This window comes from Xiphophorus couchianus, chromosome 5 (genome assembly GCF_001444195.1).
Source record: "Xiphophorus couchianus chromosome 5, X_couchianus-1.0, whole genome shotgun sequence".
NCBI lineage: Eukaryota > Metazoa > Chordata > Actinopteri > Cyprinodontiformes > Poeciliidae > Xiphophorus > Xiphophorus couchianus.
In genome coordinates, this window is record NC_040232.1 from 3419218 (window position 1) to 3476589 (window position 57372).

General features: G+C 37.8%; 5 protein-coding genes across 10 annotated transcripts; 1 reads left to right on the forward strand and 4 right to left on the reverse strand.

Annotated features, from left to right (window-relative positions):
- Positions 1–3672: 3672 nt before the first annotated feature.
- LOC114144963 (sialic acid-binding Ig-like lectin 10) lies at positions 3673–9303 on the reverse strand. The gene is made up of 8 exons (XM_028018235.1): positions 8772–9303; positions 6896–7519; positions 6528–6788; positions 5157–5479; positions 5025–5103; positions 4873–4930; positions 4620–4768; positions 3673–4283 (listed from the first exon to the last, which is right to left on the reverse strand). The coding sequence occupies exons 1-8, from the start codon at positions 8821–8823 to the stop codon at positions 4138–4140; spliced, it is 1692 nt and encodes a 563-aa protein (XP_027874036.1). The 5' UTR covers positions 8824–9303; the 3' UTR covers positions 3673–4137.
- A 2489-nt stretch (positions 9304–11792) lies between these two features.
- LOC114143933 (uncharacterized) lies at positions 11793–22218 on the reverse strand. The gene is made up of 11 exons (XM_028016345.1): positions 21962–22218; positions 21697–21875; positions 20944–21151; positions 16621–16666; positions 15849–16172; positions 15420–15731; positions 14075–14386; positions 12725–13003; positions 12351–12452; positions 12192–12262; positions 11793–12030 (listed from the first exon to the last, which is right to left on the reverse strand). Exons 4-10 carry the CDS (start codon positions 16652–16654, stop codon positions 12234–12236), a joined length of 1392 nt encoding a protein of 463 aa, XP_027872146.1. The 5' UTR covers positions 16655–16666; positions 20944–21151; positions 21697–21875; positions 21962–22218; the 3' UTR covers positions 11793–12030; positions 12192–12233.
- Positions 22219–22581: 363 nt separating this feature from the next.
- LOC114145484 (tetratricopeptide repeat protein 39B-like) lies at positions 22582–33623 on the reverse strand. The gene is made up of 18 exons (XM_028019085.1): positions 33498–33623; positions 32526–32551; positions 31721–31825; positions 31068–31199; positions 30002–30078; positions 29731–29860; positions 29417–29522; positions 28874–28939; positions 28674–28782; positions 28532–28599; positions 27813–27872; positions 27573–27734; positions 26952–27043; positions 25890–26010; positions 25705–25816; positions 25279–25396; positions 24565–24681; positions 22582–24067 (listed from the first exon to the last, which is right to left on the reverse strand). The coding sequence occupies exons 1-18, from the start codon at positions 33525–33527 to the stop codon at positions 23953–23955; spliced, it is 1746 nt and encodes a 581-aa protein (XP_027874886.1). The 5' UTR covers positions 33528–33623; the 3' UTR covers positions 22582–23952.
- Positions 33624–36069: 2446 nt separating this feature from the next.
- Positions 36070–39708, forward strand: snapc3 (small nuclear RNA activating complex, polypeptide 3). 2 transcript variants are annotated; one of them, XM_028016265.1, is made up of 9 exons: positions 36070–36337; positions 36913–36996; positions 37078–37150; positions 37421–37525; positions 37875–38093; positions 38177–38259; positions 38971–39129; positions 39301–39408; positions 39484–39708. In XM_028016265.1, exons 1-9 carry the CDS (start codon positions 36105–36107, stop codon positions 39629–39631), a joined length of 1212 nt encoding a protein of 403 aa, XP_027872066.1. In that variant the 5' UTR covers positions 36070–36104; the 3' UTR covers positions 39632–39708. The 2 variants fall into 2 exon arrangements, with proteins under 2 accessions (XP_027872066.1, XP_027872067.1); XM_028016266.1 differs by having other exon boundaries at positions 36072–36337; positions 37944–38093.
- A 913-nt stretch (positions 39709–40621) lies between these two features.
- psip1a (PC4 and SFRS1 interacting protein 1a) lies at positions 40622–52906 on the reverse strand. Of its 5 annotated transcripts, XM_028018916.1 has the most exons (18): positions 52836–52892; positions 52560–52719; positions 50723–50812; positions 50145–50221; positions 49837–49975; positions 48495–48584; positions 48143–48244; positions 47532–47591; positions 47399–47453; positions 45662–45752; positions 45412–45586; positions 45257–45342; positions 44521–44570; positions 44358–44428; positions 43345–43446; positions 43055–43256; positions 42027–42177; positions 40622–41191 (listed from the first exon to the last, which is right to left on the reverse strand). In XM_028018916.1, the coding sequence occupies exons 3-18, from the start codon at positions 50792–50794 to the stop codon at positions 41164–41166; spliced, it is 1551 nt and encodes a 516-aa protein (XP_027874717.1). In that variant the 5' UTR covers positions 50795–50812; positions 52560–52719; positions 52836–52892; the 3' UTR covers positions 40622–41163. The 5 variants fall into 5 exon arrangements, with proteins under 5 accessions (XP_027874717.1, XP_027874716.1, XP_027874718.1 ...); XM_028018915.1 differs by having other exon boundaries at positions 52560–52906; XM_028018917.1 differs by having other exon boundaries at positions 42027–42108; positions 52560–52904.
- Positions 52907–57372: the final 4466 nt, after the last annotated feature.

A 57372-nucleotide genomic window follows, 5' to 3' on the forward strand; every position in this document is an offset into this window, starting at 1 on the left:
AATTATTCCACTTTAGCTCACTTCTAGCACACAAACAGTTACAGCAGCACTATGCTGTAAGTGCTGCTAGCTTACTCAAACTAACAAATATTTGATTCATTTCAAACAGGTCTTTAAAAACAAGCAATGTGTAGGACAGAAAAAAATCATGTGTATAAAACCAAGAACAAAATAACTAGCTTACCAGTAGGAAGAACATTTATTTAATCCTATACCTTATCTCAATTTAATGACTTATTCACAATGCCTTAATTATCAAAAATTTGTAATTAAAGCCATGTTATAATATTCATGTTCCTGTTCAATATACCGTGCTGAAGAGCTAACAAATAAATTAGACAAGCAAATCTAAGGATACATAATAATAGTAATAATGACATTTAAATAAGAATCGGACATAGAGCAACAGAGTAATTACCAAGTCCTTGCCAAAGTACAACTATAATGTTTTACTTTATCACCAATGTTTAAAGCGAAGGGAAACTTTTCTGGAGATGAAGTTTGAGATCTGATAAACATTGGCAATAATGTTAAACATCAAGGATAACGTTGAGCATTATTCTTCATTTAAAAATAAAAAAGCTGGGTCAATGTTAATTATCCTGGAAATTAAATGCTGAACGTCGGCGATAAAGTTAAACATCCTGGATGGCATTAAGCAGCAACAATAACACTGACTGTTAAACATCAGATAATGATGACCACAGTGTAATGGCTAAACACAGAGGTAAAATAAAAAATTAGGGACAACGCTAAACATCCTGGACAATCGTAAACATTGGGGATAAAACTGTCCCCGATTTTTAATATTGTCTCTTTTTCTGTCATCTCACAAGAATCTTCATGTCAAATCTCCACATTCAAAGAAACTAAAAGGATTTTCTGGTTTTATTCATTTTTATTTTAACAGATTGTGAGAACATCCCTGTAAAGAAATCAAAATGGTCACGTAATTCCCAGGAATGGAAGGGAACCAGGTTGGATGGATGGATGAAGGGAGGGAACCAGGTTGGTTTTATGGATGGATGAAGGGAACCAGGTTGGATGGATGGATGAAGGGAGGGAACCAGGTTGGTTTTATGGATGGATGAAGGGAACCAGGTTGGATGGATGGATGAAGGGAGGGAACCAGGTTGGTTTTATGGATGGATGAAGGGAACCAGGTTGGTTTTATGGATGGATGAAGGGAACCAGGTTTTATGGATGGATGAAGGGAACCAGGTTGGATGGATGTAGTTTGTCTGGGTCCGAAAGCAGCTTCTCATCAGGACGGTCTAGTTAAATCCTCATCGTCTTCTCTCAGATCTGCCCAGCAGGAGAAGCTCGCTGCGTCTCCTCTGTTCCATCGGCTCAGTGTGACGTAGCGACTCAGACTGAACAGATGAGGCCGTTTTCAGGCTGCTTGAGCTCAAATCTCCCCCAGCAACGGCGCCTCAGATGAGCGAGTCGTAGCGACACACCGGCGACCCGATCGGCTCGTTACCGACTGTACTGGAGTCCAAGTCCATCAAGCTGCTGATGAACTCTCCCGCTGCTCAGACACAAATAAAAAGGAGAAACAGGAACTCAGATGAATTATTTTCATCAACATTTATTATGTTGTTATGATGGAAAATAAAAATCCAACTGAGCAGAAAGAAGCTGCTGAGTGGAGGCCTGAAGGGAAGAAGAGCTACATTTATTTTGGACATTTAAAATGTCTTCCGGTTCTAGTATTATATGTTCTCATTAGAATTTAAAGTTCATTGATCTTTGAGAATGTGTTTTTGCATCATTATGCTATGGCCACTATATTAGTTCACAATGGTTTGAAAACAATATTATCGTTTATGGCAATAATTTCTGGGACAATTTATTGTCCCAGAAATTTATGTTGACTACTGTCACCATAACTTTTGCTGGATGTTAAATTGTCCCAGAAGTTATTGCCATACACGGTAAAGAGACCATTTTCAGCTAATACGATGGCTAGAGCATAATAATGAAAGAACAGTTTCTCAAAGATCAAACTTTAAAAACCCAACTGGGAAGAAAGAAGCTGCTGACTGGAGGACCGGAGGGAAGAATCCCTTTAAATTCTAATGAACATTTAACACTGGAAAACATCTAAAATATCATAAATAAACAGAAACTACAAGATAAAAGGAATTATGAAGCCTCTGGTCTCAACTAAACCCGTTTAGCAGTTTAAAGAATAATTTTGTTTACAAAGCACCAGACTATTCATTATGTTTTTGGTAGAAACAGGAACAAATCATGCAAATGGAAATTGAGGATGGCAAGGAGACAACAGGATGGGTGCAGGTTCCAGGTCAAACCCTTTAACAACTCAGAATGAAACCACTTTTCAAAAACTCACTTTTAAATATTACTTAAGCAGCAAAATACCTGCAGCATTCCTTAAAGAACACAGAAAGAAATAATCTTCCTTTCAGGACAGAATATTCAGTTATTGTTTTTATTTATGAAAACTTCAGATTCTACAGTAACAAATGAGACTTTTTGACTGAATTAATAAACTTAGTGAAATAGTTTACATTCATTCTGCTTTTCATGTCAGTGATTAAAGTTTTCACCAACATTTCAGAAACCACTGTATTTAAATGTCACTTTATCAAACTGCTCTTATGAGAAGAAACAGCAGAAGCTGTAATTTCTCTGTTAAACACTAAATTTACAATTCATCTCTAAATGAACTTCCTGATGTCGTCAGCAGCTTAGGAAGTGAAGAGGAACCTGACAGGAAGCATCGTTTTCCCTGATCCTGTCACAGAGACAAGATTTCTGTTAAATGAAATAAAAATCTTTGCTTCAGTGTCTAAAGGTGAACTTGACTTGATGTGAACATTTACCAGAACAAACTTCAGTAAACCTGAACCTGAGGAGACGATTCTCTACAAAACTGACTGAAACTGAACAGGTTTTATTTCTTATAAACTCAGAGTTTACAGTAAATCACTTTTTATCTCAAATGTTTTCCTTTAATGAGTGTTTATGTTAATAATTGAGTAAAAGTTTGATTGTTAGTGTTATTAACAGTAAACTGGCTCCATCTTGTGATCTACTGAAGTATTAAATTGTATATTTATGTAATTTACAGTTGTGACCTCTGCAGACAGAAATCTTAAGTTCAGACTTAAACCTGAAGCTGATTTAAATGTTCTGGGTCCAGAGAGGTCCAGATGAGGTCCAGATGAGGTCCGTTTGCAGGTCAGATTCTGGTTGATCTGGACAGACGATGTCTCTGCTGTGGGTCAGAGATGATCAGCAGAACAGTTCTGATCTTTGAGTCTTTTCACAAACAAATTGGATCTGAGATCCTGGTACTGAAGAACCATTTCCACCACCCATCCCATAATAACACAGGTAACTAACGATCTGTGTCGACTCGTCTTCAGTCAGACGCCTGATGAAGAACGAGGAAGATGATGGCTGCGGTCTCAGACAGACAGGGCCGGCTCTAACCGTTCGGCGGCCCGTCTGGATCCTAACGAGGCTTCAATCCAGAACCAGAACTCACCCTGGTTCTGTTAGAACAGGAATTATTTTTGTATATTTCTGTTTTCATATGTTGTACTTGCTTGAATCAAATGTAGTTAAACTAAATATTTAGCTTTCTATTAAAAACGCTGTTTAGTGTGGAGTGAAAATATGAGTTTTAATAATTATCGCCCATCGTTTTCTCCTGACAGGCTAAAAAAAACAATTACAGGAAACAACAGAGCCTCTCATCAGAGTCATATTTATCTCAAGCAGATGTTATTTTGTTTTGCTCAAATTTATTAAGATGCTTTTCACATTTTTATGGTGATTATTTGGTTATTATAATTATAGCAATGTTAACTTTCACCAGCCTGATTTTTCAACCTGAGCAGCTTTAAGAAATAAAAATCATTTCTGATTCTGACATCTGGTGGCCAAACAGCAGAATTACACAATTGAATAAAATATCCTACAAATTATCCCCATTGTTATCAATGAATATGTATGTTTATATTTCTATATGTACATTAATTTTAATTACTATTAATCATTAAGGGGCGACCTGTCCAGGTGACCCCGCCTCTCGCTGGAGAGACTCCTGACCCCACGAGGGACAAGGCTGTAAGAAAATGGACGGATGGATATTAATCATTATTACTTTGACAGTTCAGAGATACAACATATAGAAACTAAAAGGAAAATATAATCATGGGTAGAGTCGTTGCTGTTGTCAGTTGCTGTGTTTGTTGACAGTGCTGTAAAGTGCGGCTGGATCCTCTCTGGTGTCATCATGTCTGGATCTGGGAGAGATGGAGAGAAAACAGGAGACTCTGAACAGGCAGCAGGAGAAATCAGATCAAATGTTTTATAACTCAGGTCAGTTTGGAGTCGTCTGACTGTTTCTGAATAAAACCTGGATCAGTTTGTCTTTAGAATAATAAACTGCAGCTTTTTATCACTAGACACTTCTGACTGAACTGTTTATTTCTAACCTGGATCAGTTTGTCTTTATTTCTGCTTAAATGAACTGGATGGATGTGAAGTTAGAGCGGTCCAGTTAAAGTCTCTCAGTGAAGTGACTCCAGCAGCAGCTGAGTCTGGGTGGTGCAGACGTCTCGGTGTGAGCAGCGGCTCACCTTGGGGTGAACGTGACTCTCTGCAGCCCAGCAGCAGCAGCGTCTCGGTAACTCTGGGTTCCTCTGGGACTCTGAGCTGCTCCGTCTGGCTGCGTCCTGATGAAGCGGACGCTGGCGTACTGAAGCTCATCCTGCTGCTCTGGATCCTCCTGAACAGAATGATGGACATGTTAGCAGAGAAAAGGTTTTTACCCGAGAACAAAGAGTCCAAACCAGTGGCTGTTTGGTCCCTCAGGAAGCCGAGCGTCCTCACCTGCTGCAGGTCGTCTGCTCCGAGCTCAGCTGGTTCTTTGGAGCTCCTCTTCTTCCTGCTGTGGAGGATTGATGAAGAGTAGAGGACTGAACATGCTTAGTTTGACATGACTGAATGAGTTTATTGATCATTAATGGATCAGAACCGCTCACCAGATCCACAGACACACAGAGAGGAAAACGACAGGAAGTAGAACAGCTGCACTTCCTGCAGCAGCTGCAGATCTGGATCCTGAACAAGAAAACTCTCAGTTACCTAAAACATGATGGAGGTTTTCACATTACATTTAGACCATTTGGATCAGAGTTCTGCTCTGGTTCTGGAGAAACCACAGGAAGCTGAAGATGACCTTTGACCTCCAGGTGAACGGTGGAGCTCTGACTTCCTCTGATGTTTTCAGCTTTACAGGAATAATTTCCACTGTGTGCAGGTCTGACGTCAGTGATGGTGAAGCTCTGTCCTGAAGCGTTGGGAGACTCTTCATCCTCCTTGTACCAGGAGTAGCTAGCTGCTGGGTTAGCATCGCTGCTGCAGGTCAGAGTCACTGAACTTCCCTCCTCGACCTCAGCAGAGGGACTGACTGAGACGGACGGAGGAAGAAGAGGATCTGCAGGAAGAGAAGAAAAAATTTTTTAAAAACATACATTTCTTAGATTAGATCTGAGCAGCAGATCTAATCCTTGCAGCAGAAAGCGAGTAGCAGACATGAGAATAATTAGACATCTTGAAGCCAACAGGCATTCAGTCCTTTGGATTTCACAACATCCACCATCAACATACTGGTGAAAAGAAAACCTGACAAGCACTTTATGATCAGAGGCACTGAAGTCTGCAGGAATACTTTCCAGTCAGATTATTAGGGTTAGGTTTATTTGTTTCACTCCAATTAGCACTAAAACATCTAAATGAAAAATATTCAAGGCTTGTAGTGTAATATGATAGATTTGACTGACCTGTCCTGGCAGAAATCAGACGGGTTTTAATGAGCAGTGATGTGCGTCACACTGACTAACTGCATCTAACAGCTGCAACACCTAAAATGTCTCAGCATCCAAATGACCAGATCTTCATGTTCTATATCTCTGTTTGAAATCAGAAAATTCAGAATCTGATCCCAAACTGGTTCCTTGTTTATCCTGATCAGTCTCATTTAGATTATGAATGTTACTGAGACATACTGTATGTGCAACATTATACATTTACTGTAAAACATGGACACTGACAGGAACAAACAGTCTGTATTCCTAAATGTTCCTATTTATTAAACAAAGGAATCAACTGATGATCATTTATAGTTTTCAAAAAGTTTAGAAAATGTTGATGAGCTGCCAAAGCAGAAAATATGAGTTTGTCTGTAAGGCACAATCTATGCGTTGCAGCTCTATGCTCTCGCTCAGAAGCAAAGGTTTCATTTTCCTTTGCTTCCCAATTAACAGAATAATGTTTTTATAAATTATATTTAAAATAGTTTTCCAATCAACCAAACACATCATGTCTGAGTATATGATTAAAGTCTCATTGAACAAGCCTAACATCACTGCATCAACCTGAAAGGCCGACTGGCCTGAAGCGACTCAGCCTCGCTTGGTGACCTCTGACCCCAGTGCTAATGTAAAAATCACCAGAGATGAACAAATCAGATCAGCTTTACTCACATTTAACATCAATCAGTTTGAATTCAGACCATTTCCAGCCCAGCTGGTTTTCAGCTTTACAGATAAACAGTCCAGAGTCAGAGGACTGGATGGAGCTGAAGACCAGTTGGGAGTCTTTACTGGGAGAACTGGTGATGCTGTCCTTGTACCAGGAGTAGCTAGCTGCTGGGTTAGCATCGCTGCTGCAGGTCAGAGTCACTGAACTTCCCTCCTCGACCTCAGCAGAGGGACTGACTGAGACGGAGGGAGGAAGAGGAGGATCTGCAGGGGGAAACATGAAGCCACTGAATGTGTTTGTTATTAACAGCAGAGAACGATAAAGAATCATATCAGATTAGCTGATGATGGAGACAGCTGAGTGAACTCACAGACTGATGGAGACGGAAACTCCTGGTTTCCTTTCAGAGAGCAGGAGTATGTGTCTGCAGGATGAACAGAGACTGAAACAGAAGGAGACATTTCCTTCAGGATTTCCCGCCTGTTTCTGATCCAGATGTAGGACTGATGATCAGGCCGGCAGCTGCTGAGACATTTCAGATCTGCTCTGGTGAAACTTTCTCTCCGCTCTGACTTCAGAACCTTCACCTGCAGAGCTGAACACAGAAACCATGAGGATCCAGAAATCCTCTTAAAGACACGCGTCAGTGAAAAGTCACCTGTAACAGTCAGAGAGACTCCAGGAGAACCAGAATAACTTCCACGGTTTGTTCTGAACCAGAACCGGTACCGACCCGAGTCGCTCTCTCTCAGGTCTGTGAGTGTCAGAGCGCAGGCAGTCGGACCACAGAGAGTCTGAACCCGACCTCTAGAGTCTGGGTCTGACCTCAGATCCACAGGACGGTCGTTAAGGAACCACAGAGTTTCTAGAAGAGCATCTTGGTTTCCTCTGGTTGGAGAAGAGAATCTGCAGCTGATGGTCACAGATGATCCTTCCACTGCACAGATCTGAGTCTGAGAGTAGATCACTGCCCAGGTCCTCTGGCTCTGGACCGCTGAAACACAGAACATCAGGACCCGATCATCAGAACCAGCTTTAGGTAACATTTAGTCAACCAGAGGATCTCCCAGCAGACTTCACCTCCAGCCCTCCTCCCCAGTTTCAGCCTCCAGTTTTTCTGAATCTGGATGTTTTATTGACTCTGATAGAGTTAAAATAGTTCAGTTTTCTTTGCTCCAATCATTTTAGAGAAATCGTTTCCCACTGATTGTTTATCTGCACCAAGATCTGCATTGTGAACTAATGAGTTTCTTCTTCACTGATCAGTTGCACCTGAGCTAAATGATAACGTGTTTGATCCGATGTTTGGTTCTGATCGACTCATTCTGACGTTCGGACTTTTGGATCCTGAAGGAAATGGAGCTGAATGAGTCCGAGCACTGAGACGATCCCAAGTTATCCATCCAGCTCGTCTCCATCTGCTCCAGTATGGGCTCAGAGCGCAGAGACACGATGGAGGTTTGTGAGCTGGCAGAGTCGGGTTCTGACCCGATTTCCTGTCTCTTCAGCCTGCGGTGTAGTGGCTGCAGAGCTAAACGTCAGACAAACCAACCTTGATGTGTGGGAGGCTGCCGATGTTTACAACAGATAAGACTTAGCTCACTGCTAACAGGAAGCTTCATGGTCACAGCAAACACACCGAAACACAAAACTGAAATAATTTATCAACACAAGAAACACTGCAAAAACTCAAAATCTCACCAAGTAGACAAATATAACCTACAAGTAACTTCTCAGCAATGGAGGCTTGTTTTAAGCTAATAACTCCTCAATACTGATGAAAAAGTTCTGGTTCTCCTGGCAGATTATTTAATCTGTAACATGGAAAAGTTTTGCTGTGGGACTAGCAATTCTTTAAATTAATATTAAGAAATTATTTCAGATATTTGCTCAAAAAACTAAAGAAAAATTACTTGGTAAGATTTTGTGTTTTTGTAGTGTAGTTCTGTCTGTGTTTCTGGATTTAAGTAAAATCTGATTTTAAAGGAAGAAATCTATTTTGAATTGGATGGACGGATGGATGGATGGATGGACCTGAATTTTTGTTAATAATAAAGTTTGTTCTTTGTATTATCTGTACTCAAAAACATTAATAAATATTATATTAAGTATAATATATTGAAATATTAAGTTTTTCTGTTTTCTTCAGATTTTGCTCAGATGAATCAGAGCCAACATTTATAGTCTGTGTTTCTAGATGTTATATTTCTGTGTGTGGTTTTGGTAAAGATGTGTCCGTGCAGTACCTGACCCGGAGAGCAGCAGCAGGAGTCCACTGAGAGCGGTGGAGAAACTCATGACTCCTGACACATTTCAGCTCAACTGGACGTCTGCAGGTCGGCTTGTTTCCACACCTGTCCCACTTACAGCTCTGAAGGACTCTGGATGTTAAATATTCAACAGGTTTGTGGTTTGAAAGGGAAATGACTGTGAAATCTCTGTGATCTTTGTCTAGATGTCGTGATGAGAAACCATCATGTTCAAAACTCCAGCAGTCTGATTGACTTCTCAGGAAAATCGGCACAGACTTGTTTCCTGCCAGCAGAGGAAACTTTGACGCCCACTTTGCAGCGACCCAGCCTGATCGATGAAGTGATTCTGGGTTTTGTTGTGGTCTGCATGAAGGTGTGTGCATCACAAAGAGCATCTGAAACCACAAGTGGAAAATTTTTAGTTTGTATTTAGACTTGTTTTAACTTTCTTGGACTTGACCTACAATAATGTTTAAATGTGTTTGATGGATCAACATTTTTAGATTTTATTTGCTTCTACGGTAAAATAAAAAAGCTAGCTCCAAATCTTTAAGTCAAAAAGCTTTTATTAAAATAAAACCTGCAGAGTCAACATTTCCTCCTGTCTCTATCACCCTGTGGTTCTTTATGCTGACCCGTTCCCTCCTATCGGCGCTGATCCGTTTATCATCAGATCTGATGTGAGGAGATTCCTGACTGCAGCTGCAGCATTTTAACGTTCTGGTTATCATTCAGGAAAAACACTGAGCTGCTGCTGAACTGTTGGAAGAAGAGATGGTCCATCTGTCTGTGGCAGTTCTTTGAGTTGCAGCTGAAGGTCCAAACAGACTGGATCAGGATTCCCTCAACCTGAAGAGAAAACAGCTTTGCTCCAGTCCTCTGCTGTTCATTCTCCCTCTTCCTGCAGAATTTCACTCTGTCTTTAGTGTGTTTTTAAGATTACTTCATTTTTCTGAGCAAGCTCTGCACTGGTGGCATCGTGATTCTCTTGTGCTCTCCTCATGATGGGGCTGGAACCTGCTGGAAGGACTAAAGCTGCAGCTGAATCTCTTAATGTTAAGTTCTGGATTATCTGTTGAAGCAGAGAAGAGAAAACATGAACACATTAATATTATAACGTCTCTAAAGATGATGGAGGACAGCTGAGTGAACTCAGACTGATGGAGACGGAAACTCGCTGAATCCTTCCAGAGCAAAGAAATGTGTGTCTCCAGGATAAACTGAGACTGAAACAGATTGATTCTCATTCTGGGTTTTCACTCAATTCCTGATCCAGAAGCAGCAGTATCCATGCAGTACCTGCCACAGAGAGGAGGACAGTCAGAGCTGCAGGGAAACTAATGGCTGCTAGAAAACACGTCGTCAGGTCAACAAGGTCAGCAGAGCAGCAGAGACATCAGAGATGGAGGAACAGAGAGGGAACCACATCTGACTGCAGCTCCACACAGAAAACCTCCCTGTTTCTGCATCACATGACAGCAATTTGTGAAAACTGATTCCCTTCCTGTTTCCATTAACTGGCATCAAGTGACTGAATCCACTGACCTTCAGATGATTAACATTTCTGTTAATGTGACGTCCTTCAGAGAGGAAGCAGCTGCAGTTCATGGAGTTACTGATGTAACTAAACTAAACTAAACTAAACTAACGGTTGAAACAGAGCAGAACTAAAGTCTGTAACTTACGGTGAAAACAGGAACTCTGACCTGATTTGCTGAGTTTAGCAGCAGATTCTCATTTCTCTGCATATTTCCAAGATTTCTAGGGGAAAATAAATAATTTAATCCATTTATGATGGTTTCATTGGAATTAGAATGATGTTTATCATAAATGTAACTTTTCTAATTGATACTTTCAGCCTAAACATGAATCTGCTGCCTGTTCAGGTAGAAATAATAATATTTTACCCCCTGAATGGTCACCATTAGAACAGACATGTTAGTTAATGTGTCCATGAGGAATCAGTGACATCATGACGGTTAAAAGGTTTTAAGATAAAACCAAAGTTAACTGTCTTTCTAAAAAATCCACAAACAACCTCAGAACCTCAACAACAGAACAAAGAATACAGACAACATGATCTAAATGTTTGTTTTTAGGATGAACTCAACATATTTAAATTGCAATTTATGAAGTAGAGAAACAGAACTGCAGTCTGAACTTTGAGAATATTAGCGCCACCTAATGGTTGATCTGCAAACTGTCCCTTTGAGAGTTTCAGTGAGTTTTATGCTTCTGTCTTTATCTGCTTTGATAAACTCAGCAGGTCCAGAAAGTGGAGCTTCAGGAACCGACTGGTTGGTCTGCGTTTTGCTCAGGAATAGATTTCTGCCTCATATGAAGCAAATTAAACTATTTAAAATAAGAAAAAGAGATTTATTATAACTCATCCAACATGTAGTTATAATTATATTATATATATTAATTCTGTATTTAATATTATATTAATTATAATGCAGAGTTATAATGTCCTCTGTCTGCTCCTCATCATGGACTCTGATCCAGCTTGTTAGTGAAACTGGGTCAAACAAAGCCCGGTTCTGGAGGTGGACCTCAGTTAGCTCAGTGTTCACTGGCTAACAGCGGATCATAGGATGGTCTAGCGCCCCCAGCGGCCATTTATTTATTAACAGAAACACGATATTGAATAGGTGTAATACCTCATATCAACCGGAAGAGGGAACCAACAGTCCCGGAAGCCGCTGATCCGCCCTGATTGGAGGATTTGAACAGTTTCCATGGATCCGGGCTTTAACAGAACCGAGTTCTGGTCAGAGTTCCGTGTTGGTGGAGAATCGGTTCTGTTGGGTTTTCAGCCTGAGCTGATCTGAACTCAGCAGAAAACTCTGATGGATTTGATGTTTCTGCTGATTTCCATCAACCTGAAGCTGCAGGTCAGCAGGAAAAACTTCTCTTCATATTTCTGCTCTTTAAACTCTGAAACATCTGCAGTAAATATTAAATATGATGCTTTCAGCCTGAAACTCATCCAGGCTGAATGACACTCAGATTCACTTCATAATATATTTGTTTATTATACAGAATAAACATTAAAATACTGAGATCAGGGATTTACAATCAAAGTTTAAAATAAAATTATATTGAATTATTTATCTTCAGTTTCTCTCTGAGATGAACAGCGGTGGATGTTCTCCATCAGTTCCCTTTGGGTGGAGCAGGTCAGTGAACTACGTCACTTTACTGTCTCATAACTTGGTCCTTGGCAGCTTTGCAGCAGAAATTCTTCACTTGTCTGAAAGAAATAAAATAATACAGCTTGGTTATAGAGTCCAAAAATAATCATAAATATATATATATATAGATGTTTGTTTTTTGTTGACGCAAAATAGCAAGAAATTTAACAAACGTGATAAATGATTTTAAATGTTTAGATAATATTTTTCATAGATCTACCAGAGAGGATCTGCAGTTCTGAGGCGATGTCTCTCGGTTTGACTAAGATCCTTGAGGATCTCTAACATGACCTGTTGGTGTTATGAAATATCATCAGCAGAGGATAATATTAAAGGAATAATGTAGCAAATATGATCAAAAAGATTTTTCCATATATACCTCTTTTCCATTTTTTGCGATGGATGAAAAGTCCTGCCCCAACAACAACCATGACCAGAATGGTAAGAATAATCACCAGTATGACCCAAAGCTTAGCCGTTCCTGTAAACCAGCAAAAAATCAAAATATTTATCATCATGAAAACTTCATAAAACAGAAATTAATCCAGAGAAACATGTGATCAGGTAAATCCTCGTTCTAATCCAGAGAAAGTCCTAATTTCCATCAGAATCCGCCTGCAGGAGGAAATTTATTAATAAATCTGTTTTCTGATCGTTTTCAGCTTCGATGTTGATCAGAACAGAGGAACTGAGCTGCATGTCGTTCAGACTTTGATAAACTGCAGGATTCTTCCAGCAAAGACGACCTTTTACCTGAGTTATGACATGTCAGCCGCTGAGAGTCCAGAGTTTTTCTCTGCACACTGACGGGGTTTTGTGCCCGACAGCTGTAGGTGGAGGAATCCTCCCCCCGGATGTGCTGCAGCAGCGTGAGGGTGGAGACGTTCTGGTTGCTGCTGCTGCTGATGCTGATGTTTCCTCTGAACCAGGTCAGGTTCACTTCAGGCCCGTTCTCCACTGAACAGGTTACACTGCAGACACCGTTGGTTGGTGGAGCCGTCGACTTGGTGATGTTGGGAACAGAGACCTGATCTAAAGGAGAAGAAACAATGAAATACCCACAAAACAACGTAAAATGAAAAAGTAATGTGAAAAATATCCGTTAAAATCAGAGGAGCTGTCAGGGTTTTAGACTTTTTTACATCTTAAATTACTAAGAAGTTTTCTGTTTTTGTCCCATTTTCCAAAAAAGAAATCATGAATTTGAACCCTGAACTTTAGTTGAACTGATGTGTTTCTATCGGTTTTTGGCCGAAACCAAAAACAAAATGAAGGTAAATAACCAATCAATCGGTGAGTTTCCCTCACGCATGAAAACGGTTCAGATTTATTCTGCAGGATAAATTCAAACACAAAGTTTAATATTTAAAAACTCTAAAACTGCCATTCAAGGCATGGGATAGTGGCAGGAGTCTTAGCTTGTATATTTAAAATACATTTTTTTAAAAATCACTATTTTCTCAGCCATTTTTGGTTTTTGTCTTTTCTCTCTAGTTCCTTGTTTCTGGTTTCCTGCTGAGTGGAAAACCTCTTTCGAACCGAACCTGTCAGGTTGGTGGGAGTTACAGTTACAATTCCTGCACTGATAAGTTTTTATCTCTGATAATAAATGTAGCTTTAAAAAGATTACATCATGCATAATGTTAACACTGCAGGATGCAGAGGAAAAACTAAACATCAGACAAACTGAGGATCAGGAACTAAGAACATGAGGTAGAAGAAATAGAAAAAATAAATGACAAAGAAGCAAATTTAGTGACAATCAGCTGCAAACTTCTGGAATAAAGTAATTTATGTTTTCCAGTCGCTGAATCAGGATTACTCTTCTTCCGGTTGAATTTGATAATTTATTGAAATGGTTAAAAATATCAAAGCAACAAAATGATTTCACCAGAACAAAACTGAAGTTCTGGAAATGAAAAGGTAAGAAAAACAGTTTTAAAATGATTTACCACGGTGTCAGCAGTTTTAGGAGGCAAAGAGTTATTTTACCAGGATTGTGGATACAGTTGAGATTAAGATCACATTATTATTATTTTTAATGATTCTGTAGAAAAGCTTCATGAGTTACGATAGAGCCAGTGATGTTTCTGAGATACTTACCGAAAACTCTGACATCATATATTTCTGAAATGTATGAATATCCACTCATCCATATCTTAAAATAATATTTTCCACAAAAGCTTTTTGTGATCTGAGGGATTATCAGGTCTCCATTCGTTAGATTAAGAAACACATTGTCAAAAAAATCTCCATGTTTGCTGGGGCATTTTTTATTGTTGGCGATTTCTCTTTCAGGAAACAGTTTTCCAAACAACCAGGATATGACATGATATTCCTCCAGTTTTTGCATTGTGGAGCTCAGAGTAGCATTGGAGCCCACTGGAATATTCTGTTCAATATATTCATCAGCGTCTGAAAAATCAGAAACACAATGTGAATTTGTTATTTTTAGTGATTTTTTTTAACATTCTTTAAGAATATTAAGAATCCAACATATATGCATGTATATATATATATATATATATATATATATATATATATATACATGCTCTTACATAGTACAACAGAAAAGAGAGAGAGAGAAAAAAGGGGGATCAGCAAACATTTAAATCCATTTCAGAAATTGACATTTCTTAGAAACGTCCTCATGGACTCACATGAAAAGAAGACGTACAAATCCAGAGTCTTCCATTAAAAGAGAGACAGACAAAGGGGGCTAACAACTTTTTATAACTCACAGCATCTTTATCTGTGTGACCATCCAAAGTGGGAAATAGCTTAGAAAGATGTTCCATTTTTACATGAAGCTTTGCTGTTATCTTTTCATTATATACACATTTTTCAATCTTTCTTGCCGTTGTTGAAGGGTGGGAGGTAAAAGCTTGAGCCAGGACAGAGTTATCATTTTCCTTGCTACCAGCAGCAGAATCTAACTGGACTTCCTTTTCCCAGTATCTTCTCCTGGGGTCAAACCCAGTATATAATGCAGTGGGTTCAGTGGTACCGTGAACTAAAATATTGTTTAAATTTCTGTCTGAACCTCCTGCCAGAATGGAGTCAGTACTGGGCCGGCCCAGAAAACGTGGGTGTGATCCCCAACCTGATTCCTGCTCCTCCAGAACAAATTTGTAGCATTTCTGTCGTATTTTGAAATATTGAAAGGTGTTTAGAAGAATCTCATTCTTAATTTCCAGTCAAATTCCTTCCAACCTGGACTGTGGAGGATCTTAAAACATTTTTCACTAATCTCCTCCCACTCCTCATCTTCAATAACAACATTCATTTCTAGTTCCCACTTTTGCTTTATATCTATAGACTTGTCAGAGAAATGCATCTGTAAATGTTTATATAAATTAGATATAATCTTCCTATTATTATTTTTAGTAATCCTGTAGAAAAGCTTCATGAGTTACGATAGAGCCAGTGATGTTTCTGAAATACTTACCGTAGACTGTGACATCATATATTCCTGAAATGTATGGATGTCCACCCTTCAATATTAGAAAATGGTATCTTCCACTTAATCTTACTGTGATCTGAGGGATTATCAGGTCTCCATTTGTTAGATTAAGAAACACTTTATCGAAAGGATCTCCATAATGACTGGAGTTTTTTTTATTGTTGGCGATTTCTCTTTCAGGACACTGTTTGCCGAACATCCAGGAGACAACTTGATCCTCCTCCAGTTTTTGCAGTGTGGAGCTCAGAGTAACATTGGTGCCCACCAGAATATTCAGTTCAGTATATTTATCACTGTCTGAAAGATCAGAAACACAATTTACATTATAGGTGCAATAAAATTATAAATGAAGCCAAAACAGTAAATAGAGGATTCCAGTCTTTCATTCATTTCAGTGTTTTTGTCATTTCTCACCTTTGACCTCCAGCTTGACGATGTGGTCAGAGATTTTTCCCCCTTCTATGAAAAAAACCCCCTGAAATGTTCCTCCATCACAAAGAGTGAGGTTAAAAATTGTGATCGATCCATTTTTTACATCCGTATCCAGGCGGCCTTCAAATCTGGTTCTGTGAATTTTCTTTGTCTCTCCAATAATCACATTGATTATTTTCTCAGTTTGATTATTTTGCATAAAGGTCCAGTAATAGGAATTAATCTGAAGTCCAGTGATGTTTGGATGGAAAGTGACATTTTCTCCTTCAAACTTTATAATTGAAGTTTCCAGAAAAAACAGAAAACCTGAAGGAAAAACATATTTAGCACATTTTAAAGGAAATTGTTATAATTTGTGTCTGAAATAAATTTTCCTTTATGGCCTGTTACTGTCACAGATAACAGGGACAAATGATAAGATATAAAGTTATACTTTGCTGATTTAATCACCAAAAGTTGCTTTTAATTTTTATTTTAACTTTTAGATATTAGATTTAAAACTTCAGTTTAGAATAAATAGATTCAGGATTTAATGTTTGAATGTGGGAGGAGATTTGATCCATCATGCAGACCAGCAGGAGGCAGGAAGTTGGTGATGAAATATTTATTCATAAAAATATCTAAAACTGAGCACAAATTAACAAGAAAATGAAAATAAGCCCAAACACTGAAACAAACCAGGATCCTGACATTTAGTTTGAGCAGGAAAGTAACTCAATTCATTTGTCAATAACTATAAAAAGGTTTTATTTACTCAGCGTCAGAATGAAATGTAGAGTCAGCCTCATTTCTTCTCCTCCCTGTAAAACAGACACATCATCAAACATCAGGAGTTACGGTGTGTGGGTTTGAGGTAGAACCCAAACACAAGACCAGCTGAAGCACAGAGTCGATGATTTAATTAAACGATTAATGAAACTTACAAAAACCAACTGGAGCCAAGATGGAACAAAACGAGTAAATTCAGAGAAACAAACATCAAGGAGAACATGGGAGGAATAAGGAGAAGTAGATGAGAGGAACCAGCAAGGAGTTACTGAGAATGAGGGGCTTAAATACTGGGGAGGCTGAATGCAGAAAAAAGACCCGGGCTGATGAGCTAACAGGTTACAGGTTCAGGAAGAGAAGGCAGGGGAGGAGAGGGAGAGAGGAAGTGGCACAGGGTGCGAGGGAGAACAAACTGGGAAATAAATGTAACATAAAAAATAACTGGACCTGAAGAACATAAACTAAAATAACTAACAAAGATCTGAAACAAAAAAAGGGGAAACGAGACTGATTTAACCAAAATACGAAACAAAATACAGAAGCTTGAATAAGAAAGGCCTAGTCAAAGTAAAACAAAAATATAACTGATCTAAATAAAAGAGGAAACAAACAAAACCCAAATAAAAAACCCAAAATCAGGAGTTTAGCCCAAACAAGAAGAACTTACAGTTTCATACGTCATTGTTTTTTTATTATAATAAATATTATAATAAAAAATTATATTAAACATTATAATTAAGATCTAAGATCTAAGATTACGTTTCTCACATTGTCCAGTTCTCTCCTTTGTTTCCTGAGTTTTTGAACTGATACAAGTTAAACTAAAAATTCACTAAGAATATTTTATTTAGAGTTTTTAACTCCTTCTGTCTCATAAATATATAAAACACTTTAAAGTTTTTTCCAGACTAAATATTTCTAATGGAGCCTTTGATATAAAAATCTAATCAGCTGCTGGAAACAAACCAACTTTTTCTGTTTTAGTGTTAAATACTGATTTGATTGTCCTGGGGGGATTCTAACATCCATGCTGCCACTGACAGCAAAATGTAGTTTGTATTGCTGCAGTAGTTTGTATTGCTGCAGTAGTTTGTATTGCTGCAGTAGTTTGTATTGCTGCAGCTGGTTTAGACCGACCCGCTCTGGTTCTGAGACTCTGGACTCTGAACACGGACTGATAGCAGAATAACAGAATTTCCAGTCTGTCGGCTTTTTATTAACCTCTGAGTTTAATTTAACTCCTCTGTTGTTCTGTACTATAAAACTGTTATTATAGATTAGAGATGGTTTGGAAAACAGGAATCTGGAAACATTTCATTTTCTTTATGTTACAAGAGAAAGAAACTGACTCCATACAGCAGGAATGTTTAGTTTTCTCTAAAAAAGGTGAACTAGGATCATTTCTTTCACATTTCCAACTGAGGCTTTCTGAAGATTTGAAACCATCTCTGTAACCCGTCACTGACATCAATATTTCATAATGTAGTGAAACCAATAATTAATAGCTGACAAATAAAATAAGTTATTATTGTGACCATGGTGCAGCATTAAATTTACAGTTTATATAACATGTATAAATGGATTAAATAGATTAATTCCTCAGTGAAATGAGCTAAGATAAAAATGAGAAGATAAATGTGATTCTTTAATGTTCAACATTTAAAGTTTTCATACTACTGGAAAATGTTTATCTCATATCCGTCCCCGCTTCATTTAATGAATATTTGCACCAAAGTTAGCAGATTTTATTGAGTAAGTAATTTATGTTTTTATTTTTTTATATTTTTAATCATTAGATCCAGAACTAATGATTCTGGTTTAGTCTGACACACATGCATCAACCTCTCCTCCTTTTCAACCAGTAGCTGAACTTTTACATTAAGCGGGATGTAATGTAAAAGGGATTAATCCCATCGCCAATGGGATTAAGCAATTAGTAGTCGTTTAATCCCAGTAAAATCTAAAGAATCAACACTGATATCCATGTGATGCCTTCATATTCCAGTTAAATGTCATTAATTCAAACCACAAGTAACCAAAAAGCCCCAGCAGCTGATTCAGCCGCAGTTTAATCCAGAACGTCTGAGAGACGGTTTGGTAAAAATCTACCAACAGGAAACAGATCCTCAGTTTTACTTTATTTATAAAGTACAGTGAGGAAAATAAGTATTTTAACACCCTTCAACTTTGTAGGTTCTCCCACTTAGAAATTATGGAGGCTCTGAATTTTCATCTTAGATGCATCTCCACTGTGAGACATAATCTAAAAAAATTCAGAAATCTCAATGTATGATTTTTTAATAACTGATTTGTGTGTTACTGCTGCAAATAAGTATTTGAACACCTGTGCAAATCAATGTTAATATTTGGTACAGGAGCCTTGGTTTGCAGTCACAGAGGTCAAAGGTCTCCTGTAGCTTTTCAGCAGGTTTGCACTGCAGCAGGAACTTTGACTCAATCCTCCACTCAGATCTTCTCTACATCAGCCAAGTTTCTGGCTGTTGCTGAGAAACATGGAGTTTCAGTTCCTCCAAACATTTTCTAAAGGGTTAATGTCTGGAGACGGGCGAGGCCGCTCCAGAACCTTGACGTGTTTCTTATGGAGCCACTCCTTGGTTCTCCTGGCTGTGACCTTCGGGTCATTGTCATGTTGGAGGATCCAGCCACGACTCGTCTTCAGCGCTCTGACTGAGGGGAAGGAGGTTGTTCCCCAAAATCTGGCAACACATGGCCCTGGTCATCCTCTCCTCAATACAGTGCAGTTGTCTTGTCCCATGTGCAGAAAAACACCCCAAAGCATGATGCTTCCACCCCCGTGCTTCACAGCAGCATGGGGCTGGGTGTTTTTGGGATTATTTTAAACCATGATGTCTTGGTGTTACCCACAGTAACCTTGGAAACAGTGGTGCCAGTTCTCCAGGTCATTGACCAGCTGATCCTGGACTGATTTCTCTCCTTCCTTAGGATCATTGATACGCCACGAGGTGAGATCCTGCCTGGAGCTCCAGTCGGAGGGAGACAGTCATGTTTCACTTCTTCTGCTCCCACCGTTGATCTTTTTCTCCAAGCTGCTTGTCTACTGCCCCATAACCCTTCCCAGCCTTTAGAGGTCTAAAGTTTAGTCTGGTGTTTTTGGTCAGCTCTTTGGTCTTAACCATGTTAGTAGTTGGACAGGAGTCTTTAAGCAGCTAACGACCTCAAACAGCTGCTTCTAATTCAGAGTAATAAGTGGAGGGAGGTGAACTAACAGGCCTTGGAGGGCCAGAATTATTGCCGGTTTGAAGGTGATCAAATACTAATTTGCAGCAGTAACACACAAATAAATTATTTAAAAAATCATACGTTATGATTTCCAAATTTCTTTTTGTAGATTATGTCTCTCACAGTGGACATACGTCTAAGATAAAAATTTCAGCCCCTTCCTCACATGGTGTTCAAATACTTATTTTCCTCACTGCACACTAAAGTTTGTCCTGGAAAAAATGTTTTTCTACCTGTTGACTATATGGAGATGATGTCCAACACAAACCATTAGCCAGAAAAACTTTATTTGACTTCCTGAATTGTAAATTTAACGAGGAATTATGTTTTAAAACTGTCAGTAGAGAATCATTCATTGGCTTTACTGTAAAGATGTTTCCTTTCTACAGACTCAAAAGTTGGCAGTAAGACCATTATTCTCAGATATTATGGGTGGCCATGTCTGCATCCTGTCTGAGCTCTTAGGTTTCTTTTGCTTTAGTTTAGATTTCCTCCCAAATCGTCTATATTTACATAATTAATTGAACTTTTAATCTGGTCTAAAAAGAGAAGCAGTCGAATGAAGAGGAAGCAGGAAATTCAGCAAGCTGCTCTGCAAATCAGCTGATTAACAGAAATGAAAAAACTGTAGTTTCATTATCTTATTGTTTTGTTTCTCAGATTCAAACATGGTAAAAAACAAACTGCAGCAAATCAAACCATTTTGAACATTTTCAGCATTTCAAACACAAAGTTTGAGTCTTTTTACCTCAAAGTTTATAAACATGAAAAAGCTTCAAATCATATTTAAAAACATATTTAAATGAAGTTTACTTTCACTTTAATGTGACAAAGTCCTGAATTCAAACTGTATCAGTTTCTAAGTTTCTATGATGAGTCTGTTTTACAATATTTAAATATTTCTAATGGTGAAAACATCAAAACTCTTGAATGTTTTTATAAGAAGAAATAATCTGAGATAAATACAGATTATTGATTTTCTTAATCAATCAGACGTTAAACATGTTTAGATTCATATTAAAATGATAAAAGGTTCAGACAAACATACCTTTAGTTTGTTTCCTGCTGGACTTTGTTTTATTTCAGCCGCTGAGATTTGAAGCTCAGAACAGAAAGAAGAAAATCTGTTTCTGTTTCTCTGCTGTCAGTTTAACTTTGAAACGTCTTTTAATGGCTCCGTCTCCTTTTGCTGCGTCACAGTTGATGCATTTCATCAGAAAACCACATCCTGGTTATTTTCAGTCGACTGAATTAATCTGTAAATATTTCAATAAATGAACAGCAAAGTGTGATATAAAATCAGAGGATTAATGTCCCGAATTGTAAATGGAGATTATCTGAACTTTGAAAACTAAAACCACCAATATTTGCCCCAACAAGCAGCGGCGTTGCTAAAAATTACAGGGATTTCTTTTAAAAACACAGAAAACTAAAAGAAACTTCAAAATTAAAATCAGTAATTACAGTTAGAACTCCCATTTCCATATTTAACAAGGAATTTATTAACAATATTGACAACACAGTTTCTATTACACCGTGTTGGAGGCAGAAAGTCTCAACAATGTTGGAAAACCTTTTAAAACATTTTGCATTTGAGTCGTTTCTCTTACATAAATCATCGGATCATTTTCTGTATCCTGAAGTTATGATTTTGCACCAGACATCATTGGAATAAAATTATTGTTTCTCTATAAGTTTACTGTGAATTTAAAGATATAACACACAGAATGACATTTTATGTTGTTACATTGTTGATCTTTTGATTATATTTGGCTTGTAATGATAAATAAAGTAACAATACTTGACGGAAGCGATCCTCAGCTTGATTGAAGGGAATCCTCAGCTTGATTGTAGTAAATCCATAATCGATCAACTGCTATCTCCAGATGCCATTATATCTCCTCAGACGTTTCAGGGACGCCAGCGACCAAACAAGCCGCCGCTGAGAGGCCGTGGTCGGGTCTCTGCTTGTGTGCTGCTCTGTTTAGACACAGAAAATGCTTCACTAACGTCTTCGGTGGAAAAAGTCAAACAACTTAGAATAAGGTTTCTGAAAAATAACTTACCGAACCAACGCAGCAATGTCAAACATGGCGCTCCGGCGGCCTACTTGCATCACTACGACCTGCTAGTAGGTCAAGTACAAGACGCCAAACTAGGCCTGATGATCACTGACACGATGTCAACCGGACCCACAAAAGTTTCAGGCATCAGGCTGGGCGTTCAGAAAATATCATTTTTAATCCAGGTCCCAAAGTTCATGAATATCAGACCGACAGCTTCGTGACTCCGTGCATCCAGGTGCTAGCCGCGCCTTTTAAAAAAAAAACGCTCACGTGCAAGCTGGGTCACGTTTATATCCAGCATGGCGCATGCGCGTCACGCTCATTAATACAAATGGCGCCATTCGCCAGTGTTGCCAAATTGACTGGGCGAGCGCAGCGCCCTGAGGTACTCCGCTTAGACAGAAAAATGTCTGGTTGCTCAAAAAGTGCTTTGTCCAAACACTTTTGTTTAAATTTTGTCTAATATTCAAATTTTCTTAGAGACTTAACTATTTGTTTTTATAATCTGTAAGCCAAAAATAAAATGTTTCATTTTCATACACTAAAAAAAGTAAATATCAAGTGATCAAAGTTAGAATTGCACAACATATAAAGAAAAATTACACAACAAAGCTTATATTATTTAAAACCAATGTTTAATAATAATAATAAATATGACTTTCATCAGACCCACATAGTGCTTTACATTAAACACAAACAGTCTACTGGGGATGAAAAGCAAGATCAGGCCACATCTTGGGACAAACACATGATCAATATCAATAGGAAATCTGATAGAATAATCAATATTCAATATGTAGAATATTCACTAAACCCTGAGCCAGAACCGCACAGCATTCTGGGAGATGTAGGCAGAGGAAAAGCTTCAGCAGCTCAACCTCTCACAGCTAGCTAAGCTCAGGTTGGTGGCATCAACTAACTCGCTCACTCTTTGGTTACCTAGCAACGACCTGCTGAGTAACTCGCCCAGCAGCAGTTTAAGTTTTTGCCACCGTGCCTCATGACTGCTCAAAAATAAAAAACACAACAGTGTGGAGTGAAAACCGGAACAGGAAAGGTCACACTATCAGTTTGGCAGTTTTTGAGATGATTAAAACAAAAAAAACTAATCAATAAGTATTGATATTGACTGATATGAAACCCGTACGTATATCGTCGTAAGTTCACTGCTCTGAATGTGGTACTCTTTCAGCAAATTACAATAATCAATATTACAATAATCGAATCATGGCAATTATTCTGATTAATCGTTTCAGTCCTAAATTGATTAGCAACCTCAATAATAACTCATCTGAAAGAAAAGACTTCAACATGCAGAAAAAGCTGCACAGTTTTTCCAGTTTGTCATTTTTAAAACACTTCACTGCCTTACACAATCACAAATAAATGCATTCGTCAAAAGCATTGATAACTTACTCTTAACTCACAAAATTAAATTTAAATAGTAAGAATGTAAACTGTCACATGTTAGTATAATACATGAACATTGCTGCCTGTTTCAATATACACCAAATATACCTTCATTTGCATGAATACACACTGGAAACTATTTTAGCGCTACCGCAGAAGCTAGTATCCTTATCTATGCTCTTTGGGATTCAGCCAATCAGCATCAAGGAAAATTAGTGGCGCTCCTGGATTGGCTGCTTTGCAAACAGCACCTGATAGTGTATCAGCTAGCGACGCTCACAGCTTCCCAAGATGTTTTTTTTCCCGGAATAATTTAGATATGCTCTTCAAAAAAATGTGTAAACAGCTGAATTTTCCTCAGAGTCCCAAAAAAATGTGTGAATATGGGAATTCGCCAATACTGACCACAAATATGCAAGGGTCCACTGGATTAAATAACATTTTTACAATTAAAAATGTATAAATTACACATAAGTGAAACTCTAAGACTTGCTGCAACAACAAAAAGAAAGCGAAAACATTCAGAGTTGACAAAGATGCTTTTTAAATAATGTTAGGTCCAATCTCCCATTTTTGGTTTTTCAAGCCGGCGTACGAGAAGGAGGCAGTTTGGCCTGAAAGGAGCCCATGGTGTTGAGAGCTGCATGGATGCGGAAGTGCAGCCTGGACTCCATGCTGTAGTCTCTGTAGTTCGTCCTGCAAACAAAATCACCTGTTAGCCGTTTGTTGCATCTATGGGAGTTTTCTAGAAAAAATAAGAACATTTCTGAGTTTAAAAAGGCAAAAATTTTCTAGGAAAAACTCAGACATTTTTAGATTAATATTAGAAATTTGCTAGAAAAAGCATGAAATTTCTTAGATTCAAAAATTCCCCAGTCTGAAATGTCAAAAAGGAATTTTCTGAGTAAAAAGTTGAACATTTTCTAGAAAAAAACAGAAATTTCTGAGTTTTGAAAGTCAAACAATTTGACATTTCTGTTTTTTCCACTGATTTGTCTAAAAATGTCATAGTGTTTTTTCTATCTACATCGGCCGTCACAGGAATATAATTACAGATGGTCAGACGAAACTGATTTTATATTAAATTGGCCTGCCATATACATTGTTCAAATTGAGTATATTAGCCTCTCTGAAAGGTTTTGACATGAAGCGTTGGGTCAGTTTATCTGAAAGAAGCATTTGAAAACACGTACTTTGCATTTTCAATGACTGTGATGGCCGAATTAAAGTCCCCGTTCAGCTTGTGCAGTAAACCCAGTTCATACATGGTAAATGGCACCAGGTAGGTATCATGCTTGATGTCCTTTTCACTGCAGCAAAGATAAAGAAACAACAACAGGAATAGTTATTGGCAGCAGAAGAAGAATTTGTTCAAATCAGTTCCATGAATGATCAGGAGAAAAATTGGAAAGCTGAATGGATAGAATAGCATTTGGTTCCAATCTGATGGTTTGAAAACAATAAATATCTGTGGTTTAGCATGTATGTCTATTCAATCATTTAGCAGCAAAAAGTGTTTTTGAATTGAAAATGTTGCTTTTCTGTTGATATACAGTATAATGCTTGAATTAACTATAACATTTTTAATCAGGTTCTGCCACTAATAAAGTCCACTTTTGAGGAACACAAAAAGTTTTTGGTGAAAGAAACAAACAAATAAGAGACGACTGAGTTTCATTCACCAGATAAATCTGTGTATCTGAAATTGAGGCCTTAAAATGTTTCAAATTCATTGGAAAATTTGAAGTTAACTTATAGGAGGTCGTAAATTTTTCATGGCAGGACTATTTAATCTTGTATTAAATAGTTTACAAACCGAACCTGTAGTTTAGTTTTTCTCTGACGCAAACGTTTGAGTCGCCTGCAGCCTTGAGGAGCCGATGATGTTGCTGTTGCCATGAACTCACCTGGAAATGACAAAGTTGAAGCAGATCTCGGCCTGAACCAGCCGCCCCAGCTGCGTCAAACACAAACCCTTCAGCATCTGGACCACACACACGTCGTCCGTGTGGAACTCTGACGGATCTGCACATCACACAGGCTTTAGTTTGCATTTTCACCCCAACCTTTTTGGATTTTTTTGGGTTGTCAGAATTCTAATTATTTTCCCCAGAATTCTGATTTTTCTCTCAGAATTTTGACTTTTTCTCAAAATTCTTACATTTTCTACAACTAAACAACAAAATCAGGCAACTTTAATTGCTTGATTTTATTTTAATCTTTCCATTATTATTCTTTTGAGGTGGAAGAACTTTTGACTTGTCGAGACGAAGTTTGGATAGTCCTGCCTAAATATTTATGGGTTTTTGTTTCGTTTTTTTCTGTTGTCTCACCTGGATCGTTCCTGAGCTGCTCTTCTGCCGCCTCCAGAGTCAATAAGATGCCTTCGGTTAGCTCCGGTCGCTTGCCGACTACCGTGAAGCCGTTCCATACGTACATCATTTCCTGTGAGGAAGGATGTTGCGATAAACAAAACAGACTTGCAGTTTTCACTGGACGGCGCTGGACGGGTTCTCACCAAAGCAGGAACCACGAGCCTCAGAGGCTTTGGCGACGCGTATCTCTGGGCCTTCTTGGCAGCAAACTTCTCGGTCGGAATCGATTTTCCTGCAATTCTTAACCTGAGGCCGTCCACCTGCCTGCAAACCGACGCTCATTTAGCCAAACAAAAAAACACAAAATCTTACTATTTTTGTGTTATTTCTAGTGGAAATATCTTATTAGGGGAAACAGCAAAATGCTACAAAATTCGAAAAAAAACATCAACATTTAGAAGGTTTTTTTATTTACTGTTCAATAATTGTTATATTAATTTAGCGTAAATGTGGCACCATCCCGTCTGAGTTTACAGCTCTGAGTTCTGTGGTGGAAAATTTTATTATCAGTTAATATATTATGACTTTATTACCAGATGACAGAATTTTGCAACACAATCCAACTTTTTAATTATAAGGAAATAATTAATATTAAATGAATCACATCTAATCTTATTTTGTTCTCACAGTTCTTATGGTTTAGTGCAGCTGGTTGATGAATTTTACTGGCAGCCTCTAAGAAAATGAGCAACAGAAATAGAATTTAAGTAAATTATTTAAACTTATTTTTTTATATTTGAAAAAGTTTGAAAAACAGAAAACAACATTTGTGATGAAAAATCTCAGATAAAAAAATTAATTGAAGGTTTTTTTCATTTTGGAGGATTTTTTCCTCATTTTCTCTCCAACTTTCACTTTGAAAAACTCTCAGTCTTATTTAACTTGAAATAAACTTACAGGTAACTTTCATAAATGAGCTTTAAGTCATTAATTTTTGAATATTGAAACTACTAGTCACACTGGCAGATTTTTTTTATACTTATAACGACATTTTTCCCTTGTAAAAGAAATAATCTGAAATGGAAACAGTATTTTTTTCACTAGTTTTTTTAAGCTCCAACATCTTGCTGAAAAGCTACTTTTGAGTTATTTTTGTCTGATTTTAGGTGAACTAAGATATTTGCACCAGAAACTAGACAAAAACACAGATTTTGTGTTTTTGCAGTGCAACTAAATACTAAGACGTCATTCATTTCTTTACTCACCTGAATAGCGCCACGACATTTTCTCCCGTCTTGGCGACTTCCTCCTCTGGCAGCATGCTTAAGATGGCGGCTTTCTGAAACACATACGTGGCCTACGAGAAAACAGCAACTTTAAAATGAGCAAAGTAAAGAAAATGTGAATCAAAATGACGAGATTAATGGTCATGTCTGCATGAATTTTCCATTTGGTGGATTTGATTTTTCAGACTAGATTCGTTTAAACAATTCAGATTCTGAGAAAACAAGTCACAATTCTGACTTTTCTCAGAATTTTGAGATTAAAGTCAGAATTCTGAGAAAAATCTGAATTCTGAACATTTTGGAATTCTAATTGGGAAAAAAAGTCTGAATTTTGGGGGAAAAGAAATCTCAATTCTGAGTTAAAAGTCGGAATTCTGAGAAAATTCTGTTTTCTACTAAAGTCAGAATTCCAAGAAAAAAATTGGAATTCTGAGGGAAAAGTCAGATTTTTTTTGTGACCCTAATCCTTTTCTGTAGAAAGACTTTTTTTCCTTTTTTTTTTGCTTTGTGCATTGCTTCTGTCCAAACTCCAGTCCAGTTGGTGGCAGTCATCCACACTTAAAGTTTTCTGCCAACCGCTGCAGACGAGAGCGCAGGTACCTGTGACCACTTGTTCTCCTTGCAGAGGCGGTCGGCGTAGCGATACGCCTCGGTCCAGTTCTGCTCGAAGGAGTACGCCCACATCAGCTCCCAGTAGCAGAGGTGGTGAATCTGACGCCATTCCTCCTGAGTCGCTATGCAGGCCAGAAATTTCTCCTGAGCCTGCAGAGACGAGAAAACTCTCTGAAAACTGGCCTTCATTTACTGGCCTTCATTTCCAGTCAGACAATAAACACTCACTGATGTGAAGTTTCCTTTCAGCACAGCGATCCTGGCCGTGTAGAAGAGCATCAGTGCTCCCTGCAGGAAAAACACCTCAGGCTCAATCCAGAGAAAAATACTTTACAGTAAGAGGAATAAGGAAAGTTTCCTTTTCTTGCAATGGATGCCAAAAAATATAGATTCACATAAAAATTATGATTCCACAAAGGATTTCACTGTAAATAGGAAAAAAGCAGAAGATTTTTGCCAAAAAATTTACATTTTCCAGAAAAACTTGGGGATTTTTGAGGTCATAAAGTTTCAAAAGTCAAACATTTTTGACTTTTGAAACTGAATTTTCTTGCAAATTTTCAACTTTTGGAGTCTGTAGTTCCTTAATATTGATGAAAAAGTACCAGTTCCACTGACAGAGCATTCCACTTATAACATGGGAAGATTATCTTGTTATAAGTTAAATGATCTGCCAATAAATATTATACTTTTTAAAATCAATATCAAGGAATTATTGACTTAAAACAAGCTCAGATGTCTTGCTCAAAAGTTACTTCAAAGTTAGTTCTGTCTTATTTGATGTGTACTAAGATATTTGCAGCAGAAACTAAACCAAATTACTTGGCAAGATTTTATGTTTCTGCAGATTTTGTTCTTGCAGTTATGGGGTGGACTTTTCTATAATAAATGAGCAGAAATGGAAACTTTCATTTGTATTTTTGTCCATTTGGTTGAGCGTTTCTTACGTTGGGGAACTTGTTGGCGTACGGTTTGAGCAGAGCTTCAGCCTCAGGGAGGTTTCCTTCACCGGTACCTGAAGGAGCGTTAAAGTCACTTCCAGGCTCCAGTAATCTGACGTTCTGCTTCACATAAGGAAAGTTTCCTCACCCAGAATGACGCTCAGGTAGAGGTGGAACATGAGCAGAGTCAAGGTGCTGAGGATGGAGCGCAGGCTGTTACTGGCTGCCCCCTCTCTGAGCTGAGACAAACCAAACTCCTGCAAAGTGGATTATAGAAACTTATTAAAAACCCTTTTAATGTGGTAACAGTGACATCACAAAGCGAGCAGACAGAGTGGCGTCTCCTACCCTGTCTCCAGAAAATCCCAGAAACTCCATGAGTCTGAGGACTCTGGATGGAAGCATGGACAGGATCTGATCAAAGCAAGTAAAACATGGTGGTTACTCTGGATTCACTGAGACAAATGCAGCTTCACAACATCTAGTCTCTGTTTGGAGAATCAGTTAAAACTTCCCAAAACGTCTCAATCTTAAATAAATCTTTTAAACGTTTTTATGCTTCAATTTGGGTCTCAGCTGCTTCTAAAAACAGTTTTTTTTTAAACCCAGCAGTTTTTTTAAAATAAAATAATATTTTTTGACATCTGCACATTGAGCCGTTTCAAGAACCTTCCGAAATTAACTGCCCCTCACCTAGTAACCCCAGCCTGTTGCCTAGCAACCCCAGCAGAGTTCCGCCCGTCACCTAGCAACCCAAGCAGAGCTCCAGCTAAGTCTGTCGCAATAACTTAAAATGACCTCAGTCATTTACATTTACATGATATGTCCAGATAAATAAAGAGTAGCTTAAAGTACTGAATTAAATTGTTTGACTTTTTTTTTGCTTCTTACCAGATTAAATGATCCGATGCCCATGTTGACGCCACCTCGAAAATGAATATGTGTGCTCCTCTCCTTTTCTCCATCTTCTGTTACATTTTCCATAGTCTGGCAGTTCCTAGTTTAAAAACATTATGTCTTAATATCAACACAACGTAACTAAAATGATAAAGATTTCAGGCTGCATCGATAAATAGATCCTAATGTTGCCGACTTAGAGACTTTGTTGCTATAGTTAACAACTTTTCAAACAAAACAAAATTGGTATCATTCAGTCTTTTTGATCAACTGCAATCAGTTCACCGCTAATTTTGTGTTTATTTTACTTGTAAATGAGATAACTGTTCCTCATTCCCATCCCTCCTTTGATGAAGCCGATGACGCTTTCATCCAGGAACGTCAGCGCTGCCTTCTGCATCAGGACCTCGGCGTAGCACAGCTCAGCGTGCATCTCCTCTGGGAAAAACAGGCACAAAACAAAATGTTGACCATATTTACAGTTATACTGGTGCATGTTCTGCTTGATACCAGCAGAAATAACACAACATTTAGCTGAAATATGAATCATTTTCTTTCAGAAATCAATGCAAGACTCACCTTCTGTCAAATTCTCTACAGGCTGCCCGTGCCAAAAGCTGGCTAAGCTCTCCAATACTCCAGGTTTCCTCCGAAATCTAAGTTGGGAAACAAGACTGGGTTGTAAAACATCACAAATACTGTGGAAATGTTCAAAACTGCAACTCAAACAGTTCATCTAATGGCATAAACGTGTCATTCAAATTAAAATATAAGATATTTAAATTTGATCCCTTTTTAAAACTACTTCTGTAGTTGTTAAGCTGCTTCATTAGTTGGTCAGTCGATTAATGAACTTATTTTGGTGTAAAATAAGTGAAAGTGGATTTAATGTTGTGTGGACAGAGGGGCACACTACATTAAAAGTTTTGAGTGATTAAAATCATAATAACATTCAGTTGCATTTAATTTTCTTTCAGTTTATGTAATATTAATAGAGAGAATCCATAATCACACATCAAGCCTATAAATACATGTAACTTTTTCTCCAAAGTGACAAAAACACTGACTATGAAGTCAGTAAAACAATGAAATTAAATGATTTACAATATGAAGTCCGAATGTTTTGTTTTGTAAAGTCTGTCACTTTGAGTATTTTGACTTGTTGGTTGTGATTGGTTCTTTTTCATTCAGTTAATGTGCTGATTGGATAATATGGATCCCTCTGCTGTCGTTCATTTGCTTTAAGTTGTGAACTCAGTTGCTTTGCATATGAAAGACACATGAAATTTCATGCATTTTTGGCCTGATTGGTCTTCCATATATAAGGAGCAGCGATATTAAACAGAAATTTAGCAAAATAGTGTGAGATATTAACATTCAACACCACAAATTATTGTTTGTTCACATAAATCTATGTGCTCACATCAGTTTTACTGCTCACTCAGATTAGTGACACAAAAACATAATTACAAAAATGTAATTTATGAGCAAAACCACATGAAAAGTGAGGATGTGAGGCTCACAGATTTTCAACAAATGCATGAAAAATGACATAAACACATGGATGAGACACGAATGGGGAAATCTGTTCATTTCTGTTATCAATGCATAAATAAAATATACTCATGTGTTTTTCAAGCTTTACCTCTGGCAGGTGTGCAGAGCTTCCTTCAGTGACGCCATGGCAACATCCATGTCTTTGGGGTCAAAGGTCATAGCAGCCTGCATCAGTAAGATGCTGCTGTAGCCCATAGCATGATACATACTGTGGCTCTTTCTGGAAAACACAAACGCTTCAGTAAAACAGGATCAAACGGGATTTTTAAAGAAAAATAAAACTGTCAAATGTGTAAAAAATGAAAGTAAATTTAAATTTTTTTCATTTTTTTTTTTTTTGCTTGTTGTCACGAAGAAAATCAATTAGTACTTTTAATTGATTTAGTTTTTTACTCTGTATTAAAAAAATCAGGGATTATGGATTTAAAACTTTTACTGCATTAAATAGCATTTAAAGAGCCTGGCGAGTCTCACTAATAAGAAAATTACATTTTTCTAAAAATTCTGACTTATTTCCTCAAAATTATGTTTTTTCCTCACAATTTCAACTTTAGTCTCAGAATCCTGAGACTAAAGTTGGATTTTTTTTCAGTGTATTTAATCCTCTTTTTCTAAAAGTTGCTGCTGAAATGTAGTTTCCAGAACAGCTCAAAACTTTTCCAACCTGAAAACAGGATTTCTGATTCTGAGAACCGTTTTATTTAAAGATCCGGCAGGTTTTAGCGAACGTCAGAGACTTACCGCGGCTCCAGTGAACTCAAAGCGTCTGCAAACCGGTTGTTCAGAAACAGATGCAGGGCGACGTTACATTCCTCCAGCGCCGTCTCCAAGTCCAGCTCAACGGGCCTGAACACAGAATCCCACAGAGAAAATCAAACATTTACATTTATATATTCTTCACATCTTCCATCCTCCTCTTTCCCTCTGAATTCTGATGTTTATTTACTCAGAATTATTAACTTTTCTCTTATTTTGGAATTTTGACTTTTTTTTCCAGAATTTTTTATCTGAATTTTGATTTTTTTTTTCACAGAATTTTGACTTTCATGCCTGAATTCTGATAGAAAAAGTTTTTTTTCTATTATGGTTTAAATTCTCACTTATTTCCTCAGAATTCTGAATTATTTTTCTCTGATCTTTTTTGTTTTACTATGAGCCAGTTATTTATTAATCTAATGTTCATGGTATGATGTTGCGTCTTTGTCAGAGGGAAATTAGTTTCAGTAAACACACTGAAGGTTTTTTTCACAGATTCTCCTTCAGGAGAGCAAAGGTCCAGATAATCTCACGTTCTTATCCTTATGATTCTTTTCCCTTAATTTTGTTCCTCTGAAGCCGTTATTTACTTTTACTCCAAATCTAAGCTCTGTCAAAGGTTTGCATTTATCAAATCACTGAAAAAGCAGCAAAACGCCCAAATAAAAACTCAAAAAGCTTCAGAAAGCATAAAATGGGTTATAGAGAACACTTTAGAGAATATATATAAAGAATTTAGTTTGTTGCAAAACTTCTGCAGAAGCATTTACATTAATTAAACTCTACTTACTGTTCATTTGTGTGATCCACATCCATCTAAAAACCCAGAAAAACACAAAATTAGGAGATTTAGTCAAAACTATCAAAATGTGGCATTTAAATGGTGCAAAGTCTTTTTTCTATCATGGTTTGCATAGAAAGAAAACTCATTTTGAGATTACTCTCAGAAACTTACTGAAAAACAAGGACATTTCTGAGCTCCAAACGTAAAATATGTAAAAGAGAAAAGCTCATGACTTTTCTAGAAAAAAATATACATTTCTGAGTTTGAAAATTCATAGATGTTTGAGAAAAAACTGAGAAATGTTTAGATTAACCTGAAAAATTTTGTAGAAAATACATAAAAATTTATGAACTCCAAAAATTAAAACATTTCTAGTAAAAACTTTGAAATTTCTACAAAAAAACCCTGACATTTCTGAGTTTAAAATTCAAAACTTTGCACAAAAAAACCTCAGATGATGTTTTTTAAATCAATCTGATATTTACTAGAAAACACGTGGAAATCTCTGAGTTTAACAAGTTGAAAAGTTTTCATTTTTACTAACTAAAAATGTCCAAGTTTTTCTAGAAATTTACTATAGATCAGATTACTGAGATTACTAAAAAAAAATCTGAGTTTTTTGGTAGAAATTTACTCCTTTTTCTTTTCATGTCTATAATGGCCCTAAAACACTGTTGTACTTTCATGCAGGTAATGAAACACAAATTAAATTTTTCACCCCTTGGATGTTTCCGACGCCGGCCGGCGGTGCTAAAGATTTCCATGTGAATAATCCAAATTATTAATATCTCCAGTATATGAAGCAGTGTAAACTACTTCTAGTTGCATTCTTCATCAAAAATGCCAAAAATAGCATTAAAGAAACAACATTTTGTGTAAATACAAATAGAAATCATACTCTATCTTTTTAAAAGAATTTGGCAAAAGTAATGCAAATGCAAACATTAATATTGATTTTGTTCAAAAATAAAAACTCACCTCCTGGATTGCACCATTGTTCATCTCCATTTGAGCTGAGGAACGAATGAAAAGAGAAACCAGGAGATGGACGTCTTCCCCGGTCAAAACTCTGGAGAGAAAACAAACCGTTTGAGTCGAGCTTTTTATCGGGATCTGAGATGCCAGGCGTGGCTCCCAGCCAGCAAGCTCAGCCCACTGAGCTGCTGCTCAGGATTACTCTGACGAAAAGGAAAAATTAATGCAGATTTAATAGGTCTGAGACATAAAATGTGAATGAAACATTGTTAATACAGGATGTTAATGGTGACGGGTTTGCTCTCTAGCTTAAGGGAAAAAACATTTTAAAGAATACCAACTATTGAGAAGTGAGTAACAAATATTCAGTGACTTTTAAAAGGGGAAACCATGCGTAAAATTACTCAAAATGAATGATTGTGATGAGAAGTCGACTGACTTCAATGGACATAACCTGGAGGACCGTCCTCACCGCAAAAACACAAAATATTTCCAAGTATTTCTGTCTAGTTACCAGTTCAAACATGCTAGTTCACTTGAAAAACTACTTACAAGTAACTTCAGCAAGAAACAAGAGCTAGCTTTAAATCAATAATTCCTTCCAGTTCCATTGGCAGATTATTTCACGCAGTCAGTTAAATAATCTGTGACTTTTTCATCAATATAAATGAATAGTTTACTTAAAACAAGCCTCTATTTCTTTTTGAAAAGTTACTTTTAGGTTAGTTTTGTCTCATTTCAAGTGGACTAAGATATTTGGAATAAAACAAGACCAAAATTACTTGGTAAGATTTTGTTTTTTGCAGTGTGAAGCACTAAAACATGCACAATCTGATGCAGAACACTGCAAAAACACAACATCTTACCAAGTATTTTTCTTTTACTTTCCAGTTCAAATATCTTAATACACTTGAAAAAAGACAAAACTAACTTACAAAGAAATATGAGTTTGTTTTAAGTCAATTATTCCTTAATATTGATTATATTATTTGGTTAGAAGTGAAATAATCTGTCAATGGAACTGGTGTCTTTTAATCAATTGACTTAAAACAAGTTAATATTTGATGAAAAGCAAACTAAGCTGCTGTAAACCTTCAGCTAACATTAGCTTATGTGTTTTTAACATAAGAGAAATGATCAAGTCAGCACAAAGCTTCATTTATTATAGATAGAAACTAGAGATCCAAAACAAAATCTGGGTGTAGTGATGAACTCTGACCTGAACCTTCAGAGTCACATAAAGACAGTTGCAAAGTCGGCCTTCTATCACCTGAAGAACATTTACAGGATTAAAGGAGTAATGTCTCAGAAACTCATCCATGCATTTAACTTTAGTCACATTGATTGGCTCCCTGTAGTTCAGAGACTTTAAAATACTGTCAGTTTGTAAAACACTGAACAGCTTAGCACCAAAACATATTAAAGATTTGCTGTTTGACTTGACAAATTAAAAGAAATAGAGAAAAAAAAGTCTCATCCTGGAAAAACTTTGAGTCCGTAAGGAACCAATCCCCTGAATATTACGCATGTAACCGTAACAGAAAGTTTGTGCTGCTTAGAGTTTGCCCTAAAATCTGACTGTCTGCTGGCATGTGATGCATCAGCCTAAACAATTATTTCCAGTGGTTTTGTCATTCATTCTGCCATGGTGCCCTTTGCACTTTCTCTGACGTAACCTGCTGGAGTTTTCCGACCAAAAAAACCGCAGGAAGATAAGTTCATGACTGGTTTTAAATGTCTTCATCCGTCCCGCTGCAACATCACATTGATGCTCAATCAACACCTGCTGGACGGTTGTTCAATTTAAAAGACCAGAATTAGACCATTCAGCGAAAAGAGAGTCAGAAATTGGTTGGATGCATAGAATAAATTTGATTTTGGTCGCATTTGCCTCTTTGTTATGCTAATTTAGGCTAATTAGAATTAGCATAATGGACTTTTGATATTCACAATAATTAGGGACTGCAACTGCGGACAAATAGCCAATCAGTGTCAAGGAAATGAATGATGATCCTGGATTGGCTGCTTTCTAAACAACAGCTAACAAATGGCATGTCAGCTAGCGTCGCTAGTGGGTATTTCAGCTTCCAAAGCTGCATTTTCTTTTTAATGTTTTAGATATGCTTTACAAACAAAACAAATCTGTGATCGGGCTAATTTCCTAGGATAATTTGGAGCTACATTCTCCAGAAAAATCCACAAATGGATTATGAATACTGAACCAAGAGTGACAGTATTCATAAATATGGAGAACTTCAATGACAATGAAGCTCTCCATATTGTGTATATTCAAATTGAACCATGTTTGCTAATAAAGGCTGCATCATATGTCCAACTTGGTTGACGAGATACAGTTGGAAGTGCAAATAATGTAATCTAAATATTGCTGTGCTAAACTTTAGGCAGCCATATTGGATCTTGAGGTCCGGGTTTTTGAAGAATCTAGCGAACAAAGTGCAAAATGTAGTTAGGCGTTTAGGAAGGTGATGCTCTGAAAACCTGTTTAAAAAAAAAAAAACACAGAGAAGCCATAGGACTACATTACCCACAAGCCTTTGCGCGGGTTTGCTTTGAAAGCCAGGGGACGCATTTGTTTTCGTCGCTGAAAACATGGCGGCGTCCGAGCAACCGGCAGAACCGAGCAGCAGCATCCCAGATTATGAATTTATGAATTTATGCTCCACACCTTTTCACATCGGCTCCTTCCGGGACGAGTGGCTGAAAAGACTGAAGCCGGAAAACGTTTCCTTCCAGCCGGGAGACCAGGACTCGTTTGAAGCTCGCTTCGCTGCGGCGATGGGGGTCGGAGAGGAAACCATGACCGAACTCAGATCCGTCTGCAGGTCGGTGGCACCAACGGGTCCGAACCCCGAACGGTTCCCACCCAAGGTTCTGATATCAAAGGTCCAATCACAGCCCTTTGGGTGGCTTTAATTTAGATTCACCCAGGGCTTTTGATGATTTCACTTCTCTTAGATTAGCTTACAACCAATTAAAACCCCAAATTCACTCTTTAAATAATTAAAACATTACATAACAGCGTACATAAATACATGTTTTTCATACAGAAATGTTGAGTTGTGGCTCACTGGCTGACGGAGAAGACAAAACGTTATTGCTAAACAAGCGCTGTGTTCAAACCTCAGTGGAAAGTTGGGTGGAAGGAAAAAGGAACATTGAAAAGGTCTGGCAACAGCTGGGTTCACAAATAAAAAATTAAACTTAAGTTACTTAGCCACAAGCTAATCGCCTCCATTCCACTCATTGATGCAGTAATTCAAACTAAAGGTGTTAATATTTTTATTAGTTTTGTTATTTGCTCTAATAATAATAGAAATGATCAGAAATAAAAAAGTGAGGTATTTCAGTCTATAGGTAACAAATTCAAAGGTTTTAAATTCCTGTTTTCCGGTTTCAGTGTCGACTCGCTTCTTTGCCATTCTGGAGATCAGGAGCCCGACCCGGAAGTCGTCCCTCCGAACGCGACACTGCAGACTCTGACGTAAGACTGGTTCCCATTTATTCAATCCCAGTTACTGTCTGGATTCCCCAGCAGGATGACTCTGGTTGTTTTTGCTGACAGACACAGAGAAAAGCAGAACAACAAACCTCAGAAACGTACCAAAAACAGACATGACCTCTACGTGGATGAACTGGTGGGTGAACTGAAGGATTCGTGTTCATCTCTAACACAGAGCTTAACAATCCTTAAATAAATTAAATAACTTAACTTCTCACTGTCTGGTGTTAAATCGGACCAAAATCCTCTTGTTTTAGGTCGGTTAAAATCATTTAAATTACTTTGATTTGCTACAAGTCAAAATTGAGAGAGAATATGTCAGAGATTAATTTATTAATATATTCCAAATCAGAATTTTACCAGCAGAATGAAAGTTCATCGTTTGTTTCCTCTGAATGATTTCCAGGACCGCCTGACTGCTGGAAGGCTACCAGAAACCGAGGCTAACCGGCTCCCTGAAGGCGAACTCATTCTAACTATCAATATCTACTTCCCAAGTACTGTGGAGAAAGTGAGCATTTATCTCTACCATGTCACATTTATCCCTGAATGGTTCGTCTGTGTGGCTGACATTTCCCTTCTACGGCGGCCCAGAAGGGTCAACAAACCACATTAGAAGTAATGGTAAAACAAAAATTATGCTGAAGCAGAAGTGACACTAAAATGTTACTTTTATTACAAATTCTGTTTTGTAATAAAACTAAATTTATCCTAAAATTTATGCTAGTACAGAAGCTATGATTATCATGATTATCATGAATTCTGTTGTGGTTTAAAACAGAAGTCATGGTGAAATGGATTAATGATGCTACGGAGGTTATGCCAGCAATTTCATCCTAATTTTTCCGCATCCGTTTTAGCATAACTTGCACTGTGGCTTTTGCTTTGTGTTTACCTTGTGGGCCACCATCCTCCCAAACTTCCCCCAGTTTAACCACCTCAGAGCCCACACCACGATGCTGATGACCGGCTCCCACACGCTGGCCGACCTCCGGGACGCCGTCTGCTGCGTCAGCGACCTGCAGGTGTGCGGCGAGTTCAGCAGCACGCCGGACATGGCGCCAGATTTCATGAGCAAAGTGAGCAGCTAAACACTTACTGCCACTGGACGGTCCAGTCGATTGGCCACCTAACCGTCGTGTTTTAATGCTTCTTGTTTCAGGATCTTTTCAAATCGGCCTACTTTTTCTTCGAAGGAGTTTTCTACAATGACATGCGCTATCCAGAGTGCCAGGACATCAGCAGGTCCGTTTCCGGCTTTTCTATGAGAACATATTTCAATAAGTCCAAATAGATTCCCGTTCTGGCTGGGTAAAGTAAGTTTATGCTCTAGTTTTATGTTCGACAGTGATGTGAGGAGGAATTAAATTCCTGTAAACAGAATCAGCAAAAATCCTTAAAGCAGAATAGTTGAAACCTAATTTGATTTATGAAACTTTCACAAATCACAAACGATGTTTTAAATACTCTTCTTTTAGTGCAAAATAATCTACTCCATGTTGAAAGTATTGAATTTTTCCAACTAGAATAAATTAAAGTCACTCAAGGTAGTGAAAAATGAGTTGGAAAATTAGCCTTGTTTTAATTTATTATGCGATTAATTGATTTATTGCTTATTGTAACAGGCATGATGAGGAACACGCTAATTTGTAAACCAATTGATGAGGATGAATTGGTTTCATGTTGGTGTAACTTATGTCAAAGCATAGATCCACTCCTCTGGGTCATGAATGGCTTTTTCATTCTGAATTTAATGATTTATCTGTTCTGTCTGGACAGGGAAAGTTAAAAAATGAGACTTTAATTCATTTTTAATAAAATAATCACATTTATTGTGGTATTTTCTAATGTTCCTGGATGTAACAAGACTCATTTACCTTTTGCTGCTTTTTCATTATTTAATTTGAGTTTTTTTCATCATTTTTACGTTGATTCTTGTCTTTTACTGGGAACCAGTACGACCATCGACTGGGCGAAATCCCACAACTACCCGCAGTTCAGCACGGCCAAAATGGAGGACACGCGGTTTTTGGACCTGAAGGTGAAGGTGGGGTATCCGTACCTCTACTGTCACCAAGGCGACTGCGAACACCTCGTCATCATCACCGACGTCAGGTCAGCGGCTCGTTGTAAAATTACTTTTTTCTTTCAAGTAATTTTATTTGTGCAAAAGGAAGTAAGGATTTCTAAAATCTGATTCAGTTTGCGTAAGCAGAGCGGCTACGTGAAAAGCAGCCGCTGGCGTCACAAATGTGAAATTAAGTTTCTTTTTTCTTCCCGCTGCAGACTGGCGCACCGCAGCGACTGCCTGGACACGGACCTTTACCCGCTGCTCACCCATAAGAACCGCTTGGTGACCCAAAAATGTTCCGTCTGCCACGTCTTCATCGGCAGGTCCGTAAACATCAACGATCACTTCCTGAGGATCGTCTTTGACCTCTGACCTCTGGTGTGTTCGGGTTTTTGTAGATGGTACACCACCAGGGACCAGTTTGCGCCCAGCGACCCGTGTCTGTTCTGCGATAAATGTTTCCGGATGCTGCATTACGACAAGGAAGGGAACAAGCTGGGAGACTTCCTGGCGTATCCGTACGTGGACCGAGGCGCCTTCAACTGAGTTACGCTTCATAATGAAGACAAACATGGATTTATTTTCCTTCTTTTGAATAAAAGACTTTACTTTTTACTGCTGTATTTTGACTTCTACTGGTTGTTGGTGTGTCTCCAGTTAGAAATCATTAAACTTCAGTGAGTTAATTTAATGCCTTGCAGAAAGAAGGTCTTGGGTTCAAATCCCAGTCTGGGGTTTTCCTGCAAGTGACTTTTAATTCTAGCAGAAAGTTTGTGTTTTTATCTTAGAAGAGATGGAAAGTCCATGTTTGACTGGCTTTGCTTTTGCATTTCCATCCTAAAAGTCTCAAAACGAGACATTAACATGTATGGAAAAACCTCACAGCAGAAAGTACGGTGGCCACCGTCAGACTCATTATGCCACATGAACTGATCAGTACATTATTGCAATGCAACGCAAAACTTAATGTGAGGTAACAAAACAAAATCCTGTCTGGCCTCCGCTCGTCACACTGCACTCTGTCAAACCAACCAAACTAGTTGAGCAACCTGTTCCCCTCCTAGCCTGTGGGGGGCGCTTCACCAAGAACCACTGACACTATTCCGAAAAATATGTTTCAAATTTAACAAATTTGAAAAGTTACAACTATTAAAAGTCAGAAATTTTCTTAACTTCTGATGTTAACCTAAAAAAAATTTAACTTTTTTATAGCAAATGTTTGACTTTTGTGAAATCAGAAATTTCCTTGTTTCTAGAAAATTTGAGATTTTAACAATTTGAAACTTTTCAGTTTTTTGGCAGATCATCTTTTTCTTCTATCAACAATATAAAGAAAACTGCAGCAGCTGAAAATGTAACGTAATTCAAACTGTTTACCTAAAAAGAAGAAACAACCTTAAATATCGGCGTTTAGCAGTAAAAATCCATCTGTAATCTTCATTCATCCCGTCATCCACCGTGAAATTCCACATTTTTACAACTTTTACATCGAAAAGACAAAAATGTAAATCATGAAGAATGCTAAAAACAAACTTGGCGGTTGTGCTGTAGCTACCACTTTATTACCGGATGATGACACAAGCACAAAAATACTCTTATATACATCTAGGTTTTTAAAAGACATGATGGAAAATAAAGCACTTTGTTGGCTAAAAGGAAACTTTGGCAAAGTCCACAGTTTTCTGTTTGTGCGTCTGTTAAACATGCGTTACAGAGCATTAAAAACATGACCAGTTTACAGAATCTGTACTTCAAGTCCTGGGAGGTTCACAAGTGAAATGATCGACCAAAATAAAAACAAAAACACTTCACGATGAAGACGAGGAGGAGGAGGAGGAATGACCCCGCTTCTCATACACCGTCAGTAACATTCACAACTACACCGACGGGAATTAAATACATCCAACAGCAGGCAGCACAAGGCGTCAAGTACAAAAATAAAACTATGCAGCAACTTGGTGAACTGAAACCTTGGGAGCAGCAGGAACACAACACTTCAGAAGAACTGGAAACCGTTGTCCACCAGGGGGCGTCGTTTCAGTACAGCAGCGAATCTCTTCTTCGGGTCGGCGGGCGGTTCAGGCCGTCTCCTGAAGTTTCGGAGGACTGCGGTCGGAAACGGAGAGAAAACACAAAACTGACCAAAAACAAGCAGAAGGTGGAGAAATGTGAGCAAGGCTGAAACGATTAATCGAATCAATCGTGATTAATCGATTAATGAAACTGTCAAATAATTTAGCAAGCGATTAAATGTTAATTGAAGAGTTTTTTTAGCCAGCAGTGAAAAGTTTAGCTCTGCCTACATCTCCCAGAGTTTACATGCTTAATTTAATATAACAAACAAAATAAGAGACAGTTGTGAATTATAACACTGCAAAAACACAAAATCTGAAGTATTTTTTGTCCATTTTCAAGTGCAAATATCTTAGCACACTTGAAATAAGAAATAAAACTCACTTAGCAAGACATGGGGACTTGCTTAAGTAAATAATTCATTAATATTGATGAAAATTACTAGTTCCACTGGCAGTTTATTTCACTTATAACATGGAAAAATGTCTTTCTATAAGTGAATTTATCTGTTTGTTTGTCTTATTCCAAGTGTACCAAGACATTTGCACTAGAAAATAGACCAAAATTATTTTGTAAAATGTTGTTTTTGCTGTGAATAAATGTCGTGCTGAATTTTAATGTCTTAATTGATATTTTTTTGGTTTTCATTAAAAAAAACTAAAATCTTTCATTAAAGAGTCTAAATTTAATCAAATATGTTCTGTATTTTTTTATTCTGATGTAATGGTGAGTTTGAGCCTCATAATCTGAATCTGAAGATAAAATAATACCAACAAGACGTTCGGATCAGCTGTGGATCATCTGGTTGCCATTAGCAACGCTGCGTTAGCGCCATTTTCCAGTGCAGCAGCAAACCTGGAGGATGTACCTGTGGTTTTCTCCCGCCAAGGCGTCCTCCATCTTGTCCGTCTTCTTCTCCTCGGGGCTGGCGTCGCCGTTGGCCACCTTGTCTGCGGAGCAGGAAGATTTGATCAGTGATGGCGTCACAGCGCCGTCAGCATGTGACGGCCGGCGCGGCTCTGCAGAGGTTAGTCAAGTTAAAAAGATTCTCCATGGATTCGGTTTGCTTCCCCCAGAGAGACAATCTGCTCCAGTAATGGAGGGATCCGGGTGTTTATCAGGACGGCGGCGGCCGCATCGTATGATAACAGCTGCTGACGATGAAGGTCGACCACAGAGATCCTATGACTGGTTCCTGATTGACCGCTCGCTCTGCCGCTCGTAATGGATTTAATGAAGGAGAGGAATGTTTGTGATGCAACCTTGCAACGCAAAATTACAGTCGTTACCTTTTTAGATAATTTATTTCTGGTTGTTGTTCCGGTTTCACCGTGACCGGATCGTCGTTCTGAGTTTCAAACTTTTTACCCTGGAGCCAAAACTGATTTTATTTTCAGTTGCTTTAATTTTGCCTGCTCAACAAACAAACTTTTTATGAAATTCGTACCTCTATTAAAACTATTCATTCAATTAATCATCTTAAAACAATTAATCGCCAACTAGTCAATTAATCATTAACTTCAGTAAGCAAAATAACCAAGTCAAAAGTAGAGCTGAAACAAGGAATAGTGGTTAATTGATTGTTGTAATAATCGTCAAGTAATTTTGTAATTGATTAATTGTTAACCTGAATATACAAATTTTGAAAAGATAATTTGATGAAAAAAACTTTAATTTCATATTTTCAATAAAAATTCGCATAGGAAATGATTAATCGTGATCAACTGTCATCATCATTAACTGGAGTATACAGATTTTTTTAAAGGCCAATTGCAGAAAGAACTAAAAAACTACTGTGTTTATAGGGAGTTTCACTGAAATTCATGAAACCATTTTTTGCCGCCGTTTCCAGCCATGTTTGTTTTGCCGTTTCCCGCCATGTTTGTTTTGCCGTACCTGTGCCGCAGTCCTTGACGTGCTCTGCTCTCTTCAGCGCTCCTCTCTTGGCCTCTTCGTGCTGCCGCTGCTCGGCGAGCGACTTGTTCAGCACCTGGCTCAGCACGCAGTCGCCCTCGCCCACCAGGAACATCGTCTTGAACTTGTTGTACAGCATGGTGGCTTTGTCCATAATGTCCTGGCTGGCCTTGAACTTCCGGATCTGGAACGCAGATTAATCCGCAGTTCACGACCGCCGCCACCAGGGGGAGCCGTCAGCGACTGGGAACCGCTGTGTATTGCTGGTTTACCTTCTTGAGCGTGGCGATGAGTTCGCTGTGCTTCTGCAGGTGCTGAGTCGTCACCTGAAGAGAACCGATCTCATCCAACGCGTCCAAACATTTCTTCACATCCTGGAGGACAAAAACAGATAAATACAAGTTTTAATGTTTCAACTCATTAAAAAAACACTTTAGGGTTTTTATAAGGAGTTTAACACCTTCCAAAATCTACGTACAGAAGAAAATAATGAGATCTATGTGAATAATCCTTCGCTCAGACGGCAAAACGCTGGAAATCCCACCATGTGACCTGCTGTGTTTCTACATCTAAGTGAATAATTAATTTAGTTTTAATTAGCTCTTACAGTTTTTATTATTAATGTGTTGTAGATTCCTTGTTTTGTTTTGTATTTATTGTTTATACCGATAACATTTTTTGGATTTATTGACAATTTGTGTCGTCGAGTCATTTTAACCTCGTCTCTATAACTTGTTTGTTTTTAGTATTTTCTAGTGAAAACAGATTAAAATTTGTCTTTTGAAATGTCAATTATTGTGCATTATCCCTAGCAAATAAATAAAAAAATTAATTCAATTTTTTTTTTTTTTAAATGAGAAAAGAAAAATACAAAAAATACTTGGACTGAAACATTTTTCCTCAGTAAAGTTTTAAATCGCTCGATCTGTTTTCCCTCGACATGTCGATCACCATAACGCGACATCAAGTAACGATGTAGCAAAACGTAAAACAAGAAATACTGCCCCCTGCAGGTGGGAGTTGGCATCACTTAAACCCAATGGTTTTGACCATTTTTATAGAAGATTTACAATAAACTCATAATTATGGATTAGCATGAAAAAATGCAGGAATTTGTTTAATTTCTACAGTTAAGAATCACAAAACACTGGAGGGGCTGACTAGATTCAACCTCATCATTTTTCTGTTTGCAAGGAGGAAAAAAAATTATAAATAAAATGTCTTTCGCCTTAAAATCTGTGTAATTAGTATAAGTTAACGTTAAAATATGAACGGCAGAACTAACCGGGTTGTCGATTTTCAGGGAAATCTTGATCTCACTGTGGAGTTTCTGTAGTTTCAGGTCAGTTGACATTTCTGGAAAATAAAACAGGAAAAAAAAAACATCTTAAAAAAAACAAAAAACAGTTGCAGCTAAAACCACATATTTATTTATTTTTTTAAATCACCTTTCTTCTTGGGTCCCACCTCAGGTTTCTTCACATCTTCTTTGTCGGCCCTGAAAGACAAAAACACGACGTCAGAATCTCACCGATGGTTCGGGATTCAAAGTGGGCCTGTCGCAATAAATCAATAAATCAATAAATCGCATAATAAATCCAAACAAGCTCCATCATCTCTGATAGAAAGAGTTTTTGGCAGAAAAACACCAAACTCTTCAGTCTGGTGCTTGGGTCCCTTTTTGATTGATAATTTCATTTTTTGATTGATAATTTTGTTGACAGAGACTTAATACATTTTATTTGTTGTGTCTTTTGTTTTGTTTGTTTATTTTGAATATTGAAAATGTCTTCCACCTCCAGTGTTAAATGTTCTGTAGAATTTAAAGTTTGTTGATCTTTGAGAATGTGTTTCATTATTTCATTACTGTTATATTGCTTGAAAATGGTTTCAAAACAACAACATTATTATTTATCGCAGTAACTTCTAGGACTATTTATCATGCAGCTAAATTTGATATCGTTACAAATCAAGCGCCTACAACCAAAAACCGCCTCAAAGTTCCTGAAATGACTGAAATATGTCGACATCGAAACAAAACTTCAAATATTCATCAAATAAAGGCCTGAGAGTTTATTTCTGGTCAGACCTCGTTAGCATGTAGCTAAGTTTGTTGTTGTTGCCGTCTCCCATGGCAACACAGAATAAAACCATAGACGCCTCATCATGGAGGGATGAACTCACTCTCTCGGTTCGTCGGCTTTCCAGCGCCGCCCGTCTTTATCCGCCTCCGCGTTCTGCAGCTTCTTCCTCCCTTTGCTTTTCTGAGACTAACAGGAATAGAAACGTTAAATACGATCTTCTCATCCTACAGGCTGCCGCCGAGCGAAGACGCTTGCCTCGTCGTCGTCCGAGCCAGACGAGCCGTTGTCCTTCTTCTTCTTGGCCTCTGACTCCTTTAGCTCCACCTCCTTCCCCTTGCTGCCCTCCCTCTTCTTCCTCTTCTCTTCTTCTCCGTTCAGCTGCTTGTCCTCTGCTGCCCTCTTTCGCTTCTTCTCAGACTCGTTCGTCTCCCTAAAATAAAAATAAAACAAAAACAAGCTGTAAAAAAGAAGAACCCAATGAAAGCTGTGTTTTCTGAAGGTTTACATTTCGCTCCCAGAGCCGTGTTGGTCCTGCTGCAGCAGGAGCAGCTTCTCGGTTTTCGGCTTCCTGCCTCGCCGTTTTGGAGCGTCGCCACCTGATCGCAGATAAACAATTCAGCTTGTGCAAATTATGAATCATATTCCACTATTTCTACCTCAAATTAAAACCTACATCCCTAAAAATACTCAGGAATAACAAGATAGATTCATTTTTTGTAACAAGACTACAGTTTTGACAAGTGAAGAAAGTGTTTTTACAAATTTTACAGTCGGGCTGAAATGATTAATCAAATTATTCGTGATTATTTGATAATTGTCAACTAATTTAGTAATCGACTAATCGCTAACTGGAGTATACGGACTAAAAAAAGTAGATTTGCTGAACAAATAACAAACTCAGAGCAGCAATTAAACCAAAACCGTATAAAAATATATTTACATTTAAGATGAAAAGAAGACCTTTCATTTGTAAATATATTCTACCTAGAACGCTTCAATTGGCAAAAAAATTAAAAATCTGTAAAGCAACTTTTTCTACCCAATTATTAATCCAAAACATAAACAGATTAGTATAAACCATTTTTAATATTGTATCTTTAAAAAATTAATAAATCAGCAGAATGTGCCAACTTTTCATTGGATTAATCACCAGAATAATCGATTAATCCTGAGAATAATCGATTAATCACCAGAATAATCGATTAATCACCAGAATAATCAATTAATCACCAGAATAATCAATTAATCACCAGAATAATCGATTAATCACCAGAATAATCGATTAATCCTGAGAATAATCGATTAATCACCAGAATAATCGATTAATCACCAGAATAATCAATTAATCACCAGAATAATCAATTAATCGCCAGAATTGTTACTTTACAGCTCTAGTTTTGTGGTACAAATTTATTTGCTTTTAGATTATTGTGCACAATAACAAGACGCTTGTTACATTTATTGCTAATTTATTACTAATTTTCAGGGCATTTTAGCCTAAAATGATCAGTAACAGGAATATCATCAGTTGAGCTTAAATATTATTTTTTGATTCTTGTCAGCAACTAATTGCTACAAAAACAGGAGCAAATCTTGTGGAAATCACAGCTTTGCACTAAAATGGCCTCAGGTTAGGGATGATACAAGTTATCGATTAATCAGTTAATCTGAAGTTGATCGATTTTATTTCATAGAGCGACGAACAAATTAACTGACAAGTAGCCATTTTCTTAAAAACCTGAATTTTGTCTTATGTCCATAATGTAAAGTGCAAAAATTTTCATAATATTCTGAATTAAAAAAATGGTTCAGGATGTCGCCCTCTTCTGGATGGAGGCCAAACTGAAACACTAACAAAAGATCTAAGCAGACATCATTAGTTATCAACTGGAACAATTTTAATCTAATAATCCATCAATCAACAATTAGTCATAAATTGACAAATTCTTTGCATCCCAACCTCAAATGGAAGGAAAAAATCAGCAGATAAAGCTAACGTTTAACGTTTTCTCCATCTGGGGCCATTTTGGTGCAAACTAATGATGATTGAGGAGGTTAAAGCAGATCCTGGATCCTGTCTCCACCAGGGCAGAGCTTCCTGAAGAACGCTCTCAAAAAGCTGAGGCTAACAAACTTGGATCAACTTCCAGGTCCAGAAGCTACGACGAGAATCTAAGAGATCTTTAGCCATGTAAAAAAAAAAAAAAAAAAAAAAAAAAACACTTTTCAGCAGAAATCCCACCTGATGGACTAACGGGGCTTCCAGGATCTTCGTTTTTTTCGTTCTCCTGCTCACCCTGAAACAAAAACACACGATTAAATGATTTAATTGCTCCTAAAACTGAATTTAAATCACCTTCAGCGTCACTACCAACCTTCTTCTTCCTTCCTCTTTTGGGTTTTGAGGGATCAGTCGATTCTTTCTGAGCAGAAACCTGAAAAATTAACCAGAAAGTCTGATTTTATTCCAGCTGACCTCAAAATCAAGCCGACTTTACTTCCTTAGAAAGTTGCTGAAGTAAAGAGAAAAAGCAGAAAGTGAAACAAACCGATTTAGAGCAACAGCACCCTCTAGTGTGCAGCTGAGGTTTTACACCGGATTCAATGCAAAAGGGAATTTCTTTCATACTTACCTTCTTTTGCGGATTTATTTGTTAAATTAGGATGAAAAAGCATTGAAATCAGAACTTAACCACTTGGATGAGAAAGAAAGTGGATGAAATCAGTGGAATCATGCAGCAGATGGACAGAAAAGCAAGAAATGATCCCAAAACTTTCAAATAATCTCATTTTTATTCATCAAGCACAAACTCAACATGACTGAAAACACAAACAGCTCTCCGTTAGATTTTCATTAGCGATCCGAACGCCGACCCGGCTCCGGAAAAACCGCCGATGTAGCATGCTGTTTTTAAATTTTCCACCCAAACAAGGGATGACATGACCTGCGCCGCTGCATGGCAACCCGACATGCAAGAGTACGTACATCCTGGATCTGAGGACCCTGCTCAGACATCAGAGACCCTTCCTCCTCCTCTTTCTCCTCCTCCTCATCATCATTCTCCTGCTCAGCCTCTTTTCCTGGAACCTGAATGCACCATAGACACAGCATAGGACGCAGCGAGGCGTGGTCAGCGAGCTTCCTGCTCTTTTTGCTACCAAGCATCAACTCTACGAGAGGGAAAACCGTTTCCTGCGGTTACGATGCAGACAAACGTCACAGGAAGCTTTGAGAGACAAAAAACATGAAAGAATCTGGCAACAGAAGAGATTCACTGCAGTGGAGCAACATGGGAATGGAGGTTATGAACAGGCAATAAAAAAAAACTAAAACTTACTTTGGGTTTGACTCCTTTATCGGCTGCGTCTTCTTCTCCTTCCGGACCGCTTTCCAAATCCTTTTCCAGGAAGGAAGGAGGAGGAACCGGCTTCAGATTTAAAAAAAAACAAAAACAGGATTTGATTCATTAAAACTTCTGTTTATAGAGCAGCAGAAAATCTGTTCACATCATCACACTGTTCCTTTAAATTCAGCTTTATTTATCTGTTAAAGCAGTGAAACTATCATCCTGACCAGCTGGTTTAAATCATGCAGCTGTAAGCAAAGTGTGCAAGGAACCATTGGGAACAGTTTGTTGGCTAATTCAGAATATATGCAGGTTTCTACAAATCAAATTTAATACTTAAGACCTTTTCAATTCCACCTTGGATTAAATTTAAAAGTAAAAAACTATAAAGGTAGTGGACAGTTGAGGGATTGTAGCATGTATCACACATTAAAGTTTAGTTTATTGCACAGAAAAACTTACCCATGGTAAACAACAACAAAAAAACAACTAGCTAGCTAGCAAGGCTATATTAGCAGCTAGTTAGCGGTAGCCTCAACCGAGTCGAATCTTTGACTTTACAGAAAAACGATGACACAGAATATTTAAAATTCAATGCTACCAGATTAATCCCAAAGAGAAATTAAATAAATGATATTAAATATACAAGATTAAATAGTCCTGCCACAACAAAATTTAAGAACCAGGATTGACATATTTAAAGCTAACTTGCAATTTCTTGAAAATAAATGTAAGACTTTTTAAGGATGTAGTCGTGAACTGTTCACACTGAAGTCTGATCCGTTTAAAAAGGATCTGAACGCCAATGGCAAATGAAGTAAAATAAAAATTAAAAGAAGAAACAGAATTATACGCCGCCGCGTTAGGGACATTGTAGATTTGAAAATAAGGGGAAAAAAGTACATTTCCACCAAATAATTTAGTAGTTTTTTCTAGAAAATTTCTGAAATCAATTAAATTTTTTTCTCCATCAAATATTTGACTTCAATTTCAGAAATTTTTTTCTTCTGAAATTAATCTCAAAATTTTAGTTTTTCCAGCAAATTCTCAAGCTTTTTGAAACTCAGAAATGTTCTTGTTTTTTCTAAACAGAGCTGTTGTAACACTGACTGCTACTGGAGATCCTTCACTTTCCACAGCGACTCTTTGAAGATATTTGGATGATATGAATTACATTTAACTTCCCTTTGGGATAAATTAAGTAATTTTTACTTAGGTTGAAGTTTAGTTCTAATCAGTAAGAGGGGAATCTAATCTGGATTTATTTCAGTGGAAAATAATGTCTTAAAGTTGAAATTCTGCTTCTTACACCCAGTTTTTAACGGAGTCGTACCTTGGGTGCAGTCAGCTCAACTTTTGGGTTGTTTTCGATCTCCCACAATCCTTCATTGAAGCCTTTCCTTTTGTTCGGTTTCGCATATTTTTCTTTGTGTTGTTGGTACGGAAAAATGTCCTTCGGCCCAAGAAACGCTCTGCAGGAGGGAAAATACTTTCAGTCATGAATGTAAACACAACACTGGTGCCAACCATTAAAAATGCAGAATGGGGAAGGAAACCGGACCCTCATTAAACATTTATCTATTAAAAACCTTCAGAGGAACAAAATGGCGCCTTGATAAACATCTGCAGTTTGTTGCTCACGTTTCATGAGTGCCGAAGAAGAAAATCGGATATTTGATGTTGGACGGTTTCACAGCACCGTCTGGCACTTCATCGATCTGAAAACAGAAACAAATTTACTCAGGATTTCAACTTTCTTGTAATTTTATTTATATTTTTTCTTCATGTGGCTCTAATACTCTATCATAGCAAACAATATCTATTTTTTTATTTTTACCTGCTCAAAATTAAACTAAGCAGATAATATTTTAATAAAACAAGCAATCTGTTGATTTCAAACATAAAAAGCTTCTGCAGGTTTGCCAGATTAAAAACAAACAAAAAAACAGTAAAAAAAAAAATCCTACTTGTTTCAGGTTGATCAACTTTTTCTAATTTTTTCTTTCTTTGCAGAAACAAGAAAAGTTTAATAAATTGTTGTTTAAAAGTCTACATTTTAGTAAAAGTGATTGGATGTTGAGGTTTTTACCTTGATGAATAATTTGTGTTGGCCTTTACATTTTTACATTTTAAGATTTTAAATTGCACCCCAGTATTGTTTTTAAATATCAGTCAGATTTAGGACATTTTTGACCAGTGATGCGCTTCGTGCTGCTTACCCTCGCAGGCCAGTGAGGATAACCCTTCATTTTGGCAAAAATCAGGTCGCCTGGCTTCCAGTCTCCGGCCATCTTGGATTTGAAACCAAACTGAAATAAAATAAATTTTAAAATAAAACAACGTTTAGAGAGCGACACGTCATCCAGAAACACTGAAACTAAATAAAAGCCACATTAGGACCGTACAGCACACCAAACAGCTCCTGGAAGTCTTAATGATGTTACACAAAAACAACTTTGAGGTTTAAAGGTTTTTTATCACGATATATTGTGACAAAAGCATTATAACAAAAGACCTTTTTTTAACGTATTTTTGTCAGGTAACTGTGTGACTCCAACAGCATGGATTGCACCATAAACACAAATATTGCTCTTTAAAAACATTCCAATTTGTAATAATTTTAATTTATTTGAACACGCATTAACATTTCAGTAAATATAAAAGTTTACGGTAAATGCGGCAGAATTAGCCAAAAGGCTATTTTTCATCTCATTAAAAGAATGCTGTTATGGTATTCTAGGCAATAAAATGTATTTTTATCATTTAAAAATTAACTGGATTCCTTATTTATTTGCCTCTTAATATATTTTGTCAATTTTTTTATGAGATTAATTGATAACTAAAGTAATCATTAGTTGCAGCCCTTGTTGATTTGATCAAAAAATAAAATTTTCTGTCTTTGAAGACTTAATTCCTGAAATATCTGAGTTTTTCATTTGCAAATAAAGTGACGTAAAAAAAAAAAAGAAGTCAGATTTGGTATTTAAAAAATTTGAGATTCTATTTTCAAACCATAATCAAAAACTCAAAATCTGGTCTCCACTTCATACCTTGCACATGTACAGAGCTAAGTAACTTCCATTTTACTGTCAGTCCTGCACTTTATATTTTATACTCATATTTATATTCATATTTTATACTGTATTTTATTTTATTCTGGAGTAACCTCACAACATTGGAAGCTCAAAACACTGTCCTGAGCCGTATGCAACAAAATTTCGTTCTGTATTCACCCTGTGCATGTAAAATGACAATAAAGTCAGTCTAAGTCTAAGAATCACCCAGCTGTAGGTTTGACTAATAGTTATGTGCCTAGGCTGAGGACCTCTGCAGCTCCTCCAGAGTTACCACGGGTTACCATGGCTCTTTATTTTATTAATATTCTTCTTGCCTGACCTGTATGCTTATATGGGCGGCCATGTTTTAGTCATTTTGCAAACTGAGCAAACACAAAAACTAAGCTCATAGCATAAGGTAACACAATAATCAAATTATGATGAGTATTCTTTGTAGTTTACTTTGCAATACTTATTCAATTTAAATGTCAAACAATTTTAAATATTTGTATTTATCTATGCTGGAACTGCTAAATAAAATTTTATAGTATTCTAACTCTGAATAAAATGTTAAAATAGTAGATCTACATTTTAAAGAGTCATGCATTTATGGAGGTCCCTAAGAAACTGCTAAGTTTGCATGTGCCTTGGGCCAGCTCTGCTCCGATTGCTGCACACAGATGGACTCTATTCAAGTGGTCATCTTTGAAAGAACACATGCTGCACTCAATTTTATTCAAGTAAATCACAGTAAAAGGGGTTTGTTTATAAAAACAACAATTGAGAATCATGCATCGGTTTCATATTTTGTGTGTGTAACGTCAGAAAATGTAAAAAAACAAAAAAAAAGTCCAGTACATTCTACACAGCATCTATAGCCGATGTGAATAAAACCAAGTTAACCTGCAGGATGCGGATCAGGACGTAAACGCCTCATTAATTCTCTTTAGCTAGCTTAAAGTTAGCAAACAAAGCTATGTAAAGATTTAGTTTGATTTACCTCCGTTCTGTGTTTCTCTTCTTATGAGAGGAAAATGTGCTGGTTGTAGTAAATTGGAGCTTGTAGAAGATATTATTTCATCAATACAACAAAACGCTCCTTTTCCGTAAAGCCGACGCACGTTTTCCGCTCCCGCGCAGGACGTCGTCGGACCGAACCACTGCGGAAACACGGGGGGCGGCGGGCAGCGGTTAATTTAAAAGCACTACGCTACCGCTTCTTTAACTACTAAACTACGTTATTACTAAGAACTATTACAAATACTACAAATATTACATATATTTATTATGTTCCCGTCGAAGCCACACTTGCTGTGAAACAGAAATTATCCGTGTTAGACTGCCTGGCCCGAATTTGAAGATCGTGTAATAAAGCAAGATGCTTTGCTAGAGTGAGGCCTCAATAGTGTCGATGTAAGCACAAAAATAATCGAAATTTTGATATTGTGGGTAAAAAAAAATTGAAACGAAAAGGCGATCAAGTACAATCACAGGGCTTAAGATGGACGTTTAGTTTCAAATACAATTTAAATAGCTGTCGTAAAAATCTTACTTCATTTAGTATCTGTTAAAAAAGAAGAATCAGAGTGGGACCTCTACAACTGTTCAGCCGCTCTTTGATCTTCTTTTGTAGCGATGCTGATCATTTTAAAGAGAAAGGCGCTTCATTCCGAGAGCATTTACATTTCTATACCCAAGTATAAAATGAATAGTCACTAATGAATTTAAAGAATAATTAATAAATGATTAAATATAAAGATGGGGTAAAATAAAACACTCACAAAAGCTAATATTGATAGAAATAAAAATAATAATTATTATACTATAGCATACTATACTATAATAATAATAATAATAATAATAATAATAATAATAATAATAATAATAATAATAAATACTTAATTGATTGCTTTATGGCTAAACATAATTGAAAACCAACAGAAGCAAAAATAAAAGACAAAAATTAAAGCTAAAAAAGGTTAAAGCTTATGTAAACCTGTTAAGACCATTTTGCAAATTGCGAAAATACTGTCTGGCACAACAGCCAAACAGAGTGAGAAATATAAATATTAATGTTTTATTTCAAATTTATGTTCCTTTAGCTAAATGTTTGGGATCTTTTACGGTTTTTTGTGGAATTTGCATCCCGAAACTGTGGTTAATATTTGGTGACATCTGGTGGCCAAAATCTAGCATAACAACTGTAATTTATAAATGTACCTGGCGGATTTTTCTCCATATTGTGCTTTAAATTAGGAAAACTGACGTCAGATCAGCATGTTTTTTTATTCGTGTCAAAAAATAACTAAAAGAAGAATAAATAATCATTTTAGAGTGAAATTACTGCGTAAAAAATATCCTATTCTCAACTTTGAGGCTGCTGCAACCCTACAGATCACAGAGATAAATAAAAGTGACCTTGATATTAAATGTGTAAGTGTAATAAAGACAATGGCCGCTGATAGCTGAAGGACAGGCCCGTTATCCCAGAGCAGGAGAAGAAAGGCCGGGCTGGGCCAAAGGAGGCTGGAGCTCCGCTTGGTATCCAGGAATAACCACCGGGAGGTGAGAGACCTCCGCTTTGGACGGCAGCCAGCGTGGAGGGCTTCCTGTTCGACACACGACCACGGCGGAGGCCGGCGATGGAGAGATGACAGCGAGGCGTACCCTTCACCCCGCCAGGCGAGGTCAGGCCGCCTCCCCGGGCCGCGGGAGTCCCGCTGTCCCCCATCACTCATTTTAGGCTGCCGCTCCTTTTCAGAGTCCCGGCTCACGCTGGGAGGCTTTGTGGTGTTTAAAATCACTTGGCTGCCACGGTGATGACCTCTGACCCCAGTGACAAGACAGCTGGGGTTCATGAAGGCCCTCATTTGCTTTAAACCCAAACAGCAGCATAAAGGTGAGCCTGTTAAAGTGATCCGCTCATAAATTACCTCTGATGGTCCAGAAAGAGCAGAGAAACGTTGTTTGCCTTCAGCAGCAGTTATCTGGGTTACCCACCGCACACGTTCGCATTTTAATCCACAACACGTACTACGGACGTTAGGAAAACAAAGGAGGAGTAAATTACTACCAAAAAAAACCACAGAAATTTCTGAGTTTTTTCTAGTAAACTTTCAACTGTAAGAGTTCAGGGATTTCCAAGTTTTTCCAACAAATGAGCTTATCTCAAAATTCCTGAGTTTGTTTTCAAGCAAATGTTTGACTTCAAATTCAGAAATTTCCTTGTTCTTTCTAGAAAATTTCTGAGATCCATCTCAAAATTTCACTGTTTTTTCCAGTTAATTTTAAATATTTTCTTGTTTTTTTCTGCACAATTTCTGATTTTTTGGCAGAAATTTATTCCTCCTTGTTTTCTCCTATCTGTTGTGGCCTTAACACTCAGTCATAGGTTTCTGCTTTGCTCTGGTGAAATGACTGATTTCAGTTTGGGGCGTTAGCTTAAGGTCACCTTCTCTGGTCCTGAATGAGGGATGCTGTCCTTCAGATGGTGTGTGTTTCCAGTATGTGTGTGTTTTCTGTGTCTCAGTGTGTGTGTGTGTGTGTGTGGGGGGGGGTCTGCGTGTGTGTCATCCACATGGATTGGCATCCTTCCCCTTTCTGCTGGCATCCTTTCAGCATGTTCAGGGGAACGGACGCCGCCGCAGGATGATGAAGTATCACCAGTCAGGTCAGCACCTTCATTAACGCGTCATAAATAAAAAAAATTTAAAAACTTCCACTTGGCTCCACAGAACTGGAGCGATCATCTCGTCGTGGACGGTCACCAACAAGCTGCAGATTGGGAAGGAGAAGTCAGCATGTGTATGTGTGTGTGTGTGTGGGTGTGTGTGTGTGTGTGTGTGTGTGTGTGTGTGTGTGTGTGTGTGTGTGTGTGTGTGTGTGTGTGTGTGTGTGTGTGTGTGTGTTATGGAGTCAGGCCAGCAGGTGAGGATGTGAAGCCAGGGTGTGACAGATGCTTCTGTCAGCGGTCCAACAGTCGCCGCTTTGTGGGAGCCGTGCAGATGCCTCCTCCTCCTCTTCCTCCTCCTCCTCCTCCTCCTCCTCCTCCTCCTCCTCCTCCTGACGTGATGAAGAGGATAGCAAGACTGGGCGCTCCTCTCAGCTACATGACCCCGGGGTCTGAGGAGGGGCAGAGTAACTATTACATTTACTAAGTTACATTTACTTGAGTAACTATTTGGAAAAATGAACCTGCAGGCTTTCTTAAAGGTGATCTATTGTGCTTCCCTGAACAAGTTAAAACAGGTAGAAAAATAAAGAATAAAACTATGAGAATAAATTCAAAATGATACAAGAATGAGAATAAAGTCAAAATCTCGTGAATTTAGATGGAATATTTTGATTTTATTCTTTTACCTTTTTTGTTTTCTTAGCGTGGCCCCAATACTCTGTCGTAATTTTGAGTTCCTTTCAGAGTGAATTGTTTTAGGGCCTCTATCACATGAGATCTAAATGAGCTGCTGCTGTCCATGTCACATTATACAACTGTGCATCTTTGAAAAGTAGAAGTGGAGCCTCCTGCACAACCAACCAGAATGCAGCGAGTAGTTTCTGGATCGTAAGTCGACAACAAAACACTTGTCTTTTCCAGCAGCCATTGTACAGCGCATACTCTGCCTCCTGCAGAGGCAGCGGTTTGCAGCAGCCAAGTTTGCAGCAGCAAAACCAGCTGACCAAAAGCGCTGGAGCTCAGCTTGGGTTGCTAGGTGACGGGGAAGGGAGGGGAGGGGGGAGGGGGGCTCCTGGGGTTGCTAGGTAATGGGCCATGCCTGCTGATTTGTAAGGTTACATTCGGAAGGATTTTGAAGCTGCTCATTTTCCAAACACCAAACAATATAAAGTTTTCGCCAAATAAACACCTGGGTGTTTTTTATTAATGTGAATTTTGTTATTTTTAAACTATTATTTAAATTAATTATTTTAATTTAGAGCTTTACCAACATTCCCACTTGGCTTTATATTTTGGACTGGGTGTTTATGTAAATTATAAATAGTAAATGTTTGATGTTTTTATCAGTTTCTCTGTTCTTGAATAGCCTTTTTATCAGAGTGCAGAGTACCCAAATTTCTTTTACTCAAGTAAGAGTAGCGCTACGTCATCATATTTTACTCAAGTAAAAGTAAAAGATAGGCGAAATTAGTCAAGAGTAAAAAAGTATTTGGTAGAAAGTACTGAATAACTGATCAAACTGTCATTTAATATTTAAAAATTGCATAATCAGATGGACCAAAATGTAAAGCTAAGTGAAAATTTTGATATTTTAAGAATACAAATGACAATAATTCATATACGTAGCAAAAAACAACAAAATCATGCAAAAGAAAATGTTTCCAAATCAGTTTCTTTCAATAAAAAACTTCATTTGTTTTTCATTCAGTGGGTAGAGAATACAGAAATTTAACTCAAGTAAAAGTTAAGGTTACAGTAAAAATACTCCTACTAGCAAATAAAAACGTTACTAAAGTAAATGTAGCTAGTTACTACCCAGCTCTGATTTTCAACAATACCGTTTTACTCCAACTTGAGTAACTTATTGCTACTCTGACCTGAGTGGTGAACTGGTGCTGCTCTTACCTGACTACCCTGTGATGGGGGGGGTTATAAATGCGGGGGTCATTGCGTGAGGACAGGGGAAGGGCTCTCTCACTGGGCTGCGGGGCCCAGCTGAGACGTGGGGTCCGCCGCGGTCCTGCCTGTGAGGAAAGCAGATGTTTTCGCTCGGGGAAGTGCCAAGTTTGCAGAGCAACCTTCAGCGGCTTGGAGGTCAGGCCTTTAATAAGGGGCTGAGCGCGGGACGCTTCGGAGGCAA

Excerpts from the sequence above, each read along its gene's own strand:
- LOC114144963 (XM_028018235.1), bottom strand. The coding sequence starts at position 8,823 with ATGAGTTTCTCCACCGCTCTCAGTGGACTCCTGCTGCTGCTCTCCGGG. Across the intron at positions 4,769-4,872 it reads GAGCAGACGACCTGCAGCAG|GAGGATCCAGAGCAGCAGGA; the intron begins GTGAGGACGCTC and ends CATTCTGTTCAG. Across the intron at positions 4,284-4,619 it reads AGAGTCACGTTCACCCCAAG|ATCCAGACATGATGACACCA; the intron begins GTGAGCCGCTGC and ends CATCTCTCCCAG.
- snapc3 (XM_028016265.1), top strand. The coding sequence starts at position 36,105 with ATGGCGGCGTCCGAGCAACCGGCAGAACCGAGCAGCAGCATCCCAGAT. Across the intron at positions 36,997-37,077 it reads GCGACACTGCAGACTCTGAC|ACACAGAGAAAAGCAGAACA; the intron begins GTAAGACTGGTT and ends TTTTGCTGACAG. Across the intron at positions 38,260-38,970 it reads GAGTGCCAGGACATCAGCAG|TACGACCATCGACTGGGCGA; the intron begins GTCCGTTTCCGG and ends ACTGGGAACCAG.
- LOC114143933 (XM_028016345.1), bottom strand. The coding sequence starts at position 16,654 with ATGAGGCTGACTCTACATTTCATTCTGACGCTGA. Across the intron at positions 16,173-16,620 it reads ACATTTCATTCTGACGCTGA|GTTTTCTGTTTTTTCTGGAA; the intron begins GTAAATAAAACC and ends TTTTTCCTTCAG. Across the intron at positions 13,004-14,074 it reads ATATGATGTCAGAGTTTTCG|ATCAGGTCTCTGTTCCCAAC; the intron begins GTAAGTATCTCA and ends CTTCTCCTTTAG.
- LOC114145484 (XM_028019085.1), bottom strand. The coding sequence starts at position 33,527 with ATGGAGATGAACAATGGTGCAATCCAGGAG. Across the intron at positions 28,940-29,416 it reads GCATCGGATCATTTAATCTG|ATCCTGTCCATGCTTCCATC; the intron begins GTAAGAAGCAAA and ends TGCTTTGATCAG. Across the intron at positions 25,817-25,889 it reads GGCTCGTGGTTCCTGCTTTG|GAAATGATGTACGTATGGAA; the intron begins GTGAGAACCCGT and ends CCTTCCTCACAG.
- psip1a (XM_028018915.1), bottom strand. The coding sequence starts at position 50,794 with ATGGCCGGAGACTGGAAGCCAGGCGACCTGATTTTTGCCAAAATGAAG. Across the intron at positions 47,454-47,531 it reads AAAGAGGAAGGAAGAAGAAG|GGTGAGCAGGAGAACGAAAA; the intron begins GTTGGTAGTGAC and ends TTTTTGTTTCAG. Across the intron at positions 45,587-45,661 it reads CACGGCTCTGGGAGCGAAAT|GGAGACGAACGAGTCTGAGA; the intron begins GTAAACCTTCAG and ends TTTTTATTTTAG.